Source organism: Arachis hypogaea, chromosome 3, assembly GCF_003086295.3.
Source record: "Arachis hypogaea cultivar Tifrunner chromosome 3, arahy.Tifrunner.gnm2.J5K5, whole genome shotgun sequence".
Lineage (NCBI taxonomy): Eukaryota > Viridiplantae > Streptophyta > Magnoliopsida > Fabales > Fabaceae > Arachis > Arachis hypogaea.
Genome location: NC_092038.1, coordinates 137,502,562 through 137,564,519, shown reverse-complemented (window position 1 = coordinate 137,564,519; position 61,958 = coordinate 137,502,562). Strand labels below are relative to the sequence as shown.

The following is a 61,958-nucleotide window of genomic DNA, read 5'->3' as shown; positions in this document are numbered from 1 at the left end:
GGGCTAACCCAGTGAGTCCAACCCAATAATCTCCGGTTACCCAATGTAACATTGGCGCCATTGCCGGAGACCCGAGAGATCAACCAGTGATGACGGACGGATCACCGGAAGATGGCCACACGGCGTCTGATTCTGAACAGAAAAACCTGGATACCGAAAACAACGACGTGAACCCAACTCACCATCAGGAAGCTAGTGATCAACATTGGGAAGGCACCTCCGAGCTTAAAAATCCGAAGGTGAACTCATCGGATGGATGTGAATCGGAAAAGGAGGGACCACCCCATGCGACCGAATTAATGGGACTAGTCCATGGCTACCAAGGTCGCTTGGAACAGCTGGAACAGGAGCTGGAGTGACAAAGAGAGGCGGAGCGAAATCTCAGGGAAGAGATTGAGCGACGAAAAGAGTTGGAAGAAAAACTCTTAAAGCTAGAATCCTCCCTCAGAACTCGGAACTCCCGTGGCAACCGAGAAGAGTCGCCCTTGGGAGGGAAAAATCCGTTCAGTGAGGACATTATGAGGGCAAAAGTTCCAAGAAACTTCAAAAGTCCTGATATGAACCTCTATGACGGAACCACGGATCCGAAGCATCATTTAAGCAATTTCAAAAGTCGGATGTATCTGGCTGATGCTTCCGACGCGACTCGCTGCAAAGCTTTTCCGACCACCTTATCAAAAGCAGCGATGAAGTGGTTCGACAGCTTCCCACCAAGATCGGTCACCAGCTTTGAGGACCTCTCGAGAAAGTTCTTGATGAGGTTCTCCATTCAGAAGGATAAAGTAAAACACGCACCGAGCCTCCTGGGAATAAAGCAGAAGGTCGGAGAACCTTTGCGGGACTATATGGAAAGGTTCAATAAAGCGTGTTTGGAAATTCAAGACCTACCCACCGAGGCAGTCATCATGGGATTAGTAAATGGACTCAGAGAAGGTCCCTTCTCACAGTCCATATCAAAAAGGCACCCCACCTCCCTGAGCGATGTACAAGAAAAAGCAGAGAAGTACATCAACATGGAGGAGAATGGCAGACTACGAGAGCCGAGTTGGCGGTCCGGGTACGCCCCCTCGACAAAAGAGAAAGAGAGAGAGCCCAAGAAGAAGGAAGAACTCGGCCTCGATAGACCGAGGAAATATCACTCTTATACTCCTCTAAAGGTTTTCATGGTGGATCTATACAGAGAAATCTATAACACTGAAAGGCTGCCGCCTCCCAGGCCCATTAAAAATAAAAAGGGAGGAAGCCGCGGCGATTACTGTGAGTACCATAAGATCTATGGTCATTCAACAAATGATTGCTACGACCTTAAAAATGTAATAGAAAAGCTGGCCAGAGAAGGTCGGATTGATAGATATCTCATGGAAAGGTCGGACAATCATGGGAAGAGAAAGCGAGAGGATGGCGACAGAAGAGACCCACCGCCACAAACCCCCGAGAGACACATACATATGATCTCGGGAGGATTTGCGGGTGGGGGACTCACCAAGTCCTCTCGCAAGAGACACCTCAAGCGAGTTTACCAGGTCGGGAGTGAATCACCCGACCTCCCCACAATCTCATTCACAAAGGAGGATGGGCAAGGAGTAATCCCTGGACATGATGATCCAGTGGTGATAACCATGATCGTAGCCAATGCCCATCTCCACAGAACCCTAGTAGACCAAGGGAGCTCGGCAGATATCCTTTTCAAGCCCGCATTCGACAAATTAGGGTTGGATGAAAAGGAGTTAAGAGCCTACCCCGATACTTTATATGGATTAGGCGGCACGCCGATAAAACCACTGGGATTTCTACCCCTCCACACGACCTTCGGAAAGGGGAAAAATCCAAAACTCTGAGCATAGACTTCATAGTCATCGACATGGGGTCAGCATATAATGCCTTGATTGGCAGAGCTACCCTAAATTGACTCAGAGCGGTGGTGTCTACCCCTCATCTTTGCATGAAATTCCTGACATTTGCGGGGATAGCAACGATACGGGGAGACCAAAAGTTAGTGAGAAAATGCTACAATGAAAGCCTGAACCTGAGAGGGAAAGGCAAGGAAGTCCACACTATAGAGCTCGGTGGCACAAGAACCAAAGAAGAGCTGCGCCCGCAACCAGAAGGAAAAACTGAAGAAATACAGGTCGGCGAAGATGAAGGGAAAAATACCAGCATAGGAGCTAACCTAGAAGAAAACTTAAAACAAAGGTCGACAAAGCTCCTAAGAGAAAATTTTGACCTCTTCGCCTGGAAAGCTTCCGACATGCCAGGGATAGACCCCGAGCTCATATCCCACCGGCTCTCGGTCCACCTGGGGTCTCGACCTGTACAGCAGCGAAGGCGTAAGCTCGGCCCAGAGCGAGCTCAAGCGGTAGAAGAGCAAGTACAAGCACTCCTAGAAGCTGGCTTCATCAGAGAAGTTAAATACCCAACATGGCTAGCAAATGTAGTGCTAGTTAAGAAACAAAACGGCAAGTGGAGGATGTGCGTCTACTATACCGACCTGAATAAGGCATGTCCCAAGGACCCATATCCGCTCCCAAGCATTGATACCCTAGTGGACTCCAGCTCAGGGTATCAATACTTGTCGTTTATGGATGCCTACTCGGGATATAACCAAATCCCGATGTACAAGTCAGACCAGGAAAAGACATCATTCATCACGCCTAGAGCAAATTATTGCTACGTGGTCATGCCTTTCGGATTAAAAAACGCAGGGGCCACGTACCAAAGGCTAATGAACAAAGTGTTCGCCCCCCCCACCTCGGGCACTTAATGGAGGTCTACGTAGACGACATGCTGGTAAAAACCCGGGAAGAGGCTGACCTCTTCACGGACCTCGCACAAGTTTTCAGCATCATAAGGGCGCATGGGATGAGGCTAAATCCCGCAAAATGCACCTTCGCGGTGGAGGCTGGAAAATTTCTAGGATTCATGCTAACCCAAAGAGGGATCGAAGCAAATCCCGACAAGTGCAAAGCCATCCTAGAAATGAAAAGCCCAACTTGCTTAAGAGAGGTCCAACAACTGAATGGCCGACTTGCAGCCCTTTCCAGGTTCTTGGCAGGGTCAGCATTAAGGTCTCTTCCACTGTTCTCTCTGCTAAGAAAAGGATGCCAGTTCGAATGGACTCCAGAATGCAAAGAAGCGTTCCAAGAGTTCAAAAAGTTCTTGAGCCAACCTCCAATCCTCACCCGACCTCTAGTCGGGGAAGAACTCGTCCTATATTTGTCTGTAGCAGACAAAGCTGTCGCATCAGCCCTAATACGAGAGGATGAGGTCAGACAACATCCAGTGTACTTCACTAGCAAAGTGCTACAGGGCCCCGAACAAAGGTACCACAAACTAGAGAAGTTTGCTTACTCCTTAGTAATAGCCTCACGGAGGTTACGGCCCTACTTCCAAGCCCACACAATAAGAGTCCGAACGAACCAACCTATGAAGCAAATCCTCCAAAAGACGGATGTTGCAGGGAGAATGGTTCAGTGGGCGATAGAGCTCTCCGAGTTCGACTTGAAGTATGAAACTCGGACAGCGATCAAAGCCCAATGCCTCACCGACTTCATAGCAGAGTACGCGAGAGACCAAGAGGGAAAGCCAACTACATGGGAACTATACGTAGATGGATCCAAAAACAAGACAGGAAGCGGTGCAGGCATAATACTAGCCGATGAAGGGGGAACACAGATAGAGGTTTCCCTCAAATTTGAATTTCTAGCTTTTAACAATCAGGCAGAATATGAAGCTCTGATTGCAGGATTAAAGATAGCAGAGGAGGTCGGCGCAACCAAAGTGCTAATATTCAGCGATTCCCAAGTAGTGACCTCCCAAATAAATGAAGAGTTTCAGGCCAAAGACCCGAATATGAAAAGATACTTGGAAAAAACTCTGGAGCATCTCAGGCGCTTTGCAGAAACCGAGATCAGGCACATAACTCGGGATCTTAATAGCAGAGCAGACGCCCTCTCCAAGTTGGCAAGTACCAAACCAGGGGGGAATAATAGAAGCCTGATCTAGGAAACTCTCCAAGAGCCCTCCGTGGTGAAAGCAGAGGGCAAAGGAGATGGCCTTGAGGTAACCGGGTTAAACCTCGGATGGATGAATCCCTTGGTCGAATACCTAAAATTTGACATCCTCCCCAAAGAGGAAAAAGAGGCCAAGAAAATCCGGAGGGAAGCACAATATTACACTTTGGTGAAAAATACCCTCTATAAAAGAGGAATATCAACACCATTGCTAAAGTGCGTACCGACCTTAAGGACAACTGAAGTACTAGAGGAGGTTCATAGTGGAATCTGCGAAAACCACCTTGGAGCCAGATCGCTAGCAAGAAAGGTAATCCGAGCAGGGTTCTATTGGCCGACCTTGCAGAAGGATGCCATAGAATTTGTCAAGAAATGCCAATCATGCCAGATACATGCAAATTTCCACGTGGCTCCACCAGAGGAGCTAATCAGTATAACTTCTCCATGGCCCTTCGCAAAATGGGGGATGGACCTATTAGGACCTTTTCCCCAGGCCCCAGGACAAGTCAAATACTAAATTGTGGGAATAGACTACTTCACAAAGTGGAGAAAAGCAGAACCATTGGCCACTATCACTGCCCAGAAAAGTCGGAGGTTCCTCTACAAAAACATCATCGCAAGGTATGGGATACCCTATTCCATTACTACAGATAATGGAACCCAGTTCACCGACTCTACCTTCAGAAACCTAGTGGCCAGTATGAAGATCAAACACCAGTTCACCTTGGTGGAACATCCACAAGCAAATGGACAAGCTGAGGCAGCTAACAAAGTCATACTGGCAGGACTAAAGAAAAGACTACAAGATGCAAAAGGAGCTTGGGCTGAGGAGCTCCCGTAAGTGTTATGGGCCTACCGGACGATGCCACAATCTGCCACAGGCCCTTCCGACTTGTCTACGGCGTAGAAGCCATGATACCAGTAGAAATCGGTGAACAAAGTCCAAGGGTGATCCTCCATGATGAGGTCGGAAATATACAGGGGCACAAAGAGGAGTTTGAATTGCTCCCCGAAGTCCGAGAGCAAGCCCAGATAAGAGAAGCAGCGTTGAAACAAAGGATGACCACCAGGTACAACAGAAAAGTCATTCGAAGGAGTTTCACCCCAAACGACTTGGTCTTGATCAGAAACGACATTGGAGTCAACAAATCTGGGGAAGGAAAACTCACTGCCAATTGGAAGGGACCATACAAAATTAGTGAAGTCCTAGGAAAGGGTTACTACAAAGTGACCGACTTAAGCGGAGCCGAGTTACCTAGGTCTTGGCATGCTTGTAACATGAAAAGGTACTACAGTTAAAAGCGAACTCTACTCCCTGATGTACTCTTTTCCCAACTTCATGATTTTTTCCCAAAAGAGGGTTTTTTTCTGAAGGGGGGTTTTTAACGAGGCATCATAGCAGAGACAAAGGGGTCATAGATAGTGAAAAGTCCTTAGTAGCAGTAAAAGTACCTTCGCAAATAAATAAAGATCTTTTACAATATCTCTTATAAATTCCTTCTTGTTTGTCTTTCTTTCTACGAAACGCGCCGACTTAAGCTCGACAAAACGTGAAAATCCCATGAACCGATCTAGATGGTCGTCAGGATAAAACGACGAGGTACAAGTCGGTGTAAAGAGGTTATAAAAGTTGATCGTGAAAAACTCGGAGACATTCCGACTCATAAGTCGAAGTGAAAAGCCGAGTAGCAAAGAAAACGCATCGCAAAAATAACCTAAGTCATAGGAACTCAATAAATCAAAAAATTGAGTATAAGGAATACCAAAAAGAGATCGAAAACCTATCAAAAAGCCAAAGCTAAAGAACTGTCCTAAAAGCGAAAAGGCTCAAAAGGGACAGACAGCCAAGAAAAAGGTTTTCAAAAGATCAAAGGGATTTTTTTTTCAAAAAAACCAACATCAGAAAAGCATGCATGCAAAAAGATAGCTTAGACCCTTATCCAAAAAAGGGTATTTTTTTAACTTAAACCCTTATCCAAAAAGGGTATTTCTAAATATTTTGTTTACGACCTTAAAAGGCCAATGAAAATGTCAACAAGTCACCACCACAACATAAAAAGAGAGTTTAAAAAAGAGGGGACCCACAGGCCGGGCCCCCATATAGCCACAATCATTTTTTCAAAGAGGATCACCACCAGAGTCAGGAAGAGTAGTCGGAGCGCCATCAGGACTAGGGAGAGAAGTATCCATAGGAGACGGAGAGGAGGTTCCGGGAGCTTTTGAGGAACTCGAGGCATCCTTTGGTCGGGGAGGAGACTCCATTATCCTCTGCCCCCGAGTTTTTAAATCTGACTCCGTGACATATTGGGGAGAGGGAGGAGAGACTATAGCCCCGTCAATGACGACCTTGTCCGGGTCCAAAGGCGAGAGATCCAGGTCGGGAGCAAGGACTCCGACTTGTTCCTTAAAGATCCTCCACGCCTCCTTGGCCCCGTCAGCAATGGAGTCCTCCAACTCGGTAAAGTCATTCCGAGCCTTTAGCAAATCCTTCTTCACCGCCACAAGGTCCTCGAACAAACTCGAATAGCTCTCTTGGGCCTTTAACCTCAAGCCCTCCTCCATGTTACACCGAGCCTGCAACTTCCGCTCACTCTCCTGAAGGCCAACCATTTCCTCCTTCAATTTGGCGACCTCCTCCCTCAGCGCCTTCTCATGCTCCTGATACATGAGAAGCCTCTTCTCCAGCTCTTCAACCCTCGAGGATGAACCTAGAGAGCTAAGAGGAGTCTTCTCAAACATATCAAGGAACTTTGTGCAAACTCCCGCCGCCCTGATACTCTCCTGGGCCAGAATAGTGAGGTGGTTCCGAATAGAAACATCATCCATACCTATACGGGTATGAGGATAGATGTATTTCCGAACAAATTGAGGTGCATCCACCTTAGCCTCACTTTCAAAAGAAGAGCTAGACTCTAAAGTCTTGCGCTTCTTCCTCTCTAGCTCAGGGGAAGATCGGGGAGGAGGGGACGACTGAGAAGAAGCCGAGGAGGAAATAACAATAGGTCGAGAAGGGGTCCCCAAATTTTGAGAAGAAGGGGGAGGAGGAGGAAGAGAGGAGCTAGTTACCCTGGCGCCACCAGTCCTAGCACGAGACCTCGCCTTGGCCTCCAGAACTCGCTGGTAAGACTCCCTGGAATTCTTCTTCGCCATCTCTGTAAAAAACAATTAGGTAGCTAAAATCAGCAAAACAAGTCGGAAGAAACAAGTCAGAAAATATAAACAAACAAAAGGCTACCTAATTGTGTCTGGACAAAGGTCGGAACCCCCTGGAGAAACTTTTTGGTATCCAGATAGGGGGCCCTCCCCCACACTTCTCGGAGGAACCCCACAATGGCCGCCTCCACTTCATTCAGGTCATCCAAACCATATTTCTCACAGGGGGAGGCCTCTAACCAGTACAGAGAAAAATGAGAAGAAGAGCTCTCATCCAAGAAAAAGGGGTGGTGACCCTCTACGGCTTGAACTTTGAAAAAATAATTCTTGAAGTCGTGAAAAGATTCATCAAAAAGGGTGAAGACTCTCCGACCTTGTATAGCTCGAAAAGACACCCATTGTTACTTGTTATTTTGCCTACTGAAGGGCTTAGTCATATGAAAGAGAAAAAAGAAAACCCTCAAGGACGTCGGAAAGTCTAAAGCATGGCTGATAAACTGGTAGATTTTCAGAAAACCCCAAGAGTTGGGGTGAAGTTGGGTAGGAGCGACTCAGCAGTGACGTAGAACAGCCATTTCGAAATCAGAAAAGGGAAGAAAAACACCCAAACGGGTAATCATGCTCTCATACATGTAGAAGAAATGAGGGGCTGCCTCAGTAGCCCTCCCGAAACAAACCCGGTGTTCAGGACCCGGGACAACCAACTCATACTTCGGCTCCTCCTCATCAGAAATACAAATTCTGTGATGAGTACGGAGGTTGGTGATAAAATTAGTATCAACCATAGGTTCCTCCCCCAGAACGGTAACATCCACCCATTGAGCAAGGACCTCTACGGAAGACATTCTTTCCTAAAAAAGTATGATGAAACCTACAAAGGAAAAAGAAAAGATCAAGAACAGGGTCTCTAAGAGGCACAGATTCAAACAGAAGCCTACAAACGAACTCCTCTCTCTAAGAAGGTAAAAGCATGCAGAAGCACTTCATAAAAGAGAAGAGGAGAAAAAGCTAACATTTGCCTGGAAAAAAGGTAGAGGAAGATGAAAGCCTTCAAACGGAAATTCCCCACGAACAGATGAGAAGGAAATTTGCAAAAATCGCAGAAACGAAACAACGAAAGAGAGGGAAAGTATTTATAGACACGTTAGGGGCATAATGGTAAAAACGGAAAGCAGTCATTAATGGGTGCACCGTTACCAAGGTAATTAATCCCTATGCGAACCCCTAACGGACGCGACGTTTGATTAGACGCGACTGTGAAAATCAAAAGTCATGAAAAGTCACGTCGGTTCCGAATAATCACGTCGGTTCCCTCACAAGTCGGCTACGACCCCGAGTAGAATACTCGAACCTAAGTCTTGAAAGAAATTGGGCTCGAGTAGGGGCACTGTTCATACCCTGGCCCAACGCTAAGGCCCAGGTTTAGACGAAAGGCCCAATCCAAAGGATTGAGCCTTACCCTACACCGACCTTCATCCTACGAAGTCGGTCCTTACCACGGCTTGCTCTAAAGAAGTCGGGAACGACGATTAGCTGGCAGATAAACACTCATTCAAATGGGTAACTGCCCCTAAAATCTCTCAACCCACTTCCAGGAGCCATATCCCAACTCCCCTAAGATAAAGGGACGGTTATCCACCTTAAAAGGTGGAACTACTTCAACGGTGGTTATTGGTTCACCACTATAAGTACACTGACACCCCTCAGGTATCTCTAAGTCCCAATACTCTCTAGACCTGCTCACACCCTTGCTGACTTAGGCATCGGAGTGTCTTTGCAGGTACCACCCCCCATTCGTTCACACTCACAAGTCGGGCGGAGGCCCCCAAGACGCGAACCCGCTTGAAGGCTTCCTTCCTCAGGCGATTGGGCTAACCCAGCGAGTCCAGCGCAATAATCTCCGGTTACCCAACGTAATTATTGCCATTATATATTGTTATAGATTATAGATTATAGATAAAAATAAAAAAAAATTATTTATATAAATAAAATAAAAATATGTTAAAAAAATTATGTTACAAATAAAATTATTTTATGATACAATAATAATTTTATCACGTAGAAATTATCTTCTATAAATGATTTTTGTAAAAAAAGTCTTTTTATCTATCAATTATGTTTGGGTATAACAATCTAAAAGTACTTTTTTTTTCATTTATTACATGAAAAACATCTTTTTTTTAAGGAAAAAAGATCTTTTAAAAAAAGATGTAAATTACAGCTTCTCAAAAAAGATCTTTTTTTGATTTTACTAGTGTTTTTACTTTTACTACTAGAAATTTGCCAAACACGTTAAAAAATAAAAAAAGATCTTTTTTCATTGAAAAAAGATCTTTTTTTAACAAAATAATGGCGCCTAAACATGCACTTAAAGTCCAGAAAAAAAGACAATAACAAAGAAATAATTGGAAGGACTGAAGGAGAGCTACTCCCATAGAGTCAGTATAGAAACACAGATTGACAGAAACAGTAAGAATAAGAAAATATGAGAACCATGATCTAAATTAAGTAAATGCTATAGTACTTAAAAAATATAAAAATTAAGTTAAGTAAAATTTAGGGTTTAATAAAGAACGTGCCATCAAAAGATAGCAGTCGTGTAACCACGTGGCTAAAATTTTTATATATGAATAATTTTAATGTGAAATACAAAAGTATTTGATCATTTTGGTGTTTTACACAGTTGTGGTAGTAGTACAAAACGTCACTGACGTTTTGTAATAAAAAAAATTTTTGATCATAAAAGAACAAAACGTCGCTGACGTTTTGTTAAAAAAATATTATTTTAATTAAAAAAATACAAAACGTCACTGACGTTTTGTAATAAAAAAAATTTTTTGATCATGAAAGAACAAAACGTCGCTGACGTTTTGTTAAAAAAAATATTATTTTGATTAAAAAAATACAAAACGTCACTGACGTTTTGTAAATGGCCATAGTTGTGTTTAACACACAGTTTGGTTCATAAAAGAATTTCACCTCTTCAAATGCTTTAAATCTTTAATAGCAAAAAATACAATGAGAATCAGTCATCTTCCAACACACCAAATGCACATAATAAATCATTTAAACTATTTTTTATTTATTTATAAATAAATTAAAAAAAAATATAGATAAACAATAAAAACAATAAAATGAATAAATAAATATGAATAATAAAATAAAAAAAATTAAAATTATAAATTAAATCATTAATTAATTATTTTTAATTTTAAATTTTAAAATTTAATAAATAAGAATTAGCAGTTACACCCAATTTAAATTTAACCTCCTTTCTCTATTTGTCATTTTGGATCTGCAAAGGCACTTCCAAGCGCCACTTTACTTCTCCTCTCTCCAATCTGACGCCATCTCAACCTCCAGCCGACGCCCCCATTCGTCCGCTGACGCCGCCCAAATATCTCCGCGAACGTCCGATTGCTCCGTGCGTCATTTTTCGCGCACTGTCCATCCACTTGCCAACCGTGCACCTCGCAGCCCCGTCTTTACTGTTGCAGTTCACTACCACCGTTGACAACAACGACAACTATTTTGATGCCAACTCATTGTTCAAAGCCATGCAGAATCTCTATTCCGTTCTCGCCTCCCACGACTTCGACCGCAAGATTTTATGGTGGTTCTCGCTTCTTCCTCCCCTTTTTCCTCCACCATCTTATCCATGAATCTCACAACGCCGCACAATATGGATCTAAAAGGCTTCGTCCAACATACTGGACGTGCAGTGACAGCGAAAGTTTTATATACGCATGTGGATGTTTATTTTTCATGCAAATAAGATGTTTATTTTTAATGTAAATGAGATGTTTGTTTTTAATAGAGCACTTGAGGTTGGTGACAGCGGGAGACAACGACAGTAAAAAACTAAAAATAGAGTTTAGATTAGAAGAAAGTGTAATTAGAGTTAAAAGGAAGAGAAATAGTTAAAATTTTCAATAATAAAGTTAAAAAGATTTTTTTTTAACGATTTGGGGTGATTTTTTTTTTAATTTTCAGTGGGCTAAAAAATTAGCTCATTGTTTAAGTTGTTAAAATTTTTTATTATCTACCTAATAAAATTCATAAATTTATTAATGTTCTAAATTGTCATAAATAAATTATTAATTTACTTAAACCGATAAGCAAATTAATGTCTAATTGTTTATAGATCTTATTAGATATGGTTAGAAAAAAGTAATAATTTTCCGTCACTGATGAATATTTTTCAGCTGAAAAGTTAAAAAACCCCGTGTGGGATATTTGTCCCTTCCTTAATTTCAATATCAATTATGCTATACTATATCTTAAATAAACAATATACAAAATAACAAAATAATTGCAATACATTAATTGTTAGCTGTCTCCATGTAAAAAAAAATAAACAACATCAAATAATCTTATATATTTAATTAAACTATTTAATATAATATATTTATAATTTAATTATTATTTTTACATAAAATTATTTTCATGTGTCTGTTTATAATCGTATTACTTTGTTGATAAATTTCAAATTCTAAGGTTGAGTTGTATTTAATATAAATATAAACATAATTTACGTTAATAAAATAAATAGAATTTAAAATTATACAAAAGTCTTAAATTAAAATTAGTTACATTCGAATTATATTATGTGATATGCTAATTTAATTTATTATGTGACATGCTAATTCGAATTATACTAATTTAATTTATATAGATGTATTTAGCATAAAACGTATAATTAATTTTAATTTAGGATATATGTATAATTTTAAATTTTATTTGTTTTATTAACATGAATTATCTTAAATATAAATTTACTACAATCACTTGAGAAATACTAATTTGGAATATGTAAAAGACGTGGCCGTTGCTATCGGGGTGGGTGTGACTGAGATATTTTAGTTAACTAAGGCAGAAATATTAATTTGATGATGATATGATATACAAATACTACAGCAACTATTATTGCCTTTTTGGCATATGAAAGCAAATTTATAATAGCAAAGGTCAAGGAAAGTGGCGATGGAGGAAGGAGCATGTCAATTGCGTAGCTTTCTGGTCAAAAGGAAGAGTGGATAGGAAGACTTTTAGACTTGTCCATTGTCCATTGTCCAAACTCTTTTTAACATTATCTTCCTAAACACGTTACTAACGTAATCCAAACAATACAAGGATCAAAGGTCGTTCACTATCAAATATGCTAATTGAAATTAAGACTTTAAAAAATTTATCACGACAAAAACTAACTCATACAGTAAAAAAAATTAAAATCATATATTTTTTTTTTAGATATTGATTTTTTTATGTGAAATTCTTTTTTAGATATTGACCATACGAGACTCATAATATAACATTCTCTTTAAAAATTAACATTCTGACGATTTCACTCTATAACACTTCACTCAATGATATTTTGTTAAGTTTTTTATTGATCAGAACTCAATACAAATAACCTTTTTTGGTTAGCTGGTTCTTATCGAAAACACTAATGAAATAAATTATAAAATTTTGGGAGAACCATCACTACAAAAACTAATTTATATAGTGGGAGAATCCAAAACCTTACAAATTTCTTTCTGGTATTAATCTCTTAATGTAAATAGGGGTGAGCACGAGTCAGTTTGGTCCGGGTTCATGGTAAAATTAGAATCGAATTGGATACCCGATGACTTTGAAATTTAAAAAAAAAATTTCAAATTTTTATCTTAAAAATTTAACAAGTACAATAAACATGTAACATCAATAGAAATAATCCAAACATATTAAACACCAAATACATTAAAAATTAAACTCATTAAAATCCAAACATATTAATAGTGAATAATCTTTGTCTAATAAAAAAGTCATATATATATTTTTTATTTTTTTATTTAATTAATATATGATCGGGTTCGGAGTTGGTTTGGATTTCACACTCCTAGAATTGATACCCGAACCAATCACTAACAAAGACTATCAATTTTGTTCGGGTTAAATCCAATTACCCGTTGGTTCCAGAACCAATTTAATTGATTCGGTTCGAATTCGAATAGGTAATCGGATACCCGCTATCTACGCAAACCCCTAAATGTAAAACCATTTTGTAGGTATTAGTTCCGTGAGACTTATAACACTCATGCGATAACATTGTCTTCCATTTCAATTTTTAGATATAATTAAATGTCATTATTATTAGAGAACTGGAAAATTATTGCTCCTTTATTTTTTAATTTTTAATGTAGTTATAATAATAAATTAAAAATAATATTCATAAGTAATTAGGTAATTACTAATTTTTCCGTTGTTGCTCTAAAAAAGCCAAGTTAAAGCCCAAATTATATAGCCCAGACCCAATAAGATGTTGATTGATTGCATTACTAAAGTCCGTCGAAAAAAAGAAAACCAAAAAAAAAGTACCACCTCCAGGTGCCAGCCAGCCAGCTAGTAGGTTCCAACTTCCAACACCATGAACTAGAACGAGACGCTGGCACGCTGATGCAGGGGGGCGGATATTCTCCAGTCTCGTAAAATCTGGACGGTATCAATTGTTGAATTCTGTCCATCCAATTTTTTTTTTTTAAAAATCAACTGTTAAAATTAAAAGAGATTTACCCTGTTACTAAAAAAAATAAAAAACGAGATTTACATCTTCATTCTCTTGCTTTTCTTAAGTTTCTCATATTGGTCTAATCTTTTCTGTTGATGCAACTCAACATTTTTCCTTTTCCTTCAATAATTATGTCTTCCCAAAAAAAAAAAATTATCTATTTTCCATATCCAGCTTCTTTCTCTACCTTTCTTCCATTTTTCACTGTCAGCCACAAAATAATTGCTATTACTTTTTAGTTAGGAAATAATTCAACCAAAAGTAGTTTCTTAAAAACAATGGAAACAAATTCCTATCAAAAGTAGATATTTGTTGAAATGTTCATTAAAAATTTTAAATTTGAATTTCTAAAGCAAACTTTTGATCTGACTTATGAAGCAATCCTATTTTCCTTTACAATTGAATTTGTAGGATTATTCTAGGCAGTAACGATATCTCCACAGAGAGTAAATACGTTGAAATTAAATTAAAAATATTGTTCCGAACCAATGAAATTGTTTATGACAAAGTTTATTCGAGGATTATCGATAACAAATTAAATTAAAAAAAGTAAACTACCATTTCAAACTATAAAAGTTGAAAACGTTGTAAAAGATAAAAATTATCATTTATACCTATTAAAAAAAATGGCTCTTGCAAGCAAAATTATCCAAACCCTAACAAATTAAATAAAATTTCTAAACTACCATTTTCTCCACCACTACTACCATCGTCTCTCCCCTCTCTCTCAATATTCTCAGCCATCCAATCCCAACATCAACCACATTACCGCTCAGTACCACCACCTCGCCCTCCTCCAATCGTCACCCTAACCCCTTCTGCTTTCCGGGATTTGCCGCCGAAACTTTTGGAAGATAAACACCCTGAGGAAAATCATTAAAGACAAACAAATTCAGTTAAAGGAACCAAAACGAAGTAGAAGATAAGAGAGGCGAAGTTAGTGTACCTAAAGCGGCCGGTCTTCTAGGCCTGGCCGTGCTTGCTGCTGCCTCAAATCTTGGAGATGCTGACGAAATCCTCCTCGGTGAAAACGACGTCGTTATAGGCGCGGAGGGCGGGGCCCTGCCACTAGGCGAGGGTGTCGGAGAGAAGTGAGTCGTGGCGGTGGGAGCGGCAGTCGAGGCAAAGGGAGACGGTAGTGGCGCCAGCATTGTCGGCGTTTTGGATTAGCTCCTTGAGGACGGTGGTTCCCTCGGGGTAGTTCACAAGCACCTCCCTGATTTGGTGTGTCTGGCTGAAGTCTTCTAGAAAGATGGAATCAGAAGACATCATTGCGAGAATCAAATCACACTTCTCCGACACAACCAACCAAACCTTTCCTCCACATCTACCACCACCACCACCGAGTCAAGATTGCAGAGGAAGATAGGGGGTGTGTAACGCGTTCTTGAGAAGGCAGAGGATTAGGAGGAGGGGAGGCAGTCGACGGTGGAGGAGTTCGACACCGGAGGTCCGTCGTCGTCGGTGGTGGAGGAGGTCGATGAGGGTTTGGAGGAGGGGAGGCGGTCGAGGGACACGCCGACGAAGAGTTCTAGGGCGTGCAGCTGGAGGCACGGGGAGACGGTTACGGCGGTGCGCGATCGGGTGATTGCGTCACAGAGGGAGGAGGAAGGGAGGGCCAAGAGAATGGAGACTGCGTGGAGGGAGGTCGTCTGGGATTTGGGTGGTGGTGGGATTTGAGATTAGAAAAGTAGCAGTGAAGATAAGGGTAATTTAAAGATTTTAGGTGATTTTTTTGTATTTGGATAATTTTGTTGTACGGAACCCATATTTTATGGGTACAAATAGTATTTTTCTTCTTCTATGGGTAGATATATTAGCGTTTTCAACTTTCGTGGGTAGAAATGGTAGTTTACTCATTAAAAAACATTATAATTTGAGTAATTAACGGCGGTGAATTTTAATGAAAACAGACACTTAAGAGAAGACAAGAAGTTGAGAAGTAAAGGAGAGAAAATTAAAAGTGGCTACTTGTTTTTATTTCTTACTATTGATTCGTTTTAATAATTTTAGACGATTAGAATTTAGGATTTTTTTTAATAAATAAAATAAATATATCAATTATGAAAATAAGTATTTATGAGCATCTTTATTGAAAAACATCACATCACTTATCTCATTTACAGTATAAACTAAATAAATAAACACGTATCTCGTTCACACTGTAAATAAGATAAGACTGAGAATAAATGCAGCGTATATTTTATTTATACTGTAAATGAGATATGTGTTTGCTTATTTTGTTTATACTGTAAACGATATAAGTGGGTAATTATAACGTTTACAGTGTAAACGAGATACATTAAGACAATTTTTCAGCGGCTATAAAAGGATGTGCAACTCTTTATATTCTTCACAAATATTTCACTTCTTCTTTACTATCTATTCCCTCCGAAAATAAGCAAAATGTCTAGTAGTAGTGGTTTCTAGGTTGTAAGTGTGTATTCGAATTGCCGTATGAGAAATAGTGATAATGGGGTGATATTTGAGTGTGAGAATCCCATTCTGTTGTGTACCTAGCTAGTAAGCTCATTGATGGAATTGAAGAGTCTGATATTAGGTAGCGTCGGTGGGAGAGGGAGAAAAGAGATCGGAATAGTGGAGTATAAATTGATAGCACTAATGGAAAATAGAATATTTAGGTTTCGTCTATTTTTGCTCCATGGCGACGAGCATGTGCGCCTGATGTTTGACATCCATGAGAGAATCATGGTGGAGCAAGTGATGCAGCTTTTTGTGGAGGTTGGCAACGTCGGTGGCGGTGGATCTGGGTCATCAAACTTCGTCCAACATGACCCACCTCTCGCACCACCACCGATTCATGTTGTCAGTCCAGTGGAAGACATGGAGGTTGACGGTGAGGAGTCTGACGAGGAGTATATTGCGAATAGCAACGAGAGCGGTTCCTCCAAGGATGATGATGAGGAAGAGTTTGTATCGGAGACCCGGTTGAGGCATCACGTATGTATCTTTTGCCTCCCCCGCGTCTAATTCCGGCATTGTCATCTGTACCCAGTCACTATGGTACGTTGGATCTAGACGAGATGCACGAGAAAAACTCATTAGGAAACACGGGTGAGGAAGATTACAACTTGGACGGTGGGGTGGACTTTAGGGTTGGCCACAGATTCAAAAGTAAAGATGCAGTAATGCAGGGTGTTAAGAATTACAGCATTCGCAGAAGTGTTGAATATCGAGTGGTGGAGTCCGATCGGTTGAAGTACCATGTGCGTTGTCGACAACATGCAGCAGGCTGCTCTTGGAGTCTCCGACAGAATCTCAGATACTGGTACGTTAAGGATTTATTGTATTTAATGTTGTTAGTTGTCGTTGTTATGCTTGTTGAACATGTTTACCACTGTTGTTCTATTTCCCTAAGGAGGTGCGTAGGGTAGGAGAAGCGCAAACGTGTTTAGCACCCACAATGTCGCAGGACCACCGACAGTTGGACAGCAGTCTCATCTGCCGTGTCATCCTCCCATTGATACAGTCAAATCCGTCCATTAGCATCTCAGTCTTACAAGGTGTAGTTAGGCTGAGTTATTACTTCAAACTCTCATACATGAAGGTCTAGATAGCGAAGCAAAAGGCGATTACACAGATATATGGTAACTGGGAGGAGTCTTACAACAAGGTGCCGATGTTGTTGCAAGCGCTGCAAAGTTGTTGTCCCAGAGTAACTGATCCAACTCCCAATGCCATCTGTGGACCCTCTGCTCGTGCTGGTCCCTGCTCTGCTGTGTCATCACAATCAATATGTAGCACCTCGCATGCTATCGGAGGGTGGCTGGGTCATTAGTATCGGGCAGCATTTGTCGATCACGATCCCAAAGACATGTTAATTTCAAGGAGAAGGACTCCTTCCTCTGTGCTCCCTGCTGCTAGACTGGAGGAGGCTGGGCTTTGAGTAACCTCTCAACCAACTCCCAGGCCCCGATACCGTACCACGTGTGAAGTCACGAAAGCAACCACCCACGGACTCTCCATTAGTGTGCAGCCCAATGTGGTATGCGACATCTTGGAGGGTGATCGTGCACTCACCCACGGCATGTGGAAGGTGTGAGTCTCTGGACGCCAACGCTCAATGAATGCTGTGATCAGGGAGTTGTCGAAGACAAAATCCCTGGGCGGCAACACATCACTGAACCCGGCCTCCCTCAGGTATGGAACAATGGCGTTTGGTAGTGGGAGTGTGTGACTCGCTCTCCTCAGGAGAAGCAGGCGAGGCCTCTGGTAAACAATAAGAATACCGAATCAGAAATTAATTTGGCTTATAAGTAAACAATTCAAGCAAATAAGCACAAACACTTAAATATAAATTTATTTACATAAAAAATTTTACTGGAATAATAGAAATGCTTATATAAATGATTAACTTTAACGTTTATTTTGATACAAATGAAAATGTCTCCTAAGATAACTAATGACTACACTTTCTATTTTAATTAAGGAAAGGAAAAGTATAAGGAGATAATAAGAGTAGTAAACAATGTGAACAATGGAATAAAAAAGAAAAATGAAATCAAAATCATAAATCATTTTATTAATTAATTATTAATAATTTCATATTTTTGAAATTTAAAAAATAAGGATTTCAAATTAAACCAAATCACAAACGGTGCAGTTACACCCATTATCATACTAACCTCCCTCCTCTATTCACAAACTTCGGCCTGCAGAGCAACCCAGCCGCTACTTCACTTCCCGCTCTCCGGTCAGACGCCGCCCAGACTCTAGTCGTCGTCGCCTAGCCTTTAGACGACGCCGCCCAACCTCTTCGGGAACATCTTATCGCGCTGCACAATCCCCGGACAGCCTCCTTCGCGCTACCCACCCGCCACCGGCCGTGTAGTCTCCCCCACAGCCCACTGCCACCCAGACTCCAGCTGCCGCTGCCCATCCTTCAGCTGATGCCGCCCAACCTCTCCACGAACGAGTGATCACGCTGCACAAGTCTCGGACAACCTCCTTTGCGCTACCCACCCGCCGCCGGCCGTGCAGACTTCCCCTCAACCCACTGCGTTCTCCGTCCTAACGTCACCATTCGTGACAGATCCGATCAACATACGTTGTCATATGCATCTACATTTTCGTACATTCATCACCCCTCACATGCATGTAAATGGAGTCCGATTTGGTTGAACCGCTTTGTACTGTCCCATCTTCATTCACTGACGACAATTCCTCCCCTGCCTCCATGCATCGCCGTCGACTCTCTCCACACCACAAATGTGTTGGATGTTCAATTCACTTGGTATGTAGATAGTTATTTTAATTCTTAATTGGATGGTTAATTGGTTTTTTTGTTCGATTCAATTTAGGTATATACAATTAACAAATGCTGGATGGTCATTTCACTAAGTAGCCGGATAATTATTTTAATAACTACGTGGATAATTGTTTGATGACGATTTCATGATGGTGATGGGGGAAGGGCTACAGGGATGGACAATGATGGCCGGTGAGGGAGCTTCTAATGCTGGAGAGATAGGATGATTGATGAGGGTGGGGTGGCAGACGGTTTGGGGGGGGGAGGGAGAGAAGAGGGTGCTTGGGTGAATTGTTTTGGTAAATTATGGTTGGGATAGTTAATTTTTTGAAATAACTGTTTGAGTTTTTTGGCTTAAGTAATTTGGAAAGTTTTCTTACTTTGTTTTCCTTGTATTGGGCTAAATTCGAAATCCATTGTTCACATTGTTTAGATTCCTCATTGTCTTTCTAACGGAATTGCTTAATTAATTTAAGAGTAAAAGACAAATAGGTCCCTGACCTTTTTAAACGCGGACATTTTCGTCCCTCAAGATTTGGAAAATATATTTCGATTCCTCACCATGTAAAATCCGTGACAATTATGTCCTTCCGTCGAATTGGGGCTGGAAACGGTAACGGAGATTGCTGACCTGGAGGGGTGGTGAGTGATGTGTCCGTTACAGTTGCTTAGGTGGATGGGGAACAAATTGTTAAATGACAATTTACTCCTTAATGGCCAAAACGACTATAGATGCTCTCCTACCAAAAACTCATTTCTCAACTTTCAGATCACAACAGCAACTCAGTTTTCACAGATCTCAACAAGAGCAGCCAGGCTGCAAGTGCTTCTTCTAATCTCCCATTAAACATACCGTTGAGTAATTCTGTGAGCTGAGATGTGAGGAGATAAAAAGCTGTGGCACTTGGATACAGTCAAGATGCAACTGTTAATTAAGATTCAGTGTCAAATCACATATCATATGAAAAGGTAAGTCATTTACACGTGCTCCATTCTATGATATTCAATCAAAACTGCTTCAGGATGATATACACACACATACCAAAAGTCCACGGTCTATGAAACAACAAAAGAACTACAATGCCCTAATAAAAATGTTAATAAACCTTCAAGCAAAAAATCCCAGTTGTAAATGCAAGCTCACCAACAAAAAATAACATAAATGTATAATAACATGCTATATGAGTAACATAAGTACAAAACACGTCACAACTCACAAGAGGACACTTGCTGCCAGAAGGGAAATGGATAGCCAGAGATTTCATGAGCTGATGACTACAATGATTTGCCAGATCACACAGGAATAAACATCTTTGGGCACAATACAACTTTCTTTTATATATATATATATATATATATATATATATATATATATATATATATATATATATATATATATATATATATATATATATTATTGTATGCAATTACACATAGCAATAGACATATACATTTTAGCACCATCGAACAACCATATAACCTATTACTCATGCTAACTTGGACACCATAATAAGCCAAACAAGATTGAAAAACATCAATCATAAAATGGAAAAATAAGTACCTATATGCTTTAGTATGTACCAGGGTCAGGCTGCAAGAAATTCAATTGACTGCTTGCACACCTATATTACCCCCGGAGCCACGGTCATAGACAGTTCCACCTGATCTAAGATTAGATAGTAAGGCATCATGACCACTCAAGACCACTTGGAAAAAGCCATCCACTCCTTTTGCAAGAAGATCTAATCCTTCTGAAAGCTTTTCTGTCGCTCTGCCTAATTGCTCATAAGTCTTCAGATCCAATTCTATCTCAATGGGTTCCACCACATCAAGGATAATTGGGTATAATTCCTTAACAGCAGAATCAACTGCTTCCAACTCCTTCAACACAGTAAATTGCCCACTAGAAAATCTAACTCTAACTTTCTCAATTACAAAATTTTGCAAATTTTTAAATTCTGGGGACCATGTATATATTTCAGCCACATCCAAATCTATCAACTTCTTAGTCGAGCCTGAAAAAGCCGCTGCAAACACACTATATACAAATACTGTCTGAACCTTTACTCCATACATAGCTTGCATCAAAACCTTCCCATTGGGAGACTTTTTTGACCTTTGGAAGATGAAGTGACCCAACAAGATTATCCAAGATTCCATCACATTTTTCAATCCTAGGGTTCCTAGAATCAATATGCTTCTTCCAACCATCAAGTGAAGGACAGTTATTTTTTCTATTTATTGTATTCTAGGGATCCTTCACTCATCGTCGACGATTGCTCCATCAATGGCCATTGCTTCGTCGATCCGTTTTGATGAAATAGGGCTCATTCTAGCATACAACGTCGTTTTGGCCATCAAGGACCAAATTGTCCTCCGACAATTTGTTCCCCATCCACCTCATGAACCGTAATAGACACATCACTCACCACCCCTCCAGGTCAGCAATTTTCGTTACCGTTTCCAGTCCCAATTTGACGGAAGGACATAATTGTCACGGATTTTACATGGTGAGGGATCGAAATGTATTTTCCAATCTTGAGGGACGAAAATGTCTGCGTTTAAAAAGGTTAGGGACCTATTTGTCTTTTACTCTTAATTTAAATAAAATTATTTAGTGAAATAGTGAATAACAAAATTCATTTCGCAACTCCTATCTATGGTAGATTAAGTGAAAATGTTTACTTAAAAAACTTAACAAAAAAATAATTTACTTAGATATTTGGTAAATACAAATATAAACATTTTCCTAAATTGTTAATGGATTTTTTTTTGAAATAAATAAAAAATATTATTTCCCAAAAAAAATTATTTTAATTTTAAATACCAAGATACGTTTTTTTTTATTTTAGGCAAGTTTGCCGCATCCCAGCAAATTCTATAATATTAATAGAGTTCGCCTCACCCCAGCGAACTTCATTTCGAATTCTCATAATTAACTAGCTGACTCAAATTCTTAAGTTTCACAACGGGTAATGGCAACCATTATCATCGTTTCCATAGTACATAGGAGTATACAACAGTATACATGAATAAGTCGTATTTTTTTAGGGGAATAAGTTGTATTTTTTTGGAAAAATAATTATTTTTTTAATTTATAATAAAAAAAATTCTTGTTAAATATGGTTATTCCTGTATCTATGTATTTCTGAGGACAATAATAATAGTTGCCATTGTCGCTTGCTGGTTGTTTGTGTACTTTTGTGTACTCCTATATATGTACTCTTGGAGATGATGATAATAGCTTAGAAATTTGAGTTTCGTTCTTAGCTAGGTTTTAAGGAGAATTAAGGTGAAGTTTGCTGGAGGCGCGGCAAACTCTATAAAATTATGAAAGTTCGCCGGGGGCTGCGATAAACTCATCCTGAACAAAAAAACGCATTCCGAAAATTAAAGTTGAAATAACTTATTTTTGAAAATAATATTTTTTATTTATTAAAAAAAATCCAATTGTTAATACCTAAATTAATAACTAAATTAACAAACATATGCTTAACAATAATTTAGTATACTAGCATTTATACCTAACATCATATCCTAACATTTAAATAAATCCTAACCTTAGACCCTAACTTTAATTAATAACTAAATAAATAACATCCAGTTTAACTTATATCTAAACATCATATCCTAATATTTAAACTGATCCTAACATGTACTGCATACTACCTATGTAAAATTACCCTAATTAGGGAGTTACATTTATGCTTTAACATAAACATAAAGCAAAAAACAATACATACCTCAAAGTCTTCTGCCCCTGCAATGTGCTAAGTCGCGTCGAGTCTATTAATATCTCCATCGTGGTTATCAGCGCGCGCTATATTCTTTGTGTAACTCTGAAATATAATTAGAAAGGGTTAAAAGTGGAAAAAAAGGGCAAAAAAAGAAAGTCAAAGGGTTAAAATCCTCACTGTAGACGAGATTACATATATAGGCATCTGCTCCTCTTATCTCGTTTACAGTGTAAACAAAATAAGACCGTTACACAATATGTGTATAAACGTAATACAACCATGTCTTCCTCAGTCTTATCTTTTATTTCGTTTACAGTGTAAACAAAATACGTGTTTACTTATTTCATTTACACTATAAACAAAATAAGTGATGTAATGCTTTTCAATAAAAACTCACATAAATTTTTATTTCTGTAATTAATATATTTGTTTTATTTATTTAAAAAAATCCTTAGAATTTATCACTTGATGTTGTCAATAATTTTTTTAGTGAAAAGGATATGCTCGTTCACAACACTATGTTGGCCATTATAGTTTGTGGGTCATTTGGGTGTCAAAACTAAAATAACATTATTTTATAGATTTTAGTATAATATTTGGTTGTTTATATATAGATTTTATAGCATAATATCGCGTCTCAAGTGGTTTAGACATGTGAGAAGAAGACCGACAGAGCACTCAAGAGGGTGGATCAAATGGAAGATGGACAAGAGGTAAAAGGTAGAGAAAGAGTAAAGAAGATTATCCATGAGGTGGTCAAACGAGATCTACATGTAAACGGTCTCTCTGTAGACATGATACATGATAGAGCTCAATGACGTCGTTTGATTCATGTAGCCGACCCCACCTAGTGGGACAAAGGCTTTTGTTGTTGTTGTTGTTGTTGTTTATATATTGGAAAGAATAAAGCTTTACATCAAAGCAAAATATTTAACTAATTCTAACCAAGTTGTTATAACCGCTTTTAAAATCACACGTCTTTTCCTCCTCCTCCTCTTTCTTCTTACTAACATTTCAGTTGCTATTTTTTCTTCTCCTTTTTTCTCTCTTTTTTGCGTTATTGTCGTCACCACCGCTATCACTACCTTCTCCTCCTCCTCTTCCCTTTTTTTATTTGATTTTTTCTTTCATTCGTTTTCCTCCTCCTCCTTCTCCATCATCATCACTGTTATCATTATATCGTCATCATCATCATCATCGTCACGTCATCTTCTTTATTGCATCATTATTATTGTTATTGTTGAATTTTTGTCATATTAATGACTTTGTCTGGTCCAAAATTAATTTGGATGCGTTTTTGTTCGTGATTTAATCATGTTTGTGTGCTTGTTTTCAAATTGAGTTTGCGTGTCGCAATGATTAAGTAATGTCGGTGTAAAAACTAAGAAATTTATGTGTATATTTTATTCTGATAAGTTCTGCATAATTTAAAACTCAGCACAACGATGAGGGGTCCAACCTTTCCTTCCTCAAAGTGAGGGAGAATATTATCTACAACACGATCAAAAAGCACACAATTTATCCGAGTCCTGCATATTAACTTGTTAATAAAATGTCGCAGTACTTTGTTAATCATTTTATAACTATTGCATTAGGCCATGATAAATTACTCTAGGTCTTGCAATTGCTTCTTCTTCTTCTTTTTTATCATCATCTTTTTTTTTCATATTCATCTTTTCTTTCTTGTTTTACCTCTTAAGTTTCTTTTTGTTTTACTCTCTATATAAGAATAAAAACAATGAACCTACATTCATTCAACTAAAAGAAAGAAATAAAAAAAAGAAGAGAAAATGCAGTATTAAAGAAGACATTTTTGTGCTTTATAACAAAATTTTGGTGTAAAAACTAAGAAATTTATGTGTATTTGTTAAAAATTTTTGGTGTATTTTTATTCTGATAAGTTCTATATAATTTAAAACTCTTCATCTTTCTCCTCTTCATCTTCTTCTTCTTCTTTATCATCTTTTTCTTTTTATTTTACCTTCTCAAATTTTTTCTTGTTTTACTCTTTTAATAAGAATAAAAAAAATCAAACAAAGAAAAAAAAGAAATACATAATGTTATAAAATTACTAGGAAGAGGATAAACCTACGTTCATTAACTAGCTAAAAGAAATAAAGAAATAAGGAAAAGAAGAAGAAGAAAAAAATACAGCATTAAAGAAGACATTTTTTTGCTTTTATAGCAAAATTTCAGCGTAAAAACTAAGAAAATTTATGAGTATTTGTTAATAAATTTTGGTATATTTTTATTCTGATAAGTTCTGCATAATTCAAAACTCTTCCTCTTTCCCATCTTCTTCTTTTTCTTCACCATCTCCTTTTTTTTCTTATTATCTTTTCTTTCTTATTTTACCTTCTCAACTTTCTTCTTGTTTTACTCTCTTAATAAGAATCAAAAACAAAAAAATCAAACAAAGAAGAAGAAGAAACATATAATGCTGCAAAATTACTAGGAAGATGATGAACCTACATTTATTCAACTAAAAAAAAAAGAAATAAGAAAAAAGAAGAAGAAGAAAAAAATGCAGCATTAAAAGAAGACATTTTTGTGTTTTTCTAGCAAAATTTCGGTGTAAAAAGTAAGAAATTTATGTGTATTTGTTAAGAAATTTCGGTGTATTTTTATTCTGATAAGTTCTGTATAATTTAACACTCTTCCTCTTCCTCATTCTCATATTCTGCTATTTCTTTTTCATCTTCTTCTTATTTTATTTTTTCATAATTCTTTTTGTTTCACTCTTTTAAAGAGAATAAAAAATATTAATGCTGCAAAATTACTAGGAAGAAAATGAGAAAAAGAAAAAATGCAGCAACAACAACAGTAATAAAAGAATGACGATAAAAAGAAAATACGCGAAAAGAAGAAGGAACGTGATGAAGATGAAAGAAGAATGTGAAGAAGAAGGAAGAACGCGAAGACGAAGAATGAAAATAATTTTTGTTGGTGAAGTGTGCGTGCACCCGGTGTGTGTAATAAAAGTGATTTTGTTAGGTTTGTGCCAACTTGATTGGATTTGGTTACCAAAAAGACTTAGATGTATAACAAACTGTATCGGTGAGTCACATTTATAAAATTTAGTGGCTAAATAGAGATAATTATTTTTCATTTAAATTTTTTTTATACTTTTTGATGAATAAATTTATGCATTTTAAATAGAAATTATATATATATAAAAGTGAAAATTCAGGTACAGTCAATCTCATGTAAAGTTGATAACTGAGAGATTGATTGTACGTGAATTTTTACCTCTAAAAAAATTAAGAAGCGTGCACGGATGTAATAAATTTAATAAAATCAATTAATATTAAGCTATTATTAGGATAACTAACTAAATATAAGTATTTTATTTTAAATTTGATCATAAAAATAAAATGATTTAATTTTATTTTTAAAAGAATTGTAAGAATATATGAATTAAGATTAGTCACCAAAAAAAAGAATTAAGATTAAGATTGTGACTCAATTATAATAAATAGAAAAAATTTTAACTGTTGATCTAAATTATAAAAATATATATAATATATATTAATTAAAATCAACTGATAAAACAATTGGAAAAAATTTAGGGGTCAGCAACTTTGTTAAATTCTAGTTAGCATGTAACCAGTAAAGAAAAGTGAGTCATTGGATAAAATCTCACACCCATCTCACACCATTAAAACTATCATTAATGACTATTTAATGGCTACAAATCACAAAATTACTGACCCCCTAACATTCCTCAAAACAATTAGAACACCGATATTCTCAATACACTTGAAACTCTTCTTAATAAATATACTAATAACTGTAACCTAAAGTTGTTTGATATGTTTCTAATTTTTTCATTAAATAAGTGTTCCTAAAAATTATTCAATTACTTCCCCTCTCATCACCTCTCATCCTCGCCGGCTCCTGCCCGCTGCTCACCATTCTCGCCGGCTACAGCTAGTTTCTCGCCTTCTCCTCTCCTTGTTGCTGACCTGTCACCATCTGCTCCCCGTCGCCGCAGCACCTTCTTCTTCTGCTCTTCCCAGTGCCACTGTCATCGTCTTCTCCTTCACTTGGCACCGCGCCTTGGTCGTCTTTTCCAACATGTAAATCCCTCTCTTCTTTGATTTTGATTCGGTTTTAAGCTGGATTTCAAATCACATTTGCTTAAGAAGAGCTTCTGTTTGGTCAGCAATCGTTTGAAATTAGCAATGATAAGGCAGGACTATATTGGGTAGAGTATCAACCTTATATCAGAAGTTTACATTAGTTAGAACCAGGTATTGAAGTATTCTTTCACTAGTACCTTAATTTTTTGGTCTTCATGATGATTGATAATAAAATTGAATATTAGGTTGTTATTTATATTATGTTATTGTTTAAAAGAAAAACAGTGGCTAGATGCATTACTTTAATGTCATACAAATCATTTTAATTTTGTTTATTGTAACTATCAAGGTTTCATGTATTACATATATGATTAGACTAGATAGGCGCTGCTTAGTTCTTGTGTATGCATATATTATTTATTATTATGTTGAGAAATGAGAAGTTTGAATCGAGATGCTAAAATAGAAGAATGAAGGCAAGAGATGGATCCAAAAGAAACTAGAACCTTGCTCATTTACCTTGGTCCATATAATTTATTTATTTATTTATTCTTGGGTTCTTTAGTTAAAGGCTGGCTTATATATGTGATTGAACTTGATAGTTCTGCTTAGGTCTGCATATAACTATAGCTCCTGCATATAGAGAGATAGGTTAAAAGAGAAGAATGAAGGAAAGAGAGGGAGCAAAAAGAGACAAGAACCTTGTTCTCCTTGAATGAAGCCACAACCTTGCCCGTTTCCCTCTTTTGAATGAAGCCAGAATTTTGCCATCTTCCTTTCCTGTAAAAAAAAACCTAGCAGAGAAAAACATATGAAATGAGAAAATTTGGAAGAGAATAATGAGAGTTCCAACTCTCGACTCTACTTATATAAGGTAAATTTCTGTGAATTTTAATATTGACTAATATTTTAATATTTCAAACTTCTCGTGACTGTAGTTCAGCTAATTTATTATTAATGTGCAGGTTCACTTTTTCAAATGTGCAGCAGAGAGAAAAGTGTCAAAGCGGAACGTAAACACTGACTACCTGCATGTTGATATCCCATTGCACATCACTGCACAACATTGCACATCTCATATCCCATTGTTTTCTTGCTACAATATTTCTGCCCATTTGTCTCAGCTTGACACCTCACCTTCATCTCCTCCTTGCTACATAATTTTATATTTAGTAGATTTGGCTATGCATTTGGGTCTGTTACCATCTGATATGTATCAAAGTGTTGGGGCAAGGCGCCTCCTATACCGCTCTCAGATAACACATTACGTGAAAGCAGGTCTCATTGACAATGCCATCAAGGTGTTCGACGAAATGACCCAATCAAACTGCCGCCTCTTCAGCCTTGACTACAACCGCTTCATCGGTGTCCTCCTCCGCCAGTCCCGCTTCGACCTTGCTGAGCACTACTACTTCCACCACGTCATCCCCCAGGGCTTCTCCCTCTCCCCATTCACCTATTCCCGCTTCATTTCTGCCCTCTGCAGCGTCAGGAATTTCACCCTCATCAACAAGCTCCTCCGTGACATGGACGCACTCGGTTGCATCCCTGACATATGGGCCTTCAATATCTACTTGGACCTCTTGTGGCGTGATCATCGGTTGGATGATGCTCTGGAACTTTTCCATTGCTTGTCCCGCAAGGGAAGAGAGCCTGATATTGTTAGTTACACTATCCTCATTGATGCACTGTGCAAGTCTCGCCGGTTCAATGAGGCTGCTGGGTTTTGGCGAGGTTTGATTGATAAGGGGCTGAAACCTGATGCTAAGGCTTGTGGTGCTCTTGTGACTGGTTTGTGTTCTGGTGGTCATGTTGATTTGGCTTATGAGCTTGTTGTTGAGGTGATCAAGGGTGGTGTGGAGGTTAATAGTTTGGTTTATAATGCTTTGATTGGTGGGTATTGTAGGGTAGGGAAGATTGATAAGGCGCTCGCGATTAAGGCGTTTATGAGCAAGAATGGGTGTCTGCCGGACTTGGTGACTTATAATACCTTGTTGAATTATTGTTGTAATGAGCTTATGTTGGATGAGGCAGTTAGGTTAGTACAGTCAATGGAGACGAGTGGTGTGGAGCCAGATTTGTATAGTTATAATGAGCTGCTAAAGGTTTTTTGTAAGGCTAACCAAATGGAAAGAGCTTATTGGATTATGGTAAATAGGATGCAGGTTAAAGGGTTGTGTGATGTTGTTTCTTACAATACCATTATCGATGCGTTTTGTAAGGCACACCAGACTGGGAGGGCTTATAACTTGTTTAAGGAAATGTATAGGAAGGGGATTCAACCCGATGTAGTGACTTTCACAATCATTATAAAAGCATTTCTGAGAGAAGGTAGTTCTACTGTGGCCAAGAAGCATCTTGATCAAATGACCAAGATGGATATTGCTCCTGATCAAGTATTCTATACGACAATAGTGGATCACATGTGCAAGACTGGAAAAATTGATACGGCTCATAGCATTTTCCGTGACATGGTGGAGAATGGTATAACTCCAGATGTTGTCTCTTACAATGCCCTCATAAATGGGTTTTGCAAGGCTTCTCGAGTTACAGATGCTATGCATCTATATGATGAAATGCAAGCGAAAGAATTCCATCCTGATGCGGTAACTTTCAAGTTGATAGTTGGAGGGCTTATAAGGGAAAACAAGCTTTCAGATGCCTGTAAGGTTTGGGACCAGATGATGGAAAAGGGCTTTACACTCGACAGTCATGTTTCTCAGACCCTGATCAATGCCCTTCAATTGAGTAATGCCACATAAACATGACATTTGTTAATGCCATCATCACACGTTCCTTTCTAATGGAAAACTGGCCTAATCGTTTGCTCGGAAAATTGTATGTGAAAGCTTGGCAACATGTTGAAGTGGTACCCTTTCTGCATGTTATGGCACCTGCAAATCTGTTTATCCCTTTTCTATGTTGCTCACGGTGCAATCCCTTACCATGACTGTTTACTTGCTGCTCATGCTTTTGGACACTGAAACATACTACTGATTCACTGGCCAGTCTATATTAAAGGATCCAAGGCCACCCATCAAGCGTGGTTCAGTAATGGTTTTCTGCCACAAATGGAGATGCTGGTGTGCAGGTTTTGCTTCATACTGCCAACTGACTATTTACATGATGGATTGTTTGTCAATACTCAATATGATATAGGGCAAGTAGTTAGTTTCCCTTTGGCCATTTTTATACATGGGGAGCTATGCACCTGTTCCTTGGTTTCATCTACCACAAACTGGTGTCAGTACCAATTGATTGAAATCACTCTAGCTACATACTTACGTCCCCTAGTTGTCTTCCTTCAGATAGAGGATGCCTTTGAGTTCGTTTTACTTTGCTCCTTTACTATTGGGGTAAATCCTTGGCTTGTGGCTATTCAATTCAGTTTGAAGTCATATTCAGCCTTGCATATCAGAAAAGTTGATGATGAACATTTTATGTTGTTTTATGGCTCTATACATATGAACAACAATATAGCACTCATTTTAATAAAAACTTATTTTGACTGCCTTCTGTGATATATTGCAGAGCATAAGTTTGATTGGAGAAACACATTCATTGGTGGTGTTGTTACCTACACTGAGTTCCTTGCTACCTTTCTTCCTGTTATCCATGCAAATTGTTGAGCAATAAATTCAAAGTTTTATACCCCAAGCGTCCTGGGACTTATAGTACCAAATTGATAGTTTATTATTTGTGCATATTTCTAGACTCACATAACTCACCAGAAGAATATGGAAAACATACAAGCCGGTCCACTAAGTAGCCTTGTTAGGTTTTGTATTCGAGTTTATTAGATATTTAGATTATGGAAAACTGTGAATGTTGCCCCAATTTATGTGTTACTTTATTACTTGATTACTTCTCATATTCATAGTTTTGAATTAGCATATAAGAACCTTTTTCTTTTTTTTCCCAGATTATAATGTTAAATTGAAACTTGGATGACCTATACTAATATTAGTTTGGGCAATCTTTGATGTTTTTGTCTCTATCTGCAGCATGGAACTTCAGGCTTCTTAAAAGAAACGTCACCCAAATGGTTTCACTTGTCCAAGTATGTTTTTGTTTAATTGCAGCATATTATTTTTCTTAGAAAAGTTACTAATGATCCTCGATACTCTTTTTGTATTTTTCATTTTTTGGTCCCTGCTGCAACTCCTATATGAAAGTATGAAACAAAATAAGACAACATGAAAGTACAAAACAAAATAAGGCAATAAAGGAAAAATTTGTTTGCAAATGATTTGACAAGAGCATACTTTCTGAAGGGCTTCCGAAGCAATGAAGAATGATCAGTAACCACCAAATCTTTGTTTCATTTGGTAAATGTCACTTTTCGATGAACTATTTTATTTACCCATGTATTCAAGAGAATCTTATTTTGGGGGAAAAAAGGACTCCTTTCTTGAAGCAGTTGCATTCAGTTAGGTAAGCATCAAGGTTCAAATAAACGGTTATTCGTCAAAGCTAAGTTTGAAAATGGTGGTTTCTTATGGTGTCTCCTTTTCCTCTTTGCGGGTATGAAACAAAAATGCGTGAAACAGAACAAATTTACAGATGTAGATCCTCGGCTGCAAACTGTCATTTGTATGTGATTTCTCCTGTCACAACTCAGTACAAGATTGGAGAACTGAGAATTGTTGATATTATTCACCAAATCTTGTTGCATGAATGCTTAGTAGTTATCAATGTCCAGCTAGTGAGTCTGGGTGAACTTCCAAGTTTCTGGGTTTGGTTCCTCACATTTCTTACAGCTATTTTGAGTGGTAGTTTGGGGGTTGGAGGGAATGGAGGAAGAATAGTTGAAGTAGAAGGCATTGTTGTTGACTACGTAATTCTGGAAGTAATGTCTTCTGTTCAGAAATTTGAAGATAACTTATGCCTGCAACTGTTGAAGCATTTACCGCAATTTTCATGGAACCGGGAAATTAAAGTGGTAGCTGTTCGATTTAGTATTTTACGAAGGGAGGTACTTAACACAGATTAAAAGAGTGAAGAGATACACAGAAAACTAGAAAAGGAAAAAATAACATGATTGTGGATTTTTCTTTTAATGATACTCCAAAAGGATCTATGTATCCTGTGTATCGTATGAATATGTATGTGGGCATCACCTTTTACGAATTCATATTTAATTCTTTATCATTTGAATGAAGGTGGTTGTTCCCATACATAATTCAATTATGTAGAGAGGTAGAGTGAGAGAGAGAAATCAATGTCAGTCCTTTTTTAAAGAAGACATTCGGTATATTATGCACTCTTCTATTATGTATGTGAGTTTCCACCTTGAATGAATGCTTCCATTTGTGTTTTCATTAATGAATGATCCCTCTTAAAAACTGCGCTGATTCCTCGAGTAGTCGGGTATATTGGGTGTTTTTAACTTAATAAGGTTGTAGAGTTTGTCATTCGTGTTTGTGGTCCATGTATTTTGGACCTTAGTAGGGGGAAGGTATCTTTTGCAATTAGTGTAGTTGGCTTGTAAATTGTGATAGAAGAAACTCAAAGTGCTCGTGATTGTTTAAGCCTTGCCTCGTTAGGACCTTTCGGCACTCATTTAATTTTAAATTAATATATCTCTGAACTGAAATTATGAGGCTAATTTGTGATCATTGCGGAATCTTTTATTCCAAAGTTCCTTCCACATGTAAACTTGCACAAGGTTTTTTCTTCGCCAGTGCTGATTTTCCATATAAATCTAAGCCATTCACGAGCCTGGCAAAAATTTTAGCATGCAACATAGACATACCACTTTATGTTAGAAAAACACAAATCAGCTTAATACTTAAAAGCGAGAAAAACACATTGTCCCACATACTTGGCTTATGTTTGATTCCTTACCTTTACATGAATCATCCTTGAAGTTCTGATGAAGTCATTCTCATTTCCTTTATAACTTCAATTTTTGTTTTGGGTTTAATCCTTCGTACTTTACACTAGCTTAATAGCAATAACATATGTCACTCTGTTTGTCTTCATTTCCCCACTTCATTTTCCGTTAACAACCATGTCTCGCCGAGAAACCAATCCTCATTTTTCTAGACCACCACCGCGAGGACATCCCGAAGATCATCGACAGTCACCTATTCTATTCGTACCAGCCTCAGAACACCATGGCCAATATCCACCACCAGCACATGGAGTAGCACCTACGCAACAAGAAGATCCCCCTTACCACCCTCATTTTCCATTGCAGCCGCGACCACAAGAACATCCCTATCCATTGCGGCCCCAGACGCAAGGACCACCACCACCACCGCCTACCTCAAAAGTGCCGACCCGTGACAAGCGTAGCAAACCACAACAACAATCACCACCACCACCAGAAGGACGAAGGAAGCGGCAAGAAGGTTTAGCTTACCCACCAAGCAAGCAAAAGGTAAAAATTAGTGAGCCATCATCTTCCAAGCCTCCCGTTGTCACCCCAGTGCTACCCCCACTTAGCCTCTCTCCTGAGCCTCGGCAGCAACTTCGTGAACCTCACAGCCCCACCCAAAAGCAGAGACATGATGGGCCGCGGCACCACCGCCCTCCATGGTTGCCTCCGCCGAAAAAGTCCAACCCTCTAACATGGTGTGGTGCTGTGTTATGCGTAATATTTTGGCTGATCATAATCATAGGAGGGTTGATAGTCCTAATAGTGTACCTTGTTTTTCGCCCCCAGAGCCCTCATTTCGACATATCTGGTGTCACCCTGAATGCTGCATACCTGGACTTTGGATATCTACTCAATGCTGATATCACCATTCTTGCAAACTTCACAAATCCAAACAAGAAGGTTCATGTAGACTTCAGCACAGTGAGCATCTATCTATATTACGGAAATACCCTCATTGCAACTCAATATGTGGAACCTTTCTCTGCTGCAAGGGCTCAGTCAAGGTTTGCATATATTCACATGGTGACTAGTCAAGTTAAGTTGCCACTGGGAGAGAGCCAGCGCATAGTGAAGCAAATGGAAAGCAATGGAGTTTTGTTGAGTGTGAGGGGTGTTTTCAGAGCAAGGTCTAAACTGGGAAGCATCTTAAGGTATTCATATAACCTCTATGGCCTCTGTAATCTCATGGTCACGCGCCCGCCAGATGGGGTTTTGCTCAAAAAGAAATGCAGAACGAAACGCTGAAGCACCATATTCTTTTTTGTCCTTCAACATTGGGGTGTTTTTTTGGTTCTACTTAGTTTCACCATATTCTTCTTCTTCAAATAGCAGCTTAATTGGGTTAACCTTTGTCGTCTTATTTATTTATTTATTTTCTTTTTTGCTAAGTGAAGAGCTACAAATTTGTATTCAACCATTCATATTCTTTTTCTTCTCCAGTCCACATATTCAAAATTTCTTTGTCATGCAGGGCTTTTAAATTTTACATGAACGCCTTGCCCAATAGTAATAAATCTGAAATCCACAACACGACAGACTGAAACTCAACTTGATATGCGTAGCTAGCGCTTATATTTTAGTAATCATACAGAGAACAACCAAGTAAATGAATGCTGATCATGGTCCTATAGCTTCTGAATAAGTAAAATATTTAACCACAAATTATCAACCATCAGAGTGGCGCAGCGGAAGCGTGGTGGGCCCATAACCCACAGGTCCCTGGATCGAAACCAGGCTCTGATATAACAGAGAAGCTTCCTAATTTTTGTAATGGGTTAATTACAATGTAAACCACTTGTCAAAGCATTAATCACTTTTTTAACCAAGAGAAGTGGGTAACTTAATAGTTAATATACTTTACTTAATGAAGACAGCCCCACTATTAAAATAAAGTTGCTCCCTCCACTGTTCGCTTGTCTCTTGTCTGTACAACGAAGTTTCCTACCTACCATTCTTCCCTCTCCTCTCCAATTTTATCCCCTATGCTGGCGCCTACGGTGGTAACTAACGAAACTGCCCTTTCAAAGAGAGGCTAGCGCAAAATATTGCCTACGTGGCACCATCCTACCCCTCAATTCTATCACACTCATCTGCATGGGACACCACCCAAACCTTTCTTTTCCCTTCCCCCGAGTTATTTTTATTATTCGGATTATAAAAGGAATGAAATAATCATACCCTAAAAATTAAAAAGAAAACGAAAGAAATAGGGAAATTCCAGTATCCGAAATCCCAATTCCTGGAACGGAGTGGTTGGTAGTGTGCGTTGCGGTGTTTCCTTCTTCTTCGTCATCTTCAGGTTCCCAATTACATGACACCATGATCCATGTCCTTTCAATTCGCAACCAATAACAACAGCATCATCGTCTATTCATCAGCAACCTAAAATTCTAAACCTAAAAACACTACTCCATTAGATTTTAATTTCAGAATATAATTTCTCCAACGTTTTTGGTCTTCGCTTCAATTCCTAGGGTTTATCGTTATTCTTATATGTTATTAAATTAAATGGCTGCCGCCGGCAACGAGGATGCCGACGCGGTGCTCAGCGACGTCGAGGACGAAGCCGGCGATCCTGGTCCGATCGCAACAAAAGCTCCGTCGCCGGAAGACGTCTCCGTCGAGAAACTACGGGAGCTTCTAGGCGAGCTTGATCGGGAGCGCCAGGCGCGTCTCGCCGCCGAGAACTCCAGGTCCGAACTTCAGGTGTCGTTCAACCGCCTGAAAGCGCTGGCGCAGGAGGCAATCAAGAAGCGCGACGAGTTCGCCAGGCACCGTGATGACGCCGTTCGCGAGCGCGACGAGGCGCTGAGGAAGAACGACGCCGTTTCCTTAGAACTGGCAGAATCTAAGAAAGCAAAGGACGAGGTTGCAAAGCAGTTGGAAGAGGTTGCGAGGGAGAGGGATTCACTAAGATCGGAGATTGGGAATTCAAGGCACATGCTTGAGACTGGCATGGAGAAGATTTCCGCCAAGGTCAGCAGCTTCAAGAATTTCGGGCCTAATGGGCTTCCACGGTCGCAGAAGTACACCGGCCTCGCAGCCGTGGCTTATGGTGTGATCAAGAGATCCAACGAGATCGTTGAAGAGCTCTTGAAACAGAACGATGCGACTTTGAAGTCTAGGAACGAGACTAGGGAGCAGATGGAGCAGCGGAATTACGAGATTGCCATTGAGGTTTCTCAGCTTGAAGCAACAATTAGTGGTCTCAGGGATGAGGTTGCAAAGCAAGGTTCCTCAATTGAGGGTTTGGAGAAGGACTTGGCTGATAGGGATAGGAAGTTGAGCGAGATGGAACATGAGATGAAGGAGAAGTTGAGGGAGGGACAAGGTGAAGCATCACGGTTGAAGGAGTTTCTTGTTGAGTGTGAGGATAAGTTGAGTAAATTGGAGGCGAGGATGGAGTCAATGCGGCCATTGTTGATTGATCAGTTGAGCTTTGTTTCAAAGATTCATAATCAAATTTGTAATGTTGTTAGGATATTAGATGATCAGAGTAGCTCGGAGCTGTCTGAGTCATTGTTTGTGCCGCAAGAAACTGATGTTGAGGAGAATATACGTGCCTCTTTGGCTGGCATGGAGTCTATATTTGAGTTGACTAGGATTGTTGTTCAAAAGGCAAGGGATTTGATTGAGGATAAGGATCGTGAAATTAAGAGATTGGATGAGACCGTAACTCGTTTAGTTAAGGAAAAGGATCAAATTGGCTCCTTGCTAAGGAGTGCTTTGTCAAAGAGGATGAAATCCGATCCATCTTCGAGAAAGAATGAGCTGTTTAAGGCTGCAGAGAATGGATTGAGGGAGGCTGGGATAGATTTCAAATTCAGTAAGGTTCTTGGGGATGGAAACGATGCAGTTTCAAATGACAAGATAGAGTTAACTGAAAAAGAGGAGGACGAAATATACTCTCTGGTGAAGTGTTCATTTTGTTTCTTGATTCTTGGTGAAACAAATTGTTTTCATCTCAGTTTGCAGCTTTTAATGTTCCTTGGACTTAATGAGTTCTTTATGCCTACATTGTGCACAGGCTGGAGCATTGGAGCATGTTGTAAAGTCATCTCAGCTTGAAATCATTAATCTCCACCACACTGTCGACGAATTAAGGTACTTAACATTAATCAGAACCAAATACGGTGTTATTTTCTAGGTTTCCTATTTGTTGGAGGTTGATAAATGAAAATCTTAACCTTATTCCTCATTGTTCACTGAAAAACTTGCTTATTTGGTTTCCTAGTTGCGCTGACTTAATCTTTAATTTTTTGTGTTTTCTTAACTGCATTAAGGGCAGAGTTGAGTTTACTTAAGCAGCACATAGAAGCTCAGGCTAAAGAGCTTGACCATAGAATGCACCGGATAGAGGAACTTGAAGAGAAGGAGAGAGTAGCTAATGAAAATGTAAGTTTAGATATGTGACTGTAAGCTTAATTTTATCTAGTTTCCATGACAATGGTTGGTTTTTTTCTGATATGTATATGGTGTAGAACGTAGAACTTGTCTTGGCCCTACAGTGGACGATTAGGGAGGGATATTTGATTGTTGGTATTTGTTTTAACCAAGTATCAAGTTGGTCAATTTGTGTGTTGTAGATTGAGGGGTTAATGATGGACATTGCTGCTGCCGAAGAAGAAATTAACAGATGGAAAGTGGCAGCAGAGCAAGAAGCTGCTGCAGGTAGAGGTGTTGAACAAGAATTTGTGGCACAGGTATGTTAGCAATATTTGTTTCCATGTTTGCTATATGTGGAGGGTTTCATAGAACATAGTTGAAAAATCACTTTTGAGAGCAGTTCTCGCTCTATCTCTTCCTTCAGTTGTGAAATGGTGAAGTGAGTATTTCAATATTCGCAGTTGATTAAAAATGACTTCTGATTGATAGTCATACCTTGTTTCCATGAATTCCATTACTGCAATCTAAAATCATGTTTTGTGCATTCACTCAATATCATTACACTTATGCTGGACAAATTTATTACTGTAAATATAGCAGGTTGCTATTTTAAGTTGCGATACAAAACCTCCTACTATGATCAGTGTTTAATGAAATTATTTGTGTTTTGTTCTGCATTTGCAAATTTGCCCTGTTAAAGTTGATTTTTCATACAAGTTATTTGGAACTGAAGTGATCTTTTACCTTTGGTATAAAGACTGAGACATAAATGTTACGCCAACTGTAAAAGCAAAAAACTATTGCTTTATAGTAAAAATCAATGATCAATGATTCTTTTCAAACTGGGTTTAAAACGAAGTAAAGATCAACCTAAATAAGTAAAAAGTCCAGCAAGTACGCTGCAAATCTTCTGATAGTACTGGTTCAGAGTTAACACAGAATAATAAAAGATAAGTGGGAAAAGAACGAGTGCATGTGATCACCTATTTGTTCTCTGGAATCTGGGTTGACCTAGAGGAAGACAATTATAGGTACAGCCAGAGGTATTTGAGAGACCCTCTCCCAATTCCTGCTGTTAAATTCCCATCCAATCCTTATCTACTTTTAACTGTTTCCTTTTGTTATTGTATGCTCATCAGAGCACCAATGCTTATTGCCCTGATCCTCTTCTTTGGCTTGTAGTATAGACCCATTTAGTAATTGGTTTACTGTTTATTCCACTATTCGTATTCCTAGTCATAATTGTTGGTTTCAAATTTCTAGTTGTCAGCACTGAAGCAGGAACTTGAAGAAGCAAAGCAATCCATGTTAGAGTCAGAGAAGAAACTAAAATTCAAAGAAGAGACTGCAGCTGCTGCCATGGCTGCAAGAGATGCGGCTGAGAAATCTCTCAAGTTGGCAGACTTGAGGGCATCTAGACTAAGGGACAGAGTGGAGGAGCTTACTCATCAGCTCGAAGAGTTTGAGAACCGGGAAGATTCAAGGGGACAAAACAGGCCTAGATATGTATGCTGGCCATGGCAGTGGCTTGGCATGGACTTTGTAGGAGTTCAGCGTCGGCCTGAAACGCAACAGGAGGCTTCTAACGAAATGGAGCTCTCAGAACCCCTCTTATAGTTGGATCTTTTTATGATCTTCATTTATTTTCTTTTCTTTCAATCTTTTTCTTTTTTTTTTTTTGGTGTATTTATGTTGATTTCTTCAAGTTTATGCCATAAATTCGTAGCTTATAGCAACAGGTTCCCACACACGCAATGCAGCAACGGTGGTGTTTAGTACCATCTTGGTTGTCCTGTACAATCCTTTCATTTGAGTAATTTGCACATACATTTTCATTACATTACACGAACCGAAGAGTCTAGATTTGCAGTCTTGTTTGCCCAATAAACACATTATACATTACCCCATTCTGTCCACTTTTGATGGAAGACAATGCCCTCATTTTGACTGGTACGGGATATGTCGTTTACCAACCTTCAAATGGAAGATATTGGGCAAAGTTAACGGTCAACAACACTGTCAAGCTTTTGTGTCTTGCACCGGGTACAAATGTCAATTTGAGTTACCATTTAACACCAAGTATATAAGTGCTAGTTATGCGATGGGATGGTTATAGGTAATTAGGTATATATTAGACTTTATTAGACTTTTCGAGGATTTGTATTCTTTCGAGATTTTCTGATGTAATATATTTCACTCATGGTTCAATTGTGCGGCGACATATGTGAAAGATGTGTTATTTATTATCACAATTATGCCATTCACCTTTTATGATACTTATAATTTAGTATTTAACTTTTGTCTAATTTAATTTTTTTAATTAATTTTAAATATTTAATAATTATTTATTGTTATATTTTTAAAATTAAATATTAATTTTTAATTTTTTAATAAGTTAGGCAAATATTTTTAGATGCTGTAACAATCACTTTTTTATTAATTGTCCTGGAGATCCAAATTGCAAGAGCTGAGATCCAAATTCCAAGAGCTTAAGATGCCATACGGGTCAAATTGAATGTGAGCGAAAAGTGGGAAGAAGAAAGCGACAGGTAGGTTGTGTTAGGATTGTCTCTCAACTAGAAATATGGAGAATTGGAGATAAAGAAATAGACATGGATATTTTGTTTTTATTCTTAAACAGTACAAAATTATAAGAATTTGTCGTTTTTAAAATAAAAAATTAGTTAATTTTAACTACTTTTATTGCTCCACTCTGTTGTATTGAACTCGCTTTACTTCAAAAAAAAATTAGTTATTTCTGTACTTGTTTTTACGTCTAAGGAGATTCTTAATCTTTATTATTTCTTCTTTTTTTTCTCCTAAAGCAATATTCAAATGCATTTGAAGAGGTAAAAACAATTCATGTGACTGAGTGCTTGTTTTCTTAACCCAGTTACCCACGTAATTGTTACCTAATCTTAGGGAATAAAAGGACAAGTCGACAACATAAAATATGAAAATGCATATGCATACACAATTATGGATGTTTCGTGATAAAGATCATCCATCATACCTAACGTAAATTCGTCAGTCTCAAAAAAAAAAAAAAAAAAAAGAAACACTAGATATTCCTTAGCTTCTTCCTCGTTGAAAGATTGCATCAATTTTGTGGCTTTTTTTTTTTTTTTTTTCGTTATGAAAAAAATGTTGGTGTTATCAATGAAATAGATATATAGACAAAATTTTTACTGTTATGGTCTCAGTCCAAAATGTAACTTAGGTTTTACTCTTTTTTATTTTTTTATTCAGGAAACAAAACAAACGCAGTCTATGTTTTGTTTTTTTGCAAGATTTTCAATTTTTTTTATTTTGTTTTAATCCAAACATAGCCTGCGTTTTATTTTTTGTGTCAGTTTTTTCTTTAAAAGATGCAAAATGCAGATTGCGTTTTATGAATGGTCAAAATTTTTTTTGGAAAACTAAAAACACAGGTTGCGTTTTATTTTAAAAAATATACTTTAATCAAGAGTCTTGCCTATAAATACGAAACAAGACTCATTCAACTTACCTCACTCCACTTTTACTCATCCTATTCTACTTTCTTGCACATATGTCGTAGTTCTTAGTTTTTTCGGAAGTTAGGTGTGTCTAAAAAGTCGGATTAGGTGAGGTTGAAGTTATGGAAAATATTGCAAATTTGCGAGTGTATTATAACGGTGAGGTTATACTAAACACACATGAAGGAGTGACTTTTGTTTGTGAATGTCCGTTGTCATTTGCTATTACATGTACCATGAGTTTTGTAGAGTTGCAAAATGGGCTTTGTAACAACATTCAAAGCCACATTTCAAAAAAGGTGAGCAACATTTTATACAAAAATCTTGTACAAGTATTTGGTGGACTGATACAGTTTCAAATAATGCTAATCATTGACGATGCCAGTATGCAGCAGATATTATGTATTTATCAACAAATTCAATTTCACGTGCCGATGATAGAGCTGTACGTTGAGTTCGAAAAGCAGTCGGGGTTGGGCGTGGTTGGCGAGGAGGTCAATGTTGATGAGCTCGATGAGTTCGAAGCCAACTATGAAGTCGATGACGAAAACGATGAGGGAGACTTGGCAGGCAATCCGGCAGTGCAAAATGAAGCGGATGCCATTGTAAGCCAGCATCCGTTTGGTGTTCCGTCTTTTATGTGGACTCTAGATCTCGAAGCCATGCATGCCTCGGAATTTCCTAAATATGCGAACATAAGTATGTTATGGTTATTAATTTAAGTTACCCATAGTGTTTATTTTATTTGCCTTGTTTGACTGATGGTGGTGCGCATGTCGTAGGTGAAGGCAACACTGCAGTAGAAGATGGTGAATTTAGTGTTGAAATGGAGTTTGGTTCGAGAGATTCGGTAATATTTGCAATCAAAAGCTACACTATCTCTAGAGGAGTTGATTACCTATGTATGAGTCTGAGCTGCAGACATTCTATGCAAAATGCAAAGATTATGGTGCAGGGTGCGATTGGCTTATCCAAACTAGCTTGATTCGAAAGAAAACTTGTTGGGAGATCAGAAGATACAATGGCAAACACACGTGCACAATGAGCACGATTTCACAAGATCATGCCAAATTAAACTCAGACACAATTGCAGAGGCTATTAGGCTGTTAGTCGAAGCAGACCCATTGATAAAGGTGAAGTCTATTATTACAGAAGTTCAATCCAAGTTCAACTACACTGTAAGTTACCGCAAGACTTGGTTGGCAAAGCAGAAATCTATTACAAAAATTTTCGGTGATTGAAAAGTTTGTTACCAGATTCTGCCAATATGGTTGAAAGCAATGACTGCGAAGATATCAATGTCTCGTGTTCAAATTAAAACGCTCCCCATTTACTGTGAGAGTGAGGAGCTTCAAGGTGCAAGAGTACTATACCGCATTTTTTTGAGCTTCTATCTGTGTATTGTAGCATTTAGACACTACAAGCTACTGGTGCAGGTTGATGGCACGCACCATTATTTTATCCATTACTAAATTATTTTCTGCAATTTTGTCTGTATATACTATATGTATTTAGTGCATCCTTTTCTTTTTAAACCGAGACTGTCTAAATGGCAAAGTAAAGATATAACTAAGGACTTCAATAGAGAAGTATTGAGTTTGAGCCTGGAAGAATGCTAGGATGTCTCTTTATTAACGATGAACGTTTTTAAATTAGGTCATGGGAAATAGAAAAATTAGTCGATTGTAAATAGTATCTACTTAGATAAGACCAAATATTGTTTTCTAATGATGTTTGTCATGCCATGTGTGTTGAAATAACATAAAAGAAACCTACTCATTATATTTTCTAGATGTTTTACCGTGTGGTCCCTTTAAATAAAACAAGTAAACAAACAGCGGTTGAAGAACAAGGAAAGAATAAAAAAATTGACCGAGACATTGTATAGTCTATAGTGTGTATAGTAGAATCATATTAGCCAATAGGTGGCGTTTCCGGAGATGGGTCACTTTCTTGGGTGTCACACATCCTGGAAAATGTACTGGTCAACTTAGACAAAGTATAAGTCTTTCTACATTTCCTTTTCACCTGCAATACTGGGAAGGATCCATGAAATATACTTCGTATTTTCCGCTTCTTTTTTAATAAATTAACTTTGCGTGCCAGTTTGTAAGTCAATCATTGTTGTTTTCTATCAAAATATTGCTTGGGATTGTTGATAGTTTGAAAGACCTTCCTATATTTTAGTGTCTATATAAAAAATATAAATAAATTGGAATATATGTTTGATTAGGAGGAAATGGCTGAAAAGTTTGTTGTACTTGACTTGACCTTGCTCTAGCTTAGTTTCCTTCCAATTTCTACATCTTCTCTCGATAGATCGATCTATTAATTAGTTGAACAAGGAGAAAACAAAAGCAAGTCTAATCTACGCGATTAGCGTGAGACATCGGTAGTTGTTAATTTCATCACAATTCATCCGCAATGCATCTAGAGGTATGAATGAAGTGATAACCGTTCTTTTACATTTGCAGTATTGAATTGTATTATAGCTCAAGATACATATGATTTTGGAATTTGTAGGCGGAGACTTGGACAGCGTTGGTTGTGATATTGTGTTTCCTTGGTTTGATTCTGAAGGAGTCAATTATGGGAGGTAAGAGTTCAAGAGAATCTGGCGGTGATAGGAGGCATGTGCCATCGTACGGTTCTGGTGGTGCTTCATCTTCATCTTGGGACAATTATGGATACTCGCAACCGCCACCGTATGCATATCAACCGTCAATTCAACACCGGCCACCCGCCGCTCCGTATTACGACTATCAACAGCCGAAAAGGAGGTTGGATAGGAGATATTCCAAGATTGCTGATAATTACCGTTCACTCGACGAGGTCAGATTATTCATTCATGATTTCGTATATATAATTGTGTGTTTAATCATTTTTTGAATGCTAGTATCAATGCCATCGTCTAATGGATCATGGAATCTTGTTAAAGTACTGAATTTTTAAAAGAATAAGTATAGAAAATTAATTTATAAGAGTTTAATTTTAATGTATGTGTAAAACTGTTTTATATTGATAGTCTATCAAAATTAAATTCAACTTTTAATTAGTTAAAATTATCTAACTTTTTTATTGTAAAATTATATTTTTAATCTTTATTTTTTGGACAATTTTGAATTTTGAATTTAAGATTTAGAATTTTAAATTTAGAATTTAAGATTTAGGGTTTAAAATTTAGGATAAAAAGAGAATTTCAAAAAGTTAATTGAAAAATAGTTAATTCCCTTAAAATATTTTGAAAATATTCTGGACCCAGGTTAAAATCTTTTTCAAATAAAGTGAAACCTGTTCTACTTCCTTCTTTGTAAGATTTGTGATGTTAGCACTAAAAGGTTAAAAGATAACACTTGGAGACCTCGCATGACCAAAAAATTCAAGCTATAGACAGTAGCTTGTAACAAGCTAAGGTTGGTTTTTCATAAATTATATGGATGAAACTAACTGCTGAATTTCTATCGCTTTTCCCCTCAAATTTCAATATATTAATTTACATATTCATAACAAATATTATTATAGATCTATCAGTATCAACTATTCTTTGGGCTGATCTATTTGACTCAACAAAGAAAACCATTCTGAATGTATATTGCACACAGGTTACTGCTGCTCTTTCACAAGCTGGCCTAGAATCTTCTAATCTCATTGTCGGCATTGATTTCACAAAAAGCAATGAGTGGACAGGTTTTATATCCTATTCACTTCTTGATCATTGAATCTCTTGTAGTAATTTGTGGTACTAAATTTATACCATTAACTTTGAAAATCAGGAAAGAGATCATTCAACCGAAAAAGTTTACATCACCTCGGAAATGGCCATAATCCTTATGAACAGGCGATCTCCATTATTGGGACAACTCTATCTGCCTTTGACGAGGATAACTTGATTCCATGTTTTGGATTCGGAGATGGTAATGCCACCCAGATTTACAGATAGATCTTCATGTTTTTCCCATTGCTTGCATTTCCAAATTGCAATCTTGATTTTCTTTCCTGTGTTTCTCTCCCATTGTCAGCATCAACACATGATCAAGATGTCTTCAGTTTCTACCCAGATGATAGATTCTGCAATGGATTTGAGGAAGTTTTGTCAAAATACAGAGAAATTGTTCCTCGTCTCAAACTAGCAGGTGTTGCCCTCACCAGTTATCATAGTTCTTAGATAGCATTTTTGAATCAGGCCAAGTAGTATGTATAACTCATTGCATTTAACTATGTGACAGGACCCACTTCTTTTGCACCTATTATTGAGATGGCAATGACTATTGTTGAGCAAAGTGGTGGCCAATATCATGTCTTGCTAATAATTGCTGATGGACAGGTAGGTATCTTTCATACATATGTATGTATGTATGTGCTTCCATTGCTAATTTTTTGTTATGAATGTTAAGCATAAACTCCAATTTGCATCGATGATACTCAAAATGTTGGCACAGGTGACCAGAAGCGTTGACACAGAGCGTGGCCAGTTAAGTCCACAGGAACAGAAGACAATTGATGCAATTGTAAAAGCCAGGTGATTATTTTTGCTTTCTCTCTTCTGTAATTCCCATTCTCCATTCTTATATTTTTCACAAATTGCAGTGAGTATCCACTGTCAATAGTTTTGGTGGGAGTTGGAGATGGACCATGGGATATGATGAGGGAATTTGATGATAACATTCCTGCTCGAGCCTTCGACAATTTCCAGGTCTCGTAATTCACTTAGACTTAGCCTTAACCTTACTCACTTCCCAAATTTCATATGTTCATAACTATAATGACATGTGTTTTATGTCCTGCCAGTTTGTGAATTTTACTGAAATAATGTCAAAGAATGTAGATTCAGAAAGGAAAGAGACAGAGTTTGCTCTATCAGCTCTGATGGAGATACCTTCTCAATATAAGGCAACCATAGACCATGGCATATTGGGGTATGAAAATATGGTACCACTACTCCTCATAGTCTTAGTTTGATATGTGTACGTACATGTTTCCCTGAATCTTGTGTTGTTTTAATTGATGAAATTAGTGCTCGGAGGGGATATTCACCGGACAGGGTTGCTTTACCTCCACCTCAATATGACAGGGCTTCCAGCAGCAACAACATATCTTTTCGCAGTAATAGTTTTCAGCAGAGTACTCCTTCGCATACTGGCTATGATAATGCAGTTAGTACCAGTGCAGAATCATCACCGGGTGGCTTATATGATCATAAGGTATTAACATCATTCTATTCAACCTCAGATTCAACTTGACTAGCATATTTTCGTGATTTGATCATCATGATTCATGATCTAATGGTGAATTGCAGCTTTGTCCAATTTGTCTTACTAATGGGAAGGATATGGCCTTTGGTTGTGGGCATCAGGTAAGCAATTATATATATATATATATATATATATATATATATCAGTCAACTTGATTATAAGACTTTATGAAATGTTCTAATTCACATATCACCTTTTTCTCACATGACAGACTTGTTGTAACTGTGGAGAGAATCTTGAATTCTGCCCCATTTGCAGGAGCACAATCGATACTAGAATAAAGCTTTACTAGTTAACTTGGCTCAAACCCTTGTTTCTGTGGCACATGCATACATTGCTAGAACAAGGTTAGCTCATATATCATTCATAAACTTAGCTTTCTATTGATGGCATTGAATAAGTCAAAAAAAGTTAACTAACGTGGCAGAGTATATGCAGGGGACCTTGATGGATATGTAGTTAGCCTTGTACACAAAACTACGTTCACGATTTCGAACTAATGTTCCAACTTAATCATACTTGTTTATAGAGAGAGTGGGTTGCCGCCTTGTATATATGAAGTTTGATTTGTGTGTCGTGAGAAAAAGACTTGGTTCATCTAGATTTATTTTGACGTATGTATAATAGTGTTTGTTTTAGCTTTCTTTTCTTGTTTGTGATTTTGGTTGATGTAGCCCGTAGAGAATCAGAAACTAAATCTGTATTATTTGATTTAATTTTATTTGATTAGTTGCATTTCATGAATTTTTAGCATGATATATCCACCTCAGACTACATTCTCAACCTAATAAAAAAAAGGGTATATATATTTGCACTTTAATAACCATGAAAGACAACGGCCACATGAATAAGTATACTCCTGTACTCGATGATTGTGAATAAAGAAGTTAATTTAAAGCATAAGCCCCTGTAGGAAACAAAATAAAAATAAAGGTGTATTCTTTTCTTTTAAAAAAGGTCAGAGAGAAATGAGAGATCAGCAGAGAAGCAAATACACGGATGATGGATGCATGTAGAAATCAAGTAAGAAAGAAAGAATACAAGACGAAAAGGAACGTTGTAGTAGAAGCAATATATAGTCGTCTATATATGCTCCAAAATAAAAAGCAACAACCCACTGATCTTTATCCTTCTCTTGAAGCAAACAATTAAGAGTATAAGATGCAAACTACTATATTGGCATTCTCTGAGACGGATGCCATGTTGATGCAGGTCTTTTTTCTTTAACAAATTATATATAGGTTGCGTCTCATATTATTAAGCTTTAACTGGATGGAGTCACGATACGTTCTGTGAAGTTCTAACATGACATACTACACTTAGCTCTTTTCTTAAACACTTCAGCTTATTAGCCCAACTATATATATTTTCTTTGACGGCAAACATCGGTAATCAATAATTAATCTATTTGAGAAACTGTTGCTTTTACGCCATAACAATATTAAGAAAAACCATGCAGCACTTGCTAGAGTAAGTAGTGAACGGCATCTTATCAAATATACGGTGTGCGGCTTTAATTAATTTGTTTAATTAAAAGAAAAGATTCGGGATTTAAAACCTACCAAACTTATAGATGATTGTAATGAGTTTTTTTCTATTGTGTAGCTTAATAAGTTTCGTATTTTTCTAGTAAGAAAATAATGATAGGATAAAGTTCAATAAAGAAATGGTGCGTGTTTTATGAGTCATCCAAGCCATAATAAATAGATGTGAAGCATATCCGTCCTTTATTTTCCCTCAAAGAAAAGAAAGAAGAAATGGAAAGGAGAAGATGCTCCACCTTTTTAGTGTTGTTATTGACACTCCAAGTGGTGAAGGCTCTGACGGAGGAGGTTCCACTAAGCACGAATTCACGGTGGATAGTAAACCAACAAGGGAAGAGGGTGAAGCTTGCGTGCGTCAATTGGGTGTCCCATCTAGAACCCGTGGTGGCGGAGGGGCTCAGCAAGAAGCCAGTGGATGTGATCTCGAAGGGTATAAAGTCCATGGGCTTCAACTGTGTGAGGCTCACTTGGCCCATTCTGTTGGTCACCAATGACTCCCTCGCTTCTCTAACCGTTAGACAATCATTTCAGAGCCTTGGCCTAACTGATTCCGTTGCTGGCATCCAAGCCAATAACCCCTCCATCATCGATCTCAATCTCATCCAAGCTTTTCAGGTCTCTAACCCATTATAATATTCCTTAATTTGTTCCCACATGATGCTTTTCTATTATTTATTTATTGCTACAAATACATGCTGACATGCGTGATGCTTATGTGATAGCGATATTGACTATAAATTAAATTTCCTTTGTGGCAAGTGGCCACTAATAAAAACATATTATATATCAACAATTATACTCCCTGCTTATATTCAACTGTGTTGTAACATAGTTTAAGAGCTTAATTAGTTGGACATCTCTCTCAACCACCTAACATATTAAATACATGATTCTTTTAGTGGCAGGCCATTTCATTTTTTTATTTCTTATCATTTAAATTTAAATATTACGTGTGTTTCTTAAGATGGTTTTTCGCCTATTTTTGACTTACACTTAATTTTTTTAATGAAGTGTAGAAGTTTGTTAGTATCAAAATCAAAACATAGTGTGTCATTTATGTGTAACTCAAATTATTGAAATTGAATAGATGCATTTAGTGTTTTGAAAGAATAACAATGTATTGCAAATCAGGCAGTGGTGAAAAGTCTCGGGGACAACGATGTGATGGTGATCTTGGACAACCACATAACCGAACCAGGTTGGTGCTGCAATAACAACGATGGCAATGGCTTCTTCGGCGATAAATATTTCAACCCAGACCTCTGGATCCAAGGCCTCACCAAGATGGCCACTATTTTCAACGGAGTCACCAACGTTGTAGGCATGAGCTTAAGAAACGAGCTTCGTGGCCCTAGACAGAATGTCAACGATTGGTACAAGTATGATATCTCTAAATAACTCTCTCTTAGGGTTTTGAGATTTGGAATTTACGTTATTGTCCTTGCGTTGTTTATGAACATGAAGGTATATGGTGAAAGGAGCGGAAGCGGTTCATGCAGCGAACCCAAATGTGATTGTAATCTTGTCTGGCTTAAGTTTTGACAAGGACTTATCGTTCGTTAGGAATAGAGCAGTGCAAGTGTCTTTTAAGGGGAAACTAGTTTTTGAGGCGCACTGGTATGCCTTCACGGATGGTCAAGCTTGGGTTCAAGGGAACCCCAACCAAGTGTGTGGACAAGTGTCCGCAAACGTCATCACCAATTCTGCTTTCTTGCTGGACCAAGGATGGCCCTTGTTTTTCAGCGAGTTTGGGTTGGACATGAGAGGTACCAATCTTAATGATAATAGGTACATCACCTGCTTCATGGCTCTTGCGGCTGACCTGGACTTCGATTGGGCCTATTGGACTCTTGTTGGCAGTTATTATTTTAGACAAGGCGTTGCTGGAATGGAAGAGTTTTATGGGCTTCTTACTTGGGACTGGGCCAATGTTAGAAATACTACGTTCTTGCAAAGGATCTCTTCCCTACAACTTCCCTTCCGAGGTAAGCAAAAGCCCACTGATTTGGCCCATTGAAGTGTGTTTAGGTGTTTAATTTACGTCTTGTTTTTTATGTAGGACCAGGCATAACACAAGGTAATCCATACAAAGTGATTTACCATCCTTTGACGGGGCTTTGTGTGACAAGGAAGTCAATACAAGACCCATTGAGGTTGGGCCCTTGTTCTAACTCTGATGGTTGGAAGTATACGCCTCAAAAGATACTAAACGTAATGGGAACTTACTATTGCTTACAAGCGGATCAAGAAGGAAATCCTGCAAAACTTAGCATAATTTGCTCTGCTTCTAACTCTAAATGGGAAATGATCTCAGACTCAAAGTTGCACCTCTCCTCTAACCTCACCGATGGTTCTAAGGTTTGTTTGGATATAGATTCCAACAATAATATTGTGACCAATGCTTGCAAATGCTTGAGCACAGATCATACTTGTGACCCTGGAAGCCAATGGTTCAAACTTGTTGACACTGGAAGCTCAGCAACCTCATCCATGTTGGATTTACCATATGCTTTATGGGATTCATTATTCGAGTTAACAAATCTGCTTTCAAAGGCATATTTGTAAATTTATTTGACAATTTGTACTCAAGTGTATTGGCATTAATTATGTAGAGTCTTGCTTAGCAAATGATAAATGTACGATAAAAGCATTGAGCGCAAGGGTGTTAATTGGAAGTTGGAACATGATTATCTTTACATCATCTAAATTAGTATACGTTAATATTGCCACATTTATCTTTATCACAACTAGCACTCAACATAATCGTAGAGTAGCTGCAACAAATGTAAACTAATCATTACTGAAGTGTTGAAAGTTAAATGGTCTGATTCCTTCATATCATAAAAAGTTGTGTGAATTTTATACCTTTCTTATATATCTTAACTTGTAAACATATGATTCCTTCAGTACTAGTAACTTTTGCAAGGTGTGAATCCAAAAGTTTGATCGAAGAATATATAGAGCACTTAGTTACTAGATTACTAATGAAGAACATTTAGCAAAACTTTAAGTTACTCATAAAGTACAACGATACAAATTAAAAAGCTTACACCACTCGTGTGATAATCCATTAATCTTACAAGTGTTTAGCAGAACATACCAACTACAAGAAAGCCATAAAATAAAGGTGATCGATACTGGCGAGCCTTTATCTGAAATCTCAGATTCTCCATGGTTACTTTATAGAGGAGTTAAACCCGAGAACAAGCAAGGTAGAAATTTAATAAACTTGGAATGAATGAATAATTATATATAAGGCTTAAGAGGTAGCTAGCTACCATTGCTCCTAACTAGTATCTGTTAAATTCCACTGTGCCTTTTGCTGCAGCAGCATTACTTGATTCTTGTTGAAGATGGCAATGGTGCCCAGGAAGTTGCAATCCCACTTTTTTTCAGCATCAGATGACAGTACAATGACCAAACAAATTCGTGCCACTCATGCTCCTGTTGATGATGAACGCATTGATGTTAGGCCTCTTCTTAATGTGGTTCAACACATTTTCAACTCTGCTGCTTCTATCATCCCTGGCATTGTTCAGGTATATCTTATTTAAATAGTTTCCGTTATAGAAAACTACCTTCGATTCTTTTAAGATTATCTTATTTTAACAAAGACACTTTTCTAATATAATATATGAATATCTTTTGATGCATCTTATTAAAGTATAGTTATTAAATATTTGACTTGTGCTGAAACTTCACACAGGGAAAGCCAGCGAAATTGGATGGCTTAATGGATAGCTTCCAACAATCTGAGTTAACTGACATGCTAGATATCACCTCCCACACAATTAACAAAGTTTCATGCGAGGTTTTGTTTTTATTTTTTTATTTTTGAAAAATTAATTGTTTCATATATGATTATATATACACTCTATTCTCTTAATGCCTTCATGGTTGTGTCAGATATCTTGCAAGTGTTTGAGTGGTGGAGATGCACATGCCACAACCATGGGGATACTAAGCATGCTGTCAAGGTATTCATGGGAGGCCAAGGTGGTGATAGCATTGGCGGCATTCGCGACCAACTTTGGCAAGTTCTGGCTTCTGGCTCAGGTTCATGCCACCAACCCTCTTGCCAGGTCTGTTGCAATGTTGAAACACATCCATGAAACGCTGGAACAAGTGAATGAATTGGGACCCAAGTTTGAAGCAATCAGCCACCTTCTCAAGGCCATGTTGGATGTAACCAACTACATTATGCAGTTCCATGAGCTTCCCTCTCAGTACATTGACCCTGAAGCACCAGAGACGCTAGCTGCCTCCAATCTTATTCCAAGTGCTGTCTATTGGACCATTCGGAGTATCATCGCCTGCGCAACACAGATTCTAGGCATCATTGGCCTCGGTCAAGGGTATTAATCAATATAAAATATCCTAGCAGCTCATGATTTTTGAGATCAAATGCAAATTCTGAATTAAACTTGTCTGTTTTTGTCTTAGATTCATGTCATCAACAATAGAGACTTGGGAACTTTCCAGTTTGGCTCATAAGCTCAGTAACATAAACAGCCACCTTCTTAAGCAACTTGACCTCTGTCGTCAACATTTAGGTATGCCAGTCTTATTTGCTTATTCACAACAATGATACATACGTTGAAGAAACGCTTGAAATATCATGTTATGATGCAGATGATAACAAACAACGAGAAGCATTTGAAACACTTCAGATCCTTTTTCAGACATCCCACCCTGACAACATGAAGATTCTCAAAGCCTTGATTTACAACAAGGATGATATGTTGCCATTGTTTGATGGCTCTACCAAACAACGGGTTAACCCTGATATTTAACTTATGATCATGTTTGCCCATTAGTTCTTACACCATTAGATGTAGTAATACCATCATCCAATGCTTCATCTTCAGGTTAGCATTGAGGTGCTGCGGAAGAAAATTGTGTTACTCTACATAACAGACCTCCATCATATTTCTGATCAAGAAATCATGATCTTTGAACAAATGTATCAAGAATCACGCCAGGAATCGAGCAGGTTTGAGAGCCAATACGAATTAGTTTGGATCCCAATTGTGGATAAGGGAACCCCATGGACAGAAGAGAAACAAAACAAGTTTGTGAAGCTGCAATCTATGATGACTTGGTACTCACTCTACGACCCTTCCATGTTGGAGCCAGCAACCATCAGGTACATAAAAGAGGTGTGGCTTTTCAATAATGTCAAGCCAATAATTGTAGTTCTGGATCAGCAAGGAAAGGTTGTTAACCTGAATGCAATACACATGATGTGGATTTGGGGAAGCTTGGCTTATCCTTTCTCCAGTTCAAGGGAGGAAGCATTGTGGAAGCAAGAATCATGGCGGCTTGAACTGTTGGCAGATACAATACATCCATCTCTCTATGATTGGGTATAGTATAGTCCTCCCATTCTTTCTTTAGATAATTTCATAATGCACTTCCATATATGATTTTTAAACTCCTTCCAGATAGCACAAGGCACATACATATGCTTGTACGGAGGGGACGACATAGAGTGGATTCGGAAGTTCACAAGGAAGGCACGATCACTGGCAGAAACTCTCAAGTTACCACTGGAGATGATCTATGTAGGGAGAAGCAACCCAGGAGAAAAGGTTCGAAAAATCAACACGGTCATCGAAGAAGAAAAGTTAAGCAACACACTCCCTGACCCTGGGCTCACCCTTATATGGTTCTTCTGGGTTAGGCTGGAGAGCATGTGGCACTCAAAACTGCAGCAGGAAAAAAAAGTGGAAAATGATGAGATAATGCAGGAGATAATGAGGATTCTAGGCTTTGACAGCAGTGAGCAAGGGTGGGTTGTGATGAGCAGAGGCACAGAGAATATGATGGCAAAGGGAAAGGGAGACACATTCCTGAATTGCCTCAATGACTATGATCAATGGAAGGACAAGGCAGAGGACAAGGGGGTTTTGCCTGCAATGGATGATTATATTCAAGGATTACAAACCCCACATCATTGTAATCGCTTGATACTGCCGGGAACCAATGGCAGAATCCCAGATAAGGTGGTTTGTGTCGAATGCGGCCGTCCCATGGAAAAGTTCTACATGTATCGCTGCTGCACAGACTGAAATATCAAATCAACTTCATATTTCATATGTATGCTTACGCCATTTGAACCCCCTTTTTCTTGTTAATTTAGACCCAAACACCATACAAAATAAAAGTCTACTCTCCAAACAAAAAGTGAGTCAGTAATATCTTTCAATTTAGACTCCAAGATGTACTTCCATTTAGTCCTACTGTTTTGTAAAGTTTAACCTCCAAACACTGATCAATCTATGGTTGTTTATACTTGATTCCATCTGCATTTATGACTCCATTTTTTTGGGGGGTTTTACAAGACAATAGATTGTGGAAGAGAGTTTTATTTTTACTTTTACATTAAAGAACAATGTGCTAAGTTCTAACAAGTAATTAAGAATGGTAAAATAAGATTAACAAGGCAAATAAATGGTCATTGTGGAGTAGATTTAGTGGCAGTGGTAACAGAGTTCCATATCTGTGCAAGAGGGGCAATGACACGAGACATGATAGCACCCATTCCTCTAAGTGTGGCAGCAGAGGCAATCCCAATTGCAACAGTCTCAACATAACAAGGCTTTGAATCAAGTTTCGTGTCAAGAACAGCTAGTCTGCCATTAGCTGCATCCATCTTCCTTGAAGAATCAACCAACAGCTTGTCCTTTTTCCCTCCCTCTGCCGGACGATATCACTCCGGATCCTCTATCCATCCCTTGGGATTCATAATGTGATATCAGCTCCTTTGGCGACCGAATCTTCCTTTTCTGGTTTGGTTTCGATGAGGGTGATGCATTTGGAATTGGTGGCTTCTCCATTTCTAAGAGCTCTTCCCAGTTAAGTCACCAGAACCTGCGGATCCAGTGTCATGAAATCATCAGAGAGATGTCATTTTTGCTACAAATACTAACGGGCAATACTAGGTGACCATAAAAATTTTATTTTTTGCCATCAATTAGCCAATACTAACTTATACTCATATTTATATGTATTTATAAAAAATATATAATTTATATTTATGCTTATTAAAATTTACATAAATAAAATAATATAATTTACACTCATATTTTTTAAAATTTACATAGGTAAATGATAATTTGATATTTATGATAATTAAATAATGACTAAAATTATTAGTACGATCTCTCACCTTTAAATATTTTGTTTCATATTTTTTTAAATCTTATTTATAAAATAAATAATATATTTTCTCTTTCATAAATTTTTTTTTTAATCAAAGATAGGAGATTCGAACCCGTAACTTCTTAATTGAGTACGGAGAGACTATGCCATTTGAGCTATTACTCATTGGCTCTTTCATAATTTTTTTTATCTCAACTATAAAATAAATGATGAATAAAATTTAAAATTTAAAGTATCCAATCCCAAATTTTCATACTTTGATTGTACTAATAGACAGGTAGCATAATGTAGCTCAAAAAAGATTAAAGCACGCTGTTTAAAACTAGTTAATTAAGAAATTTGATATATGCTTCAGAAACAAGAACATCTCCAACTTCAATATAAAAAAGGATTTTCACGAGAAGAAGCAACCAAACAAAAGAAAAGTAAAAATACGAAGAAGTGAATGTGTGTAAACAACACGACCGCGAAAGAAACTACGATAGTAAGGATTCGTAGTAAAGATTGATATAAGCTTTCGTTGACACGTTGATACGAAAAGTAACCTAGGATAAGATGGAAGATCAAAGAAAGGGACTCCTCTACCTCAATTTGATTTCCTGATACAACAGTTAAGGGAATCACTCTACCTCACATGTTCACACCTAAGTTTCTCAAAGAAATTTAAAAAAAAAAATTCATTCATCAAATTAAAAAAAAAAGTGGCTACCAAGTTTTAGAAGGTTTTTATACCTCTTAAATTTAAAACACCTAACTCATAAGTTCACTAGAATAAAAAAAAAAGGGTCAAATCATAACTAGGCCTAAAATAAATAAATAACAAAAATAAAATAAATATAAAATAAATTCTAAGAAAGTGATGTCTCTTTTAATTCATCTTGACTAATGAGAGTCTTTAATGCATCTTGTAAAATAGTGAGACGTTTGACTTTTGATAATTGTTAATCATTGTCTTGCCCAATTCTTGATGCATCTCCTAAACACATGATTTAACCATGTTTGCAAAACCTTCTTTTATTCTTTTAGTTGTTGCTCTTGTAATTGGACCAATTGGCATATGACAATTCTTAATTTGTCCCACATGGCTCGTATCATTCCCTCTCTCCTGAAAAAGATTCGTCCTCGAATCTGCATCACAATCAAAAGGAGATAGGTCAGAGACATTAAAAGTAGCTGATACATTATAATCACGCAGAAGGTCAATCTTGTAAGCATTGTTATTGATCCTTTCGAGCACTTGAAATGGACCATCACTCCTAGGGTCTAACTTGGATTTTCTTTGAGTAGGAAACCTCTCCTTTCTCAAATGAACACATACCCAGTCACCAAGTTCAAAGACAAGTTGTCTTCGACCTTTATTCACCCGTTGAACTGTCAACTTATTTTTCTTTTCAAGCGATTCACGTGCTTTCAAGTGCATTGCTTTAACCTTTTCAGCTTTACCTTCTGCATCCGAACTAACAATATCACTCAAAGAAAAAGGTAATAAGTCCAAAACAGTTAAAGGATTAAAACCATACACAAGTTCAAAAGGAGAAAAATCAGTAGAAGAATGAATGGTTCTATTATAAGCAAACTCAATAAAAGGTAAACAATCTTCCCAAGTTTTCAAATTCTTATCAACAACAGCACGTAATAAGGTCCTTAATGTTCTATTTACTACTTCAGTTTGACCATCAGTTTGAGGATGACAAGTAGTAGAGTATAATAATTTTGTGCGTAACTTACCCCATAAAACTTTCCAAAAATGACTCAAAAATTTTACGTCACGATCAGAAATAATAGTTTGGGGAACACCATGCAAACGCACAACCTCTCTAAAGAACAGATCAACAATATTTGTTGCATCATCAGTTTTATGGCATGCAATAAAATGAGTCATTTTACTAAATCTATCTACCACAACAAAAATACTATCTCGACCTTTTTTTGTTCGAGGCAAACCAAGAACAAAATCCATAGAAATATCAACCCATGGATGCATAGGAACAGGTAAAGGGGCATACAAACCATGTGGTAAAGATTTAGATTTAGCCTGTTTACATGCAATACACTTAGCACAAAATTTTTCAACATCTCTACGCATGCGTGGCCAGTAAAAATGTTCAGATAACACATCCAATGTCTTATGCACACCAAAATGACCCATCAAACCCACATTATGTGATTCAAGAACAAGTAAGTCCCTCATAGAACAAGCAGGCATACAAATTCTATTACCATGAAATAGAAAACATTCATGTCTATAAAATTTGTTAAATGCACTATGTTAACAAGAGGCATAAATAGCAAAAAAGTCAGAATCAGTTGCATACAACTCCTTTAAAAACTCAAATCCTAACAACTTAGAAGTAAGTGTAGTAATCAAAGTATACCTTCGAGATAAAGTGTCAGCAATGACATTATCTTTACCTTGTTTAAAGGCAATCACATATGAAAATGTTTCAATAAATTCCACCCATTTAGCATGCCTTTTAGCAAACTTACCTTGTCCTTTTAAGTGCTTCAAAGATTCATGATCCGTGTGAATCAGAAACTCCTTAGGTAAGAGGTAATGTTGCCAAACCTCCAAAACCCGAACCAAAGCATATAATTCTGTCATATGTTGAATATTTACGCTGAGCTAAATTCAACTTTTCACTGAAGAAGACAATGGCTTGTTTTTCCTGCATCAAAACAGCACCTACCATAAGTGTACTAGCCACATTAGTCTAACTCTCGCCATCAATAGTTGGACTACACACTTTTTCACCCACCAAGCATCTAGTGTGAAAAAAATTTTGGTGTTGCTCTAGGCTATCTTCTTTCACCTGCAAATTTAAAGCACGTCTAACAACAAGAGATTTACCATGGACTGCATACTCAACATCACCATCAAAACAATCCTCCAAAGATGACATACTATTATGATCAAAATTATCATCATGATCAGAATCAGACACAATATCATCTTCTTTAATAACCATCAATCTCCTGTTTGGGCAATCACTAGCATAATGCCCCATACCATGACACTTGAAGCATTTAATATCTCGATGTCTAAAAGTAGCAGAAGAAGAGTTAGAATTACCTTTCTTCTTTGTAGCATCAAACAATGCATTGGGTTCAACACCCTTAGTCTTTGTTGTGTCAACACTACGAGACTCCCACTTTGAATTAGTATGAGATAATCCTCTTGGTGCTCTTCTTTGTTGTTGCCTCTCCACCTTCATTGCCATGCTGACCAAATCCTCCATCTCCACTAATGATGCAACTCCATCATATCAGCAATTGCTCTATTCAAACCACCGACAAATCGTGCCATAAGTAACCTCAGTGTCCTCTTTTATGTTGGCAGTAATCATAAGCATCTCCATTTCCTTATGGTAGTCTTCAACGGACTTGGAGCCTTAAGTCAGTCGATGTAACTTCTGATGCACTTTCCTGTAGTAGTACGAAGGCACAAATTGTTTCTTCATGAGGCGCTTCATAAGATCCCAAGACTTTATAGGGTGATCATCATTCCGCAGTCTTGTCTTCACTAGTTCATCCCACCAAAGTAAGGCATAGTCAGAGAATGCAATTGCTGCCAAACAAACCTTCTTTGCCTCAGAGTAATTATGACAAGCAAAAATTCTTTCCACCTTACGTTCCCACTCCAAATAAGCTTCAGGATTATTTCTCCCTTTGAATGGTGGTATTTGCATCTTGATGGCGCTGATATTGCTATCTTGACTTTTCTTTCGAGGTGTTATAACCCCATCAGAGTCATCATCAGAAGGTACATGATTCTGACGCCGATTCCAGAAAGGTCCTTGTTTAGTATTCTTGGATAGTGTCTGTGTCACCTCTTACCTCCATGCTTCCAATTCATTCAAGCGATTAATTAAGTGTTGAATGGCCCTCTGCATCAACTCCATGTCAACTAAAGTATCTTCGGAACGAACTGTCATAACAGTGAACCTGTAACAAAAATGTTATAAAAGGACCTAACAATCACTCGCTCACGTATTTCACTCAAAGATGGACACTCATGTTTATTCTTAAAATTGGCTTTTACCCTCTATTGAACTGACCACTCTTGTCTTTTACCACTCTTGAATCTCTTTGACTATTACACTTTAGAAATCAAATAAAAATAAAAGATAGAGAAAATCCGACGCAACGATAAGAGGAAAAGATGGAAAGAATAAGAAAAAAAAAAGGAACAAAGACACAAAAGACAAAAAGATAAGAATAATAAAAAAAATAAAAATAATAAAAATAAGAATAATAATAATAACGTATGTAATGATTTTTTTTTGAGATTGTTGCTTTGTTTTTTTTATATAAGAACACAATGCTTTTTTTTGTGTTTTTTTTTTTACTTTGCTGAAGTACTACGGTGTAAATTTTAAAGTACGTATTTTTTTTTTGGTACTCAAGATGTGTTGGCAAAAGAAAAATTTACTAATAATAAGAAGAAACTTTAAAGTGCGTACTCTTTTTTTTTTTGTTACTAATAATGAGAAGAAAGATAATAAACTAATAAGAAAGGAAGGACGAAAAGAATAATGATGAACACAAAAGTAGCAAGGACAGGAAATAATCTTAGGAAAAAGGAATTAAAAAGCCAATCAACAAGAAAAGAATAAGACGTAAGGATAAACTGACTATGCGTGGCTGGAAATTTTTTTTTTAATTTATTTAGAACACAAGAAGGGTAGACGTAGACTAATGAAAATTAATCTAATACCTGAAATCTGATATCAAATGATACAGAAAGTAACCCAGAATAAGATGAAAGATCAAAGAAAGGGACTCCTCTACCTCAATTTGATTTCCTGATGCAACAACTAAGGAAATCACTCTACCTCACCTGTTTACACCCAAGTTTCTTAAAGAAACTCAAAAAAAAATTCATTCATCAAATTAAGAAAAAAAAAGTGGCTACAAGGTTTTAGAGGGTTTTTATACCTCTTAAATTTAAAACTCCTAACTCATAAGTTCACTAGAATAAAAAAAAATGGGTCAAATCATAACTGGGCCTAAAACAAACAAACAACAAAAATAAAATAAACATAAAATAAATTCTAAGAAAGTGATGTCTCTTTTAATTCATCTTGACTAATGAGAGTTTTCAATGCGTCTTATAAAATAGTGAGACGTTTGATTTTTGATAATTATTAATCATTGTCTTATCTAATTCTTGATGCATTTCCTGAACGCATAATTTAGCCATGTTTACAAAATCTTCTTTTATTTTCTTAGTTGTTACTCTTGTAATTGGACCAATTGACATATGACAGTTCTCAGTTTGTCCCACAGAACTCGTATCACACGTCCTTATGCAAAAGCAATTTAGGCGAAGAACATAACGCCTTTCAAAAGCGACAACAACAAATAATGCTGAATTTGGAGCGCCTTCTGATTCGCATGCCATAAACCTTGCTTTGCCTTACCTGCTCCTCTGTGGGCTTAGGCCCTTCTTCTAATTGGGCCTAACACACTACAAACCAAACCTATCCAATACCACTGCTCTTAGGGAAAACAATAAAGAGAAAAACCAACAAAAAGAATACAATTAGCATTTATAATATTTTATATTTGGCTAAAAAATAGACAAGTATAGAGAATTAATTTCTAAGTAGCTAATATTATCCATTTTTATTTATAAAATTATTGTTTTAACCTTCAATTTTTAGATAATTTATGATATTTAAAGTTATATTTTAGAATTTAGACTTACTAAATAAATATAGACTTATATTTTTTTCCTAACTTAGTTATTATCTCTCCAATATTTGTATGACAAGCTGATGAAATTACGTGGGGTTTAGAAAAAGACATTTTTTTTTCGAATCGATTCTGCCAATAATTACATGTATGTTTGATTTAGCATTCAAAAGCTTGATGGCACGTTTAAAAATTTTGAACATTGGATCAAACTTGTTGGATGATTTAGAAAATAGGAATGGTGAGGAATTGTTTTTTTTTTATGTAACTAGTATATTTTTCAACTAATTAACTATAATTGACTATACTCCAAATTAATTCTCTAGTAGAATTCTTTTTTAATATGATTTTTATCCTCAAATATACGTGTATTTGAAGTAATATTTTCTAGTTTTTGCTTTTAATTTTTATCGTTGAGAATTGACTGTAAAATTTATTCTCTCACCTATCCTGGTGGATATTAGTGGCTTAGAGAAGGAGGTTGAATATAGACCTCTTTTAACTTTACTTGAGTAATCTTAGAATAGGATGAAACTTTTGGATTCTGTTGAGTTACCTCAAGTAAAAAATAGGAGATACTTTTATTTTATCACTTATCGAAGGAGGAGCCAAAACAGAAGTGAGTGTAATGCATATAACTGTGACGTCAAACTGGATAGAATAAGTAGGAGATTATTTTGTTTTGTCTCCTAACATGAGAAAACAGAAACAGAGAAGAAAAAGAGAAGTGACACAGCCATATATCCTGGTTCGGCTACTCAGTGCGATGTAGTTTACATCCAGTATCCATCACAACAAATAATGGAGTTTCACTATCTTTGAACAAGATTACATTCACCAATTTTTTTAAGATTCTATCCAATCCTATTTGGGACAAACCCAGCTTTTATTCAAGGCAGATTTGACTAAGAACTCACCCTAACTTTCAACTGCAAAGTACTCACCCAACTTGCAAAAAAATTCTCTTAAGATCATGACAACAAAACAGAAATACATACAAAAGGTTTCTGAAATAAACATTAGCTTTTCTCCAAATCTAACTCTTTCTGTCTTTTTCACTCAATGATTTTTTCTTACATTCCTCACTACTGTAATGCCTTTTGCCATTGAAAAAAGAAAGATTAAATTGAGAAAACAGAATATTCAATAAAAACAATGAAGGAGAAGAATGGTAATAGCACTGTAAGATATGGAAATCCAAACATTGTGCTCTCATTCCTTACCTCAATCCTTGGTCGTTCACCCATTTAATAGAGGAGCGAAGCTTACAAAACTTGAAACTTTGCTTCAGCACATTTGATTTCTTCTCCCAAAAAATAAGTAGCAACGGCGTCACAGAGGAGAGATAGAGTAGAAGCAGTGACTGAATTATACATGCATCTTTACCTTCTATCTTCTCTTTCATCCTTTTTCAAATTTCTTCTTGAATCCGAGCTGTGCATTTGAACTTTAGCCCAAGTTTTTTTCTTCACCCTTGATTCACAGCAGAGCTCCATGATCTTCAAATCTTGAGCTTTTCAATTTGGTGTATGCAGAGACAAAATTTTCTTCCACAAGGTTCAATATTGCACAAAGATGAAAAGATGTCTTTGATGATGCTTCGGATGTGATGTTTACCTATAGCCCTAATTTTTTTGACTTTCTCTTCTTACTTAGTTTTAGTTACTCACTTTTTGTTCTTTGATTTTGTCCTAACTCAGAACTTTCCATTTTTCTTGCTTTGCTTCAGAGTTTTACG

General features: G+C 37.4%; 6 protein-coding genes, 1 non-coding gene and 1 pseudogene across 19 annotated transcripts; 6 read left to right on the top strand and 2 right to left on the bottom strand.

Annotated features, from left to right (window-relative positions):
* Positions 1–20,379: 20,379 nt before the first annotated feature.
* LOC112736092 (protein BPS1, chloroplastic-like) lies at positions 20,380–22,781 on the bottom strand (annotated as a pseudogene).
* A 3,740-nt stretch (positions 22,782–26,521) lies between these two features.
* LOC112734347 (uncharacterized) lies at positions 26,522–32,143 on the top strand. Of its 12 annotated transcripts, XR_011880420.1 has the most exons (7): positions 26,522–26,795; positions 26,882–26,969; positions 27,442–27,672; positions 27,764–29,889; positions 30,803–30,858; positions 31,073–31,232; positions 31,349–32,143. XR_011880420.1 is itself a non-coding variant. In XM_029291802.2 (3 exons), exon 3 carries the CDS (start codon positions 27,983–27,985, stop codon positions 29,558–29,560), a length of 1,578 nt encoding a protein of 525 aa, XP_029147635.1. In that variant the 5' UTR covers positions 26,522–26,969; positions 27,442–27,672; positions 27,764–27,982; the 3' UTR covers positions 29,561–30,455. The 12 variants fall into 12 exon arrangements, 4 of the variants coding, with proteins under 4 accessions (XP_029147635.1, XP_072089731.1, XP_072089732.1 ...); XR_011880418.1 differs by having other exon boundaries at positions 30,803–32,143; XR_011880419.1 differs by having other exon boundaries at positions 27,411–27,672; positions 30,803–32,143.
* A 330-nt stretch (positions 32,144–32,473) lies between these two features.
* Positions 32,474–34,099, top strand: LOC112734346 (uncharacterized). Its single transcript, XM_025783610.3, has one exon. The coding sequence runs from the start codon at positions 32,812–32,814 to the stop codon at positions 33,925–33,927; it is 1,116 nt and encodes a 371-aa protein (XP_025639395.1). The 5' UTR covers positions 32,474–32,811; the 3' UTR covers positions 33,928–34,099.
* A 498-nt stretch (positions 34,100–34,597) lies between these two features.
* On the top strand, positions 34,598–39,320 carry LOC112734345 (uncharacterized). Its single transcript, XM_025783609.3, has 5 exons — positions 34,598–36,594; positions 36,710–36,786; positions 36,966–37,077; positions 37,269–37,385; positions 38,332–39,320. Exons 1-5 carry the CDS (start codon positions 35,191–35,193, stop codon positions 38,683–38,685), a joined length of 2,064 nt encoding a protein of 687 aa, XP_025639394.1. The 5' UTR covers positions 34,598–35,190; the 3' UTR covers positions 38,686–39,320.
* A 3,162-nt stretch (positions 39,321–42,482) lies between these two features.
* Positions 42,483–46,562, top strand: LOC112734343 (E3 ubiquitin-protein ligase RGLG5). 2 transcript variants are annotated; one of them, XM_072233628.1, is made up of 13 exons: positions 42,483–43,002; positions 43,090–43,398; positions 44,169–44,253; positions 44,340–44,480; positions 44,586–44,699; positions 44,793–44,890; positions 45,006–45,085; positions 45,154–45,259; positions 45,355–45,482; positions 45,581–45,767; positions 45,863–45,919; positions 46,030–46,165; positions 46,257–46,562. In XM_072233628.1, exons 1-12 carry the CDS (start codon positions 42,991–42,993, stop codon positions 46,108–46,110), a joined length of 1,398 nt encoding a protein of 465 aa, XP_072089729.1. In that variant the 5' UTR covers positions 42,483–42,990; the 3' UTR covers positions 46,111–46,165; positions 46,257–46,562. The 2 variants fall into 2 exon arrangements, with proteins under 2 accessions (XP_072089729.1, XP_072089730.1); XM_072233629.1 differs by having other exon boundaries at positions 42,522–43,002; positions 46,246–46,562.
* Positions 46,563–46,775: 213 nt separating this feature from the next.
* LOC112734342 (glycosyl hydrolase 5 family protein) lies at positions 46,776–50,058 on the top strand. Its single transcript, XM_025783607.3, has 4 exons — positions 46,776–47,977; positions 48,494–48,741; positions 48,827–49,347; positions 49,422–50,058. Exons 1-4 carry the CDS (start codon positions 47,576–47,578, stop codon positions 49,925–49,927), a joined length of 1,677 nt encoding a protein of 558 aa, XP_025639392.1. The 5' UTR covers positions 46,776–47,575; the 3' UTR covers positions 49,928–50,058.
* Positions 50,059–50,571: 513 nt separating this feature from the next.
* On the top strand, positions 50,572–53,658 carry LOC112734341 (protein SIEVE ELEMENT OCCLUSION B). Its single transcript, XM_025783606.2, has 7 exons — positions 50,572–50,901; positions 51,069–51,173; positions 51,269–51,717; positions 51,806–51,915; positions 51,995–52,137; positions 52,231–52,728; positions 52,807–53,658. Exons 1-7 carry the CDS (start codon positions 50,716–50,718, stop codon positions 53,431–53,433), a joined length of 2,118 nt encoding a protein of 705 aa, XP_025639391.1. The 5' UTR covers positions 50,572–50,715; the 3' UTR covers positions 53,434–53,658.
* A 1,127-nt stretch (positions 53,659–54,785) lies between these two features.
* LOC112739711 (small nucleolar RNA snoR137) lies at positions 54,786–54,937 on the bottom strand. The gene has a single exon (XR_003170647.1). It is a non-coding gene; the product is annotated as a small nucleolar RNA snoR137 (small nucleolar RNA).
* Positions 54,938–61,958: the final 7,021 nt, after the last annotated feature.

Excerpts from the sequence above, each read along its gene's own strand:
- LOC112734343 (XM_072233628.1), top strand. Across the intron at positions 44,700-44,792 it reads TCCTCGTCTCAAACTAGCAG|GACCCACTTCTTTTGCACCT; the intron begins GTGTTGCCCTCA and ends ACTATGTGACAG. Across the intron at positions 45,086-45,153 it reads GATGCAATTGTAAAAGCCAG|TGAGTATCCACTGTCAATAG; the intron begins GTGATTATTTTT and ends CACAAATTGCAG.
- LOC112734346 (XM_025783610.3), top strand. The coding sequence starts at position 32,812 with ATGTCTCGCCGAGAAACCAATCCTCATTTTTCTAGACCACCACCGCGA.
- LOC112734347 (XM_029291802.2), top strand. The coding sequence starts at position 27,983 with ATGCATTTGGGTCTGTTACCATCTGATATGTATCAAAGTGTTGGGGCA.
- LOC112734345 (XM_025783609.3), top strand. The coding sequence starts at position 35,191 with ATGGCTGCCGCCGGCAACGAGGATGCCGACGCGGTGCTCAGCGACGTC. Across the intron at positions 36,595-36,709 it reads AGGACGAAATATACTCTCTG|GCTGGAGCATTGGAGCATGT; the intron begins GTGAAGTGTTCA and ends CATTGTGCACAG. Across the intron at positions 37,386-38,331 it reads AACAAGAATTTGTGGCACAG|TTGTCAGCACTGAAGCAGGA; the intron begins GTATGTTAGCAA and ends TCAAATTTCTAG.
- LOC112734341 (XM_025783606.2), top strand. The coding sequence starts at position 50,716 with ATGGCAATGGTGCCCAGGAAGTTGCAATCCCACTTTTTTTCAGCATCA. Across the intron at positions 50,902-51,068 it reads TCATCCCTGGCATTGTTCAG|GGAAAGCCAGCGAAATTGGA; the intron begins GTATATCTTATT and ends AACTTCACACAG. Across the intron at positions 51,174-51,268 it reads TTAACAAAGTTTCATGCGAG|ATATCTTGCAAGTGTTTGAG; the intron begins GTTTTGTTTTTA and ends TGGTTGTGTCAG.
- LOC112734342 (XM_025783607.3), top strand. The coding sequence starts at position 47,576 with ATGGAAAGGAGAAGATGCTCCACCTTTTTAGTGTTGTTATTGACACTC. Across the intron at positions 47,978-48,493 it reads ATCTCATCCAAGCTTTTCAG|GCAGTGGTGAAAAGTCTCGG; the intron begins GTCTCTAACCCA and ends ATTGCAAATCAG. Across the intron at positions 49,348-49,421 it reads CCTACAACTTCCCTTCCGAG|GACCAGGCATAACACAAGGT; the intron begins GTAAGCAAAAGC and ends TTTTTTATGTAG.